At 37.6% G+C, this 72,089-nt stretch overlaps 3 protein-coding genes across 3 annotated transcripts; all 3 read right to left on the reverse strand.

Annotated features, from left to right (window-relative positions):
- Positions 1-13,963: 13,963 nt before the first annotated feature.
- On the reverse strand, positions 13,964-14,897 carry LOC114275567 (MIZU-KUSSEI-like protein (Protein of unknown function, DUF617)). The gene has a single exon (XM_028217617.2). The coding sequence runs from the start codon at positions 14,855-14,857 to the stop codon at positions 14,120-14,122; it is 738 nt and encodes a 245-aa protein (XP_028073418.2). The 5' UTR covers positions 14,858-14,897; the 3' UTR covers positions 13,964-14,119.
- A 3,133-nt stretch (positions 14,898-18,030) lies between these two features.
- On the reverse strand, positions 18,031-19,426 carry LOC145821347 (putative receptor protein kinase ZmPK1). The gene is made up of 2 exons (XM_082917854.1): positions 18,966-19,426; positions 18,031-18,631 (listed from the first exon to the last, which is right to left on the reverse strand). The coding sequence occupies exons 1-2, from the start codon at positions 19,424-19,426 to the stop codon at positions 18,031-18,033; spliced, it is 1,062 nt and encodes a 353-aa protein (XP_082773980.1).
- A 192-nt stretch (positions 19,427-19,618) lies between these two features.
- Positions 19,619-20,464, reverse strand: LOC145821348 (putative receptor protein kinase ZmPK1). Its single transcript, XM_082917855.1, has one exon. It carries the CDS (start codon positions 20,462-20,464, stop codon positions 19,619-19,621), a length of 846 nt encoding a protein of 281 aa, XP_082773981.1.
- Between the last annotated feature and the right edge of the window lie 51,625 nt (positions 20,465-72,089).

The raw sequence follows: 72,089 nt of genomic DNA on the forward strand, positions 1-72,089 counted from the left end.
ATGAATGTCATAATCACCATCACAAATTAATCGTAAATTTCTCAAACTTTTAAATAAAATTCTATTTAAATCCCATGACACTAGAATTAAATCAGTCAAAAAATAACGCATATCACACAATACGCTGTAAGAATTTCATGACAAAAAACTCATTTCAAATTAATTAAAAATGTTAAAAATTAATACGCCCATGAATCAACAGTAATTACTATGCGAGGCATGGCAAAAACTAGACATAATAATTATCATGTCTATAAAATAATTTGTCTAATAACGATTAAAAATCTATCTCATTTGGAATACTCACTGCACATTAAACATGTATTGCAGCACACCAATTATCATAGATTAATGATTGAGGCCTCAAATTTTTTGGCTCAAATTTGGCTCGAATTTTCTTTTTTTACTGGGTTGATGCTTTGCTTGTTATTATTATTATTATTATTATTTTATTTTTTTCTGCAATGTATTAGCCCAGAAAAAAAAAAATTGTATTCGAGGCAATTTCGAGCCTCATTTTCGAGGCCTCAATCACAGCCGATTTTGTTTATGATAAAACTAATTAGTACTTCACTAATGTTATGCTAGTAATACTGTGTACTCTAAAAAATATTTATAAAAGTATCTAAAATTTAAAATACATAGATTAAAGGGTCATTTTTTAAGTACATAGTTTTTTTTTGAAATTTTTGTTGGCAAAATGGTTTGGAAACCATTTATAGGTGAATGAGAAATTGATTACAAAGTGCATCATTTGAGTATGGTTTTAAAACGAAATTTATTTAATTTTAAATTAAATTTATTTGTTATTTATTTGGGTCAAAATTGAACCAAATTCGGTTCAAAATTCGAATTCTTTTGAAAAAACAATTATGTTTTTTTAGTTGCACATTTTCATAGAAAAGAGGTGACTCTTTGAAAAGTCACTATGACCATTTGAAGAGCCACCAATTCACCTATATAAACAGCTCCTTCCCATTGCATTCATTTTGAATGTAATTCATCTTGTGTTTCTTTTCTTCTACACTCGGTCTTTTCTATCAAAGAATTCTGAACAGTAAGGTTCGCCAGACTTGTCGCGGTAGTGCTGCTTCTGCAAGGTTTGATCGTTGTATCCTAGGAGACGAACGTTCAATAAAAACTTGTGAGCACTGTAGTAAGGAACAAATTTGTCTTAAGGAAATTGTGTCCAACATGAGCCTTGATCAAATTGTTTTTCTTTTCCATATTTTTACAATCTGTTTGTAAGTTTTCTACTTCTGTGTAAGTATTTTTGGTTCTCATTATGTAATTTGGTTTGGTTTAACCCGAACAATTTACGTCATATCCAACTTATAATTTTTTATATAATTTGGTAATATATGTGGTGTAATTATTGCATGTTACAACTATACACATAAAATTTATTCCAACAATTTTAAGATAAATTCGTATTACTTTCTGATTTTTTATTAAACAGGAGTTTCTAGGTTAATCTTAAATTTTCATTTTTTGATTAAATCGCTCTGGTTGATTTTCTAAGAACAGAAATTTCATGGGTTTAACATAAATTTTTGAATCGGTGTGACTTTTCAATATTGTTATATTGTTATTGCAATATTGTGTTTAGTTTCATTTGTTTGTTCTGGTTTAAATATATGATATCATTGGCTAATTTTCAATACAAATTTTTATTTTGTATTTTGATTTGCTTAATTAGAATTTTTTATTCTATTTTCTGGGTAATCTGTTATATACATTATTCAATCTTTTTAGAAAAGTAATACATTTTTGGTTTCTGAGTTTTATGTATAAATTTCAGAATCTAGTTTTACAGTTTTTTGAGTTTTCTAATAAGAAAAAAAAAACTATTTTTCATCGGCTTTATTTATGCTCCTTCATTCACAAACTGATCAATGAGAGACCCTTTGACAGTGTGTTGGAACTAAATTTCCATGAGTTGTGTTCAAGCATGAAAGTGTATTGTTGATTGTAGAGTGCACTAATGCTATGACATCAGAAATGAACAGTTTCATGTATCAATAAATATACATATAAGATGATAATTCTTTTCCTTTCTTTTTTCCAACTTTTATTTTAATTTGGAAGCTGATACATACATTAGCTGTTGGAATAATTTGCCTTGAATTCTTCAGTTGATGATCTTTGGGTTTTCACAACTTGGCGATGATCTTGTCTATGTAGAATAGAAATTTGATGTTTCAAATCGCGTTATTTAGTCACTTTCCTAAAGACAATATTTGCATCCACCAAATAGTGTGCAGGGGTTACAACAAATTCGTCACCAAAATATAATGAAACCTGATCTAAAAATCAAGTCTACTGGCGTCTGCACTAACGACAGTAGATCAGAATACTCTTGATATAATCAAGAAAACTAACACACTAATAATCAAGTCTGCAGAATTTGATTACCAGTAAGAAAAGCAAAAACTTGCTTAAGAAACTTTTGATCGAAAACTCTAAATCAAGAGGGGTGGGAGAGAGAGAGAGAGTATTGCAGGAATGCTTTCTGGATTTTTAGATAGATTAAAATAGCTAATTTTGCAGCCTATTTATAGGCATTGAATGGTCATGTCCCTTGATCGTATCTGATCAGATTTGACCATTGGATCGATGATCTACGGTACAGATCATTCTCACACCGAATAGATGCTTTGACTGGTCATACCTGATCACGATCGGGTGCCATCTCATTCATACGATTTCACGCATCTCTAATCAATGGCTATGATCAAATCGCTCCAGATCAGACACGCAATCGTTCGATCGATTGACAACGGACGCCACATCATTGCTACACGGAGCTGACTGTATTCTATATGACCTATGTCACGTTGGATCCACGTCATCGCTCCAACCTGTCCGATGCAAATAGGAAAGTGTCCTCCTGGCGCCGATGCATCCGTGCGCCATCAAATGCCACACTGCCCACGCCACACGCGCATGTGCAAATGGTGCAAAGCACCATCCTTGCTGTGTGAGTGCATGCATACTAGTATCCATTCTACAATTCCATATTTAAAGAAATGTTCTATGTAGTACTTTATTAAGTGTTTCATGTTTTGCTCTTTTTCCAATGTGAGAAAAGTCCCCAAGCTTATTTCAAATTTTCCAAAGAAAAATAAGGAAAGTTTTAAAAACACCCAAAAACTAAATTATAAATTTAAAAAACCATTTTAAAAATTCTCCAACATTAGCTACTCATAATTAAGAAGCAAAAAGTTGTGGTGCTGTTCCAAAAGCTCTTGATATCTTTATTTTGTTAATAGGTGTTGTTATTGATCGCATAATGCTAAGAGATTGTTTGGAATGACCTAAATAAGTGTACTTTTTATCATTTCACGAAAAGATGTGCAGAAAAATAGAGAGGTGATGTGATGAAAAAAAGATAAAAAAATAAAAAGATGAATTATTTTCAACTTTCTAAACTCGGCCTAATTCTAATTAGGGTCGGTATTAACTCTAGTTACAACTGTACAACATCATACTTTCACATATTTTTATATACTTTTTATATGTACATTGAAATTAATGACACTGATTGGACGGTCAACTGTATTTTGTTTCGGCTGCGATTGAGGCCTCGAAAATGAGGCTCGAAATTGCCTCGAATGTAATTTTTTTTTCTGGGCTAATACATTGCAGAAAAAAATAAAAAAAAATAATAATAATAATAACAAGCAAAGCATCAACCCAGCAAAAAAAAAAAAAAAGAAGAAAATTCGAGCCAAATTTGAGCCAAAAAATTTCAGGCCTCAATCATTAATCTATTAAAAATTATGTATTTCATATAAAACATGGAAATTTATGTTTTACAAACCTAAGAAACGTTTTTATTTTTATTTTATTTTATTTTTTACAAAACTGTTTAACCAAAACAGAAAAACTGTATAAACATCCGAAACATATGACTTGTGTGCAACTCTTGGATCTCCACTCTGCATAATGTCACTGCAGCTACACAAACATAGATTGAATAATTCACAAATAACTCAAGTTACATGCATGAAGTAAGTAACCCATACATATATGTGTTTACATAGAACTCATAATTGCCTTGATTATTTAAAATCAAGTTTACTTTCTGTAGGAGACGGTTCAAGAAAAGAGTTAGAAAATTCGAAGATCTTCGAAGATCCTTGAAGAACAACTTCGAATTCTCTAGAACATGATGAGAGGCTTAGATTCTTCAATAATCTCAACTTAGGAACACAACAACAAAGGAGATGATGGAGATAAGAGATTGGGTGAAGAAGAAGGCAAAATGGCTAGAGAATAGAATAATGGCAAGGCTCTCCTAGGGATCTCCCACTTTCACTCTCAAGGTTGATAATGGAGAGGGGAAATTAGTTCTTTCCCAAGAGTTCAAAAATCTCCAAAATCCATCCCTTGTAAAGCTATGGGTGGGTGCTATTTATAGGCACCTCATGATGTAGGATGGAGCCCATGTGCAAGGCACATGGGGGATATTCTCTCTAACCACCTTGTCTGAGGAGGTGACCTCTCCGAGGAGGTGACTTCTCCGAGGATGAGAAAACCCCGAAGAAGAGATCAATCCCTCGGCGAACCCTTCTTCTTAGCCACACCTAACCAATGATCCCCAATCATCCCAAAGGGTCAGGGGTAGTCCCAGAGGACGTCCTGCCGCAAAAAGATATTGCCGAGTCTCATGGACCCCCCGGGGTCGTGCCACCTCGACCCGGGTATAGGATAGTTTAACCGAAGAGTGAATTTATCTTCACTCACCGTCCTCGGGATCGGGTCCTTTATTCGAACTCCATTACGCCCATGGTTCTGGTGCGTAGATCCCGGAAAGCTCCGAGCCCGCAAGTGTTCTGGGACTCATTAACGGAGCGACTTCTAGATTGCGTTTGAATCCGTTCGAAGCCAAGTATTTCGGACCTCTAGGTTCGTGGATCCGAACCCTTTCGAGGCTTAGAGCCATTTAGCCCGTTTGATGGTGATAAATTCGGGCCCATCAATCTTGGACTATTGGGCCTAATTAATTTAATGGGCTCAAATTAGCCCCTCTTACACTTTCCAACAGTAAACCAACTTTTGTTAATATGATATATATATATTAGTTAATCTTTTTGTCACAATTGTAGAACCCAGTAAAAGGGTGAGGTAATCTTGTTAGAGCAATGCTACGGACACAGAATTCGTGCACAGAAATATATCAAGAAAATTCATTGAATGGTCAAGATTCATTCTAAATATGAGTCTCACAATACATGAGTTGAATATGGATCATGCATTACTTTTCTAGTATTTTTCTGCGTATGAATTTTGTGCACGTATCTTTACTTATCTTGTTCCCATAGCAAAATAGCATTTGTTCCATTGGTATGTCTGTATATTGACCATACATTTCAGCAGAAGTTGGATAAAAGGACTTGGGTGTGAATGTGATGCAGTTCCTTTTGGAGTATTCACTGCCAAAGCATCTCTCCTCCCCCAAGTGGAGGTAATACCAGACAATATCTAGAGCTCACTTGCTTTTCCTTCTAGTGGTTCATGGTTCATTCATCATTTCATTTTCCACTTTTCTTGCTCTTCTGTTGTCCAAATTCTGATTTTTTTTTTTCCTTTTGATGATCGCATATCAGCGCATGTCATCCTAACGATGCCAAAATTGCTCAAGGGAGAATATTATTGTTGCATCTATAAGACATTGTTCGGTAATCTGTCATAAGTTTTTTTCATTTTTTTTTTTGAAGCAACTACAGAATTAATATTAATGTAAACAAAATTTAGCTCTAGTTGATTTCACCATTTTGTTTCTTGAATGTATTGGATAATAAGAGCATGCAAACATAGATCACAATTAAAAGTCGATGTTTCACTGATCCAATAGACAAAAGAACTGAAACAAAGAATTCCCACACTCTTCTTCCCTCAACCAAACAAGTAATTCATAATGAGGGCAAGGGCATTAGTGCATGTGCCTCTCAATTAGCAAGGGAATAGAATATGTTTTACTCATGTGAAAAAGATGATAGAGACTATCAAAGACCAGATGCAAAATGTTGATATTACTTCTTTTTCAATTTATCATCTGTTTTAAGAGCAGGAGCTAGAGAATCCCACAAGTAGAGACTGAGTTCATAAAGCTTAATATTCTCCAATTTTATAAATTACAAAATATAAATTATACTAAGATATAATAAGGATTGAGGAGAATGAGACTGAGCATGATTTTTTTTTTTTTTTTTTGCGATCAGAAAAGGAACATTTTTATTAACTCTAAAATATAAATTATATTAAGATATAATAAGGATTGAGGAGAGAAATTTCACCATACACTTAATTTCTTGATTAATTATTCATGAGTTTGTAATATTATTGCTATGTCACTCTCTACTAATATTTTTTATTACAGTAATAAATTAACAATATTATCTACTCAGAATTTTATCTAGAAAAATTGATGTGTAGTTCAAACTCATTCTAGGAGTATGATTCACCAAACAAAAAATTGAATCTAGACCACTCATGATCTTTTTTTGGTACAATTCATGGTAAAATTTCTAAGCACTTAATTTTATCCATATTACATAGGAAAAAGATAAGCACATTTACAAAAAATTAAAAAAATGGAAAATAAAACCAAAATCACTGAGCTCTCACATTTTATTCGCATTTGTAGATGTTAACATTTTCGCATCTACAAATACAAACAAAATATTTCACGTCGGCGATTTCAGGGAGTGAATTTCTCAGTGATCGTGATAACATATATTGCGAGCTCTGCCAGTGGTCTCTGGTCCCTGTTGAAAAGGTAGTCAAGACATGAAAATCATTGTCTGCAGAAAGAAGGTTCTCATCACCTTGTCATTGGTTGAGAAAGAACAAAACCGACTATGATTCCAGGTGAGAGCACCTTATCATTGCTTTATACTATCAGAACCTTTTATTTATTTATTTTTTGATAAAACTATCAGAACCTCTATACACCATGCCAACCTCTGCTTGAGGAATTTTATGAAATGTTATACAAACAGAAAATTTGTACAAAAAATTAATAATATAGAATGACATGAAAAGTGTTGATTTTATCATGTTAAAGTGAGAGTCTTGTTAAAATGGCTTAAATTTTTTTTTTTATTTTTAAATGTCACTGTCATGTCATTATGGTTGTGAATTCCGTACAAAAATTCTATAAGAATAAGCTTTTTGGATAATTTTCACATGAGCTTCATGAACTGCTTATAAATACCTTCCCATCATGCATATGATCATCATCAACCTCTTCATTCCTCAAATATCACTTCTCTTTATTCACAGATAGATGATGATTATACCATGTCAAGACCGGGTAATCTGCATCCTGAGGTTTGGATATACATATTTATTGTATGATCTAGTCCTCGGGTTGCAGATTACCTCTTCTTGATCACTGGAAACTGTTCGGAGCTCAATGCTCATGGCAACACTTTGTCTTTCTCTTAACTGTTGGTTTCACTTGTGTTGTTTGCATTTTACAGATCATGCCTTTCATTCTATGAGAATTTGCAAATCAGCTGTTTCCAAAGCATCAAATTGGACACATGCCTTGAATTATTCTTGAGGAGGGAAGGCACAGCTGTGTTTGCAACTGTTGATGACAATACTCTTTTATCACTAGCGAGCTCAACGACTAAAGTAGGTGAGACAACCAGCAAACTTTGGCTCCTTCATCTAATAGTATATATTTGTTACAATTCAATTAATAATAGGTTTATAATGTGAAAATATGTTTCTTGGACATCCTCCTGTGGTTTTCGAAGGTGAGTTATACTAAGGGTTTGTTTCATTTGGTATTAGAGTCAATCACCACATCGAGTATGAGATTAGATAGGTTGCGACTTTATAGTTAGTGAAGAGAAGACCTATAAGCCAGATTAAAACACCTTAATAATTGTGTAAATGCTTGCAGTTCAAACCACGAAGGATGACTTATTGGCTGAATTAAGACACTTAGAACTCAACTTACTAAGTTGTGAGTTCGAATTTGAGAGCAACCACTATGTGGAAATTATGCCAAAAGTTAGATTTGTACCTAATCTACCTTTCTCAAATCCCCATCAAATGGGGACTAAATTAGGTGTAGTTAGTTAGTTAGTAATATTATTGTATGAGCAGAGTACCACCATGTTAAATGGTGATAACTGCGCGAGTCTCTATATGGAAAAAGACTACCCTTCGGCTCTTTCATCTAAGTAGTATTTGTTGTAGATTACCATAACGAATGATAGATTAGGAGATTAGGTTGACAGGACAAACTTGAAAACCTGAAAAGAATTGCTGAAGAACATGAAACTTGCACATAAATGTGCAATGAAAGATATGAAGTCTTTGCCGATCACAATTCATGGCTGGTCCATAAGTTCATCAAATTTCAGTTTAAGCCAAAAACAAGTTAAAGTTTTCTTTAGCAATACTATTATAATGATCACATTTTTTTATCATATTTTATTTATCAGGTGATGTGTTATTTCTGAATCAATAATAGATACGAGTGGTATAATCTATTATAAATAGGATCATGCTAGCATTATTGTTTCTTTAAAAACACTTGTCATCAAAAACTTCATCAACCCTATCATTCTTACTACATGAGCATTGAGAGGCATTATTGCATGTCAAAGAACATAGTTTTATTATCTTATGCTATGGTTTAAGAATTTAGAAAGTTTTCTTTATGAGGACCATCAATAGTTACACTTCTATATGCTATGTTTGGATCTTATACTTGTGGAAGGAAAAATAATTACAAACAAATAGGAAAATAAAATAAAATGAAAGGTACTATGTACATTAATAGGTTTTTGTCAAATAAATTTCTTTGAGGGGCTAGTAGTATAAAAATGAATGTGTCTAGGTAATTATATATATATTTTTTATATTTTATTTTTCACTTAACAAATCAATCATTCAAACATAGCATTGGTGAGTTTTTGCTAATTAGCCGCATATTGTCCAAATAATTTATCAAATAAAGCAAAGTAAAATTATTTATTTGTAACACTCTTTCCTATTTAGCTTTAATCATTATCTAGCAGGCTATAAAATATGGTAGACTTCTTCGATTTGTGTGCTTAATAGGTTCTTTATGTAGAATGTTATTTGAAGTTGATTTGTTAAGTAGACGGTCAAATTTGACATATTTTGTAACTTGTTATAATAGTTTTTTAGTCCATTCTAATTAAAATTCATTTAAGATTGGAATGAAAGATAATAAGTCAAATTTAATAACATTTTACAACTCATAAATTTTTTAAATTTAGATTAAAATACCACAACTTGACTAGGTTCAGCTTGTCTCGCCTTATTTACAAGATTAATTAATAAATCAACTAACCCAAACTTTCCTTCAACCATTTCTTCCGTAAATTTGTCTATTGTCAATCTCTAAATAAGCTATTTTTTACTAAAAAGGTCAAATTTCACTGTGGCCTTGTGGTTATGTTAACAAAAGCTCCACAATTTGAAAAGGTCGACAAAACTTTTACCATAATTGTGAAAGGTAGAATTCTTCTCCATAAGGAAAGCAAGATGACATGTCCCTTTCTTTACTTTGTCAAGAGAAACCAAAACGTTAGTGATCACCCTGACTAGAGTTGGTTGGAAGGACCTTCCACGGTCAAATCAGAATACTGTTTAGCCATAAATGTTTTTATTTAAAAGAGAGTTCTTAGATTATCTCTGGTCTGTCATCTTTGCTTTACCTACTTTGTCTTTTGTAATTTTTCTGATTTGAATCTCATCCGTTAGATCAATGTTTGATCTGACGGTTTGCCCGTACCCAGCTTTAGTAGGGCAAGTGGTCAAGTTGCTTTTGCTTTTGATTGTTGGATCATTCTCTTATGGGCAGCTTAGATTATGTTAGATGCTAGTGGCCAGCTTGCCAAGCGTTATGTTCATCAGATTAGGTTGACCGGACAAACCTACCATCTAGTAGGCCTGACCTATACTCCTATATTTGTTGTCTGATGTTTCCACCGTTAGATGAAGATGAATCCGATGCTCCTCTTACATTCTGCAAAACTGCTTCTAGAAGTAAATCTTTACTCTTCATTGCTCCTCACACTCTTAGCCATGCGCCAGTTTACCGCTAGCTATCCCTAATGGGCTCTTTAGAAAATTTATCTGGGCCTTCCCTTTCTTTTGGGCTGCTCTGCTTAATTGGTTCGGGTTTTGGCCAATATTTTATCCCTCCACAATAACAAAAAAGTAATGTTTTTAATAATTACTAAAAACATTAGCTCTTTTTAGTTCTAAAAAAAATTAAAAAATATACTAAAAAAAATAATTGCTAAACCCCACCTGTATATATCCCTTGGGTACAATTTTCATAGATTTTGATGCGGATGAGCATCCTTGAAGCCAAATCTAGAATGACACTGAAAGGTTTCTAAAATAATGACTTTAATAACATATTCTTATTTCTTTTTTCCCACAATTGAAGGTGGATTTATACTGATACAGACATGGAATCTTTTTTATGAGATGTAACATTATTCTCATTGATTTTAAATTGTTTGGTTCTAATTATTGTTGTCCCATATGTGAACCAAATGAACCTTACTCCATTAATTAGGGAAAGCATGATATTTTTTCTTATGCTTTTTCCCAAAAAAGAAAGCATAAAGATTGCTTTATTACAAATCTGTAAGAAATTGCTAACCAAACTCTTTTCACTGTTCTTGATCTCATTAATAGTGTCCATGGCCAATAAACAGCATGATTCCTTAATGTTGCTTCAAATTACTTTTGAATATTAATCTCTTATGCTACCATCTGTCTTTTTAATAGTCCACTACAAGAAAATACAACTTTGGCGACTAAATTTTAGTCGCCAAAGGTCCGATTTTAGTCGCCAAATGTCAAAATTGTACTTTTCCCGACAAAAAAGTTTAGTCGCCCGTGTTGTCGCCAATAAACGGTCGCGAATGCCTTTGGCGACTAAAACACTGTTAGTTGCCAATATATATGTCTTCAGCGACTAAATATTTCGTCGCCAATAGTCAATTTCTGTATTGGAAATTATACCTTTGCCGACTAAACTTTTAGTCGCCAATAGTTCATTTTTATTTTATTATTAATACCTTTGGCGACCATTCACTTTAGTCGCTGAAAGTATTTTCAGGAAAAAAAAAAATTTCGCCTCCGTTGCTCCCAACAGGTTTCGAACTTGCAACGTCCCTTTGCACACGCCAAACCCTTTGCACACGCCAAACCCTTTGCACAACACTCCCTCCACTATGCCAGTACATCATCACATGATCATATATGCAATATATATTACTTATATACTATATTAACCACAATTAATACAAAATAATATTTATAAATATAATTTTTTTAATTCAATATAATTTTTGTCAAAAAATAAATTATTTAATAAAAAAAAATTAGGCGACTTTTGGCGACTAAAACCATTTTTTAGTCGCTAATTGTATTATTTTGGGCTACTAATTATTTATTTGTCGCTAAAAAAACAAGTTCTCAATTAAAAATCAGCACTTTTGGCGACTAAACAGAAATTTCGTCGCCAAAACCACTACTTTCGGCGACTAAAATGGATTTTCGTCGGCAAAACCTCCACTTTCAGCGACTAAATTGCTTTTAGTCGGCAAAACTGCTATAATCAGCGACTAAACCTGTTTTTAGTCGCCAAAACCCTACCTTTTAGCTACTAAATTATTTTAGTCGCTAAAAACCGTGACTTTTGGCTACTAAACAAACTTTAGTCGCTGAAAACCGTATATTAGGCGACAAAACTTTCTTTTAGTCGCTAAAAACACGCTGTTCGGCGACTAAACCCTTTTAGTCGCTAAAAACCTGCTTTTCGGCGACTAATTCCATTTTAGTCGCCATTTCATGCACTTTCAGCGACGAATTTTTTTTTTTTAGTCACCGTTTGTGTTTTTTGTTGTAGTGGTCATAATTTATTAAGCAGGGCTTGCCTTAGTTTTTTGGAGCCTTAAGCGAAGCCTATGGGGCCCTTATATATTCGCAAAAACAAAAAAAAAAATCATATGTAACTATCAAAATTACATACTAAAATTTACTTGCATAAATAGAACAATTCATATTACAATAAAGAAAAAAAACAATAAAACAATTTAAAATTGTATGCCAAATAAAAATTGAGCAAATTGTAGCAAAGAATCACGTGAATATTATTTTCCTCGCCTTTTTGTTTCAAAAATACTTATTTTACTTGCATAATCTAGAATTGAGCTTTTTTTTCTTTTTTTTTTATAATTTTATTTTCTTTGAGGCCTAACACATAAACAATACATATATATATATATTGGATAAAGTATAAGGGCCACATTTTTTAGGAGCACTAAATTGGAGAAAAAGTTTGGGGGCCCTAAGCGACAACTTTGCTCGTCTATGACTAGCTATACTTTTAAGACAATTCCTAAAATCTAAAATATTAAAAAGAAAGAAAGAAGAAAAAAGAAAAAAAAAAAAGATGGTGGAAAGATTATAAATGTAAGTCTACAACAATGTTATGTCCCGCATTGTGGTTTAGAGAAAAATCTCCTTGAACAAGAAAAAGAATAACAAAATTGGTTTGAAGTTGTTTCCACTATTTTAATCTGATATGAGGTTGAAAATAGTATTCACTATTATACCGTCAAAAGTAACTCATTCCAATGTGTTATTTTCCTTTCCAGGGAAATGACGTCATACTACTTTTTACATAAAAATCAGCTCCCTACTATATGTGTTACTATTACATGTAAATAATTGACTAAGCATTTCCCATAAATATATAACTAAATTGATTAGGCATTATTTCATTGTACACGTCAATTTCCGCTTTCATTTTCATTGGCGAAGTGAAAAGTACTTCACTAATCAAAATAACCATGAAAAATGACTTTTATTTATAAAAGTCATCATATCATTTTGTGGTATTTTTTGCAAGGATATAATTTTTCTATTATACAAAGTATACAACTCTTTAAAGCTTTATTACGATTTATGTATATCTAAAATAGTCCTTTTAAAACTAACTGTTTCAAATTTAATATTTATTATTATTGATTTAATTGTTTCACGCACATGTATTTCATATCCACACATCTAACATAATATTAAACCATAAGGCAGCTCATCAGCAAGGATGTTATGAGTAATGAGTTCCATTCCTCTTATGAGAAGCCTTTTCATCTAATTTCTAATTGTCTAGCAACCAAACCAGAGATCCAAAAAGATTGTTCTATCTATATATGCAGCAATGCAACTTCATGGAAAGTTCTTTAACCTAAGAAGTAACACACCAACATGATTAGAGTGGCCTCTTTGCATAGCTACTACTTTTTGCAATGTGAGCCTTTCCAGGATGGCACAAAGCATGGTCTAATAAGTAGTTGGGACAGACATAAGCATTGAAATTAATTTAGGCAGGAAATGTGCGCCTTAACCAAATTAAAGCTAGGAATGCAATTATTGTAAAGAAGATGAACTACTGCCATTAGGATTGCTTTGAATATTCAGTACTTGATTGTCAAGATTATATTCTTGATTAAGAAATGTATTATGACAAAATAAGAAATCAATAACAATAGAAAGAAGTAAACACTCAAACATATAAAGATTTGTGCAATTCAATTTAAAATTCACACCCACACAAGCAAAAAAATACTTGACAAATTTGACTAAGAAAGTTAATGAAAACTCAAAGGTATAATTTTATTTATACTGTGAAAATTATAGCTTCTATGTTGTCCAAACAATTAAAAATAAAAATATAAAAAAATCTTCAATGAAACAACAAGAAAACAAATGATATACTACTTGAAAATGTAAATTCTAATGTCAAAAAAAAAATAATTTTGAATGAAATTAACACTCATCTTCCTCTACAATTTCATCTCTCTCATCCACCATTGAAGCAAATTCCATATAAGTTAAATGTGAATTGTTTTCCAGGATTGCCCTTCAAACAAGCCCAAAATTCCAACAAAGATTTGTAATTTATGGCTTGAAAAAAGTTTTCAAGACTTGAATTTCAAAGAAAAATCTTTGAAACAGAAAACCCATCATTTTCTAGATCCAACATAAACAAGCTTTCCTTACCCAAAATGCCCCTCTGATCAATCCAAAATTTCCATCACCTACTAGACCTCATCAAGAACACACTGAGTTCTTGACCCGGAAAATTATCCGGGTTGATCAGATGAAAAGACTCGGAGTGTGCCCCACCCACCACACATTCATAGTTAGCCCTCATGTACATGAGCTCACCATCACCTTCACCCGACCCGAACCCGGAAGGAATTACACCCGCTCCGACCGTTATGGACTGCATGGTCTTGAGCATGAGCCGGTTCGTTTCATTGGCTTTTCTCCGAACCGCGAACCCGAGTTTCCGACCGTTGCAGAACATGGTCCAGACCGGGACAGAGTGGAGCGGGCAGGAGCTGAGTTCGGATCCGGGTCGGTCTTGGCATTCGAGGGCAATCCGGACGAGTCCGCAGCGCATTTCTTTGACGAGGAGGTGGGTGGGGATGGGGAGTTCGAGGAGGAGAACGGGTCGGGTCGAGAGGCGGTCGTGTTGGACGCAGAACCAGACGTGGCCGCGGCGGTGGCCGAAGATAGTGCCGATGACCATGGTCTTGGAGGGTCGCGGCGGAGCCACCGAGTGGGTGGTGATGGAGCTTTCGTCGGAGGTTGTGGAGTCTTGGTCTTGCTCGTTTTTGTGGGTTTTTTTTGGTGGGTCTTCTTGAATGTCGTCTCGAAGCGAGGAGCTTAGGCGTTTCTTGGTGGTGGTGGTGGTGGTGGTGGTTGTGGTGGTGGTGGGGGTGAAACAGGGGAGGAGGAATCGACGGAGGGTGTCGATCTTGGTCATGGTTTCTTGATGCGAGAGAGAGAGAGGGATTGAGATTGGGAAGGACGAATTGGAACTGGGTTGGGTATGAGTAGTACGTCTCGGTGTTGTATGTTTTATATAGGTGAAATGGGGGCGGGAATGAATAAAGCCGTTACATTGAAGTGTCTAGCTATGATCTAACAGGGCACATTTGATTGCCAAATTTTAAAAGGGATTTAGACTTTTTTTGCTGTTTAATGGATGACACATTAATGGAATTATTGATAAGATTGTGAGGAGAAGTTATATAATTGGAATTAGAATGAATCAATAGTAATATTATAAATTCAAACTTAATTATTTAGAATTATTATTTTACTTTTGGAATTTATTCTATTTATGAATTTTATACTGTATAAATTCAATCAAAATAAAACAATTCCATTTGGGATAAATTCCAGAAAGTTAAGGATGAGTATTTAAAATTATTCTTAATAAAATCAAGAATTTGATATATCATAAAATTTTGAAAATAAATTAGTAGATAAGATAAATGATTGGAATAACTGAGTGAAGGATAGTCTTGGTGAAACTTATTATAAGTTAAAAATTGATAATTAAAAAGTAAAAATTAAAAACGCTCTTTAACTTTTACATCAACTTTTCTCAATTTATTTAAATTATTTTTGTTTAATAAGTTGCAAGCAAAAGTTATACCATATAGACTGATGCAAACTTTCAAATTAAAATAAATTATAAATAAGTCATTTAAACAATAACAAAGACTGCTTCAATTTATTTAGAATGATATAATAATTATTTTTTACTGTTAAACAATGTGTGAAATAAGTGTAAGAATCTTAATCCTTTACTACTACAATCCCTATGCATGACAAAAATGGGTAGTCCAAGTAGTAAGGGCTCCCTAAATTAGATTGTACACTTATGTTGTATACCATATCATCTTTGAAAGAGAAAAAATAAATAAATAAAAATCTATATGTATTACTTATTAAACTCATTTAAATTTTTTTATATACGTTGAACAAATGTCACACTAAAATATATATAGAGTTTAGATGTTCCTCAACTATAACTCCCGCCCTCATTTTGAAATAATATTAAAATTCAAATGAAACACATATGTTTTCCTACCTCTTATTCCTGTCTAGTACCTTAATCAAATGTGTTTATATTTTACTTACATTTTTTTCTTTCTTTCTTTAAAATTCTTTTTCAAGTCTTCCAACCTAACACAGCGTTAAGGTTTTGCTACCCTTCAACAATTAATGATGATAATATCTTATATATTATTATTAATTGATAAATAAATTACAATAAAATTATCCGTATCTTTTCTTACTTCTACTAAATATAATCTACAATATGGCAATATGTGAGAGTTATAATAACACCTTTTCATAGTTGTGTAATTCTTGCATTCATAGGAATAGACCCCTTATAGTCTAGGTACCATTGTCATTTATAAAGTCCTCTACTTTATCTTGATTAGGAAATTGGAAATTAGGTATGAAATTGCCCTCTCTAGGGTAGAGTTTTTACTAATATGCATTGAATGTTAAAATTACATTTAGAAATGAGGTAATTCTATTTACATATCACTGATTTACTCAGTACCCACTATCTTTTAATTTTTTTTATTACAATTTTATCCCTGCGTTAAATTACTTTTTTGGACAAAATAAACCCCAACTTTTTCAAGCATAGCGGCACCATCATCAGCTACCGCATTTATTGCCTACCTCTGACTCCATCGACGCCATCTCTCCAACCCCCGACTTTGCTGACCGCAACCTTCACAGCTCCCAATTTCATTGACCGCCGCCTCACCAATCCTCGTCATGGCTCATCTTCTTCTTTTTTTCTTCACATCTTTCCGTCTCTCTCTTCTTCGCGTCTCTCTCTCTCTCTCTTCTCCTTCTCCTCAGCTACCCCTGCAACTTGGTGGTGAGTTAAAGAGAGATATCTAGGGTTTGAATGGACGAAAAAGAAGAAGAAGAAGAGAGGGATGCGAGAGGGTGGAGGACGATGTACAACAGAGTTGGAGAGAAGGGTTGGTGGGTGGTGGTTGCAACAGCGAGGGCTAGGGAGGGTCAATAAGGTTGGCATAAGGGGAGAGAGGCCATAGAGGGGTGGACGACCAGATAGTAAGGGGTGGCTATTGGCTATTGGCTATTGGCTATTGGCGGCCAGTGGTGAAAGTACTTAGGGTTAGGGTTTTGTTAGAGAAGATAGGAGTAATTTGGTATTATTTGAAAAATGATGGTGTGTATTGAGAGAAAATAGAAGAATCTAAATTGAGTATGGTGTGAACTAAGAAAATGATGTGTATTAAAAAAATTCCGGTGTGTAAATAGAATTACCCATAGATATGATTGTTATTGTGATTTAGCAAAAGCCAACCTATTTTGTAAAGGGGTAAAAAACAAACTAGCTCATTGGAAACTTTGGAAACAACATTTTCCATTTTCAAAATCAAATGTAAAACATTTTTATTTTTATATTTATTTTCAAACATATGAAACTCAACCTCCTTGGTTGAATTGTGTACAAAATTTAAAATAATAAAAAACTTAAAACATAGACTCAAAATCAAATATATTTACATATCAACTATTCGATTGGACTATTGATGTAACAATAATAGCAAAAGTGACTAGATATCTTTTTGGCAGATGAGAAAATCCTAAATTCATTCACGTGGAGAAAATATGAAATAAATAATTCTTATTGAAAATTGATTTTTTTTTTTTTTATAGAGACTCAGCCCTATTTATAATTGAATAATCCTATTCCAAAAATCCAAATAGAAAACAAAATAGTGAAGAAAAAAAATTAAAATTTACCCAAAAATAAAAAATCTTGAGTTAGAATTCTATAACATTCTAAAGTATGCCCCCAAAAAAAGGGCATCAAAATCATACTATCACAACAACAACAACAGAAAAACAAAAACAAAAACAAAAGCAGCATGGGCACAAATTTGAAAGTCTAGAGGATAAAATTTGGCCAAGTTAACTTCATCAGTTGCCGTGTCCGTGTGTCCTGTATCAAGTATAGTCTTTTGATTCATCGTCTTGACACTCTACTAGAATTTGAAGTACCGAAGCCATTGTTGGTCGCTTGTTTCTATCTTCCTCAATGCTGGAAACACCGATTTCAACCAGTGTTGTTGCTTGGTTCCTGCTAAACTACCCTCCCAATCTTGGATCCACTATCTCCTCTAGCCAGGACTCTTCTCCACATTGATTTTTCCTTTTCACTATCCACACAAACCTTGTGAGCTCTGCTTCTGCCTCCTCACCATCCACCACCACCACCACCCAATTTGAAAGTCTAATTCCCCTAACCATCTCTAAAATCGCCACTCCATAGCTGTACACATCCACTTTTACAGTGATGGGTTGGTTCATAGCCCACTCAGGAGCCAAATACCCTTTTGTTCCTTGAATACAAGAAAATTTCGAGTCACAACCGCCTCTCTGAGACAGCTTTGCCAGCCCAAAATCCGTAACTTTTGGTTCAAAGTTACCGTCCAGAAGTATATTTTCAGGCTTTACATCGCAATGGATAACCCATTCTAGGCACTCATGGTGAAGGTAGGCCAAAGCCTTGGCTGTCCCTATTGCAACTTTAAACTGTGGAATATCATCACCCCATGTGAGGGGTGATCCTCCATGTGCTGCAAGAGTTGGCAAAGCCAACTCACATGAGCTAGCCATGTTAGGAAGCCATGTGAAGAAGAAGTTGGCACAAGCTGGCCATGTGCTGGCCAGCCTCTTCATCTCCATTCTGATTGAGTATAAATGGAGGCTAAGGGGAGGGCTTGAGACAGAGAGCAGAGCAAGCCACAGAGAGTGAGATATGTGAGGCGGAGAGACCGTCTCCCTCGGTGTGAGCGAGGGAGACGGGTGAGTGGGTGAGTGAGGAGAGTGTGAGCTCCTCCTCTATTGTAATCTTTCTGTAATATCTCCATTGTTATAGTGATAACCGGCTACTCTCCCGTGGACGTAGGCATTGAGGCCGAACCACGTTAAATATTGTGTCTCCTTGAGTGTGGGTGTGTTTTTCTGCATGGAATAATTTCTATAAGGTCTTGGGCGGGATCCCAGATCCCAACATAAACCTCTCTTTCCAACCAAGAAAGTTGTTAGAGAACAAGTGCTTGTCAAGTGAATTGTTTACTACAAGCCCTTTTTCTGAACAGAATCCCCACATTCTCACTAGATTCATGTGGTTAATTTTCCCTATTGTGCTCACTTCTGCCCAAAACTCTTCTTCCCCTTGAATTGCATCTCCCAATCTCTTCACCGCCACCAACCTTTCATCAGCCAAAAAACCTTTATAAACAGCCCCCGAGCCACCTCTTCCCAGCTCTTCCTTGAATTTCTTTGTTGCTTTCTTGAGTTCGGCATAGCTAAATCTTCTGAATTGACTCGATATCATGCGATACCCATCTTCAAGTGTGTCTGGCAAATCATGTCTCCTGAAAAAAACCCAACCCGCTACAAGAATGAGGATTTCGATCGCACCAATGGCTGAAGCAAAAGTGTACAAATAAGCCCATTTGGCCCTCTTTCCAACCATGTCATACGTGGAAGTAAAACCCACTACAACTTCAGCATCAGTGGATCTACATACGAGTTTGGAGCTATTATATATTGTTTGTTCTGATTCTCCCGATGCTTCCACATTCACGGGCAGTTTTAAGTAAATCTTGCCGGGGAAACTTGGAGACTGGTAGCCGTTGAAAAGGGCACTTTTTGTGTAACATACCCCCTACCCGGTCAGCCTATAGCTAAACGCTTCGCCATGGCAATCGTCCAAGCAGAGGTTCCTGCAATCTTGAATTGAAACTGATGGGCTATAATTAAGATCAAACCCATAATAATCTGTATACAGAAGCTCCACAAATTTCATTTGCTGAGAATTTGAACAAGACAAATTGAACTTAGGCTTGCAACCTTGATTCCAATCACTTGGACCACTGACTTCATAACCAGGAGGGCATGAACACTTTGGCTCTGGGGCATAAACACAAACACCATTCCTACCGCATAAACCATGCACATTACAAGGTTCTGTAAGAGCCACCCATGAAACTACCCACATTCCTGTCAAATTATTCAAGCTATAAAGCCTCAAATTGCCATCATAATCCATAGTAAGCCTCCTTTTGACCCCAAAACCCATATCAGAGGCACTAAATTGCAACCTATCACTTGACAAAAACACACCCATATCATCCAAAACAGCAATTCTACTACTGTCATAGTTTGTTCTTCCATTTTGGTAGACATTCAAATCAGGATTAGGCCAATACAAGCTCGATATCTCGGGCCCATCATAGATCAATCTCCACACGTTATCATTATCAAAATACAAACTGAAATACCCAGAAGCAAAACTTCCATTTCTCAACCCAGATATCAATTTCATGCTCTTGGTAAATGTTTGAAAAGGCAAAAGAGTATCAGTAGGAAAATCAAAGCTTTGCCAGAGAATGTTACCACTTGAGTTCTTCAAAACAAGGTTGTCTATCTCAAGAAACTCTGCTCTATCAACATCAGTAGAGCTGGTATTGGTCTGCCAAGCCATCGAGCCATCGACATCGGTCAGAACCATGGCTCCATTGTTGAGGATCGGGGGCACACCAGGGAACTCAAACAAGCAATAACACACAAGATTTAACGTGGTTCGGCAAGTCGCCTACGTCCACGGGCAGCGGATTCACTATATTGAACAAAATGGTAAGAATTACAACTCTCTCTGTAATTCTCTCTCTCTCTTTGCTCTCTAAGCTCACACCTCTCAGCTGTACTCCTCAACTCTCCTTAGCTTCTCTATATATAGAGATTACAAAGGCAAGAGGCACCCTTTGAAATGAGCTGGCTGCCAGCCCATTTCGGTGGCTTTCCAGATTGCTTCATGGCCTCATGGCCTCATGGCCAACTCACATGGCTTCCCCACCATGTAGCTGGCTGCTACTTTCCTTCACATGGCCAGAATCTCTGTAGCCAACTCAACAAATCTCCACCTTGGCGAGGATTCTCTTATCCAACATAGTGATCGATCAACACTGCCATGCACCCGAAGGTGCTCAGTTCCGAGAGATGTTGACCAAGTCCAAACAATGTTGGAACTTGATCCCAGAAACTACCTTTGTGAGCATATCGGCCGGATTATCTGCAGTACCAATCTTTTGAAGCGGAATATCCCCTTTATTCACAATTTCTCGGATGAAATGGAAACGGACATCAATGTGCTTGGTGCGGGCATGATGAACCTGGTTCTTTGCCAAACAAATGGCACTCTGACTGTCACAAAACACCTCAACGTGCTTCTGAACAATTCCCAAGTCTTCAATCAACCCATGTAGCCAAATAGCTTCTTTAAAGGCTTCCGTCACTGCCATGTACTCTGCCTCTGTAGTAGACAAAGTCACCGTTGACTGAAGCGTTGACCTCCAACTTACCGGCCCTTTAGCAAGCGTAAATAAATACCCTGTTGTTGACCGGCGTTTGTCTAAGTCACCAGCATAATCTGAGTCCACATATCCTTTCAAATTCTTCCCGAGTCGGTTATCTCTCTTGAACTTCAATCCCAGATTGACCGTGCCATGTATGTACCTTAGGATCCATTTCACTGCCTGCCAGTGATCTTTTCCTGGATCATGCATATACCTGCTTACCATACTCACAGCATGCGAGATGTCAGGCCGTGTACAAACCATAGCATACATTAATGCACCAACTGCATTTGCATATGGAACCTGTGCCATATGTTTCCGTTCTTCTTCTGTGCGTGGAGACAACGAAGCACTAAGCTTGAAATGAGGGGCCAATGGTGTACTTACAGCTTTGGTTTTCCCATTGATGCCAAATCTGTCTAACACCTTTTTCAGATACTGGGTTTGTGTCAGACAAACCGTGCCCTTCTTCCTGTCTCTCTTGATCTCCATGCCAAGAACTTTCTTTGCTTCTCCCAAATCCTTCATTTCAAACTCCCTTGCTAACTGTGCCTTGAGTTTGTCAATCTCCACCTTGCTCGTAGATGCAATCAGCATATCATCTACATATAAGAGCAAATAGATGAAGGAACCGTCGGGAAGCTTACGGAAATATACACAATGATCAAATTGACTTCTTGTGTATTCTGTCTCCATCATGAACCGATCAAATCGCTTGTACCACTGTCTCGGGGATTGCTTCAATCCGTACAACGATTTGTTCAGCTTACAGGCCCAATTCTCTTTTCCAGCAATTTTGAAACCATCTGGCTGGGACATGTATATCTCCTCTTCAAGATCTCCATGTAAGAAGGCAGTTTTGATGTCGAGTTGGGCGAGCTCGAGATCAAACTGTGCAACCGAAGCTAACAAGATGCGAATAGACGTGTGCTTCACAACAGGTGAGAATACCTCATTGTAGTCTATTCCTTCCTTCTGAGCATAGCCTTTAGCTACCAATCTAGCTTTGAATCTGATGTTGTCTCTGCCTAGAATGCCTTCCTTCTTGGTGTAAACCCACTTACACCCAATTGCTTTCTTGCCTTTTGGAAGTTGCACCAACTCCCAAGTGTAACAACCCTCATACTGTTTACCGATTAATGACTGCTTGATTACCGATAATCACCGATTACTGCTAAACGGAACTGATAATGACTGATAACTGACTGAAATTGGAAACCGAATTGATGTTCCATGACCCTCATAATTAATGTGATTTTATGGTATATTTATCTGAAAACTGATTAGGTATGATTAAATTAGATTAAATTAAGCTAATTAAAGAGTTTGCCATATTTACCATTTTGCCACATGAGTGGCCCACTCAATACACTACTTGAGTCATCTTTGATTCTCATTACACTCACATAACACATTTTCATCAGTCCTTGTGTTGCCTCTAACCTACCTAGAAGAGAGTTAGAGAGAGAGAGAATTGTTCTGGTTGTTTTAGCTTGAGAATCTTGAAGAATTGAAGGAGTTTTTGTACATTTGAGCTTCCCTATCCTAAATACAAGACTAAAGGTAGCTCCATTGTCTTCTTGTTCATGTTTTGAGTTGATTCTTGCATGGTTCATGTTAATTTGTAGAGCTAAGTCCTGATTTGGTTCATTAATGGTGGATTGAAGCTCAATCTTTGCATGCATGTTAGTATTGTTGGATTTTGAGTTGAGTTCATGGCAAAATGTTACATGCATGTTCATGTCTTGAGTGTAGTCCATGATTTCAACATGTTTTGAAAAGAATTGGCTCTTTAGAGCATCAAATCGAAGCTTTGAAATGGTTTGAATTCATGCATGTTTGCATGTTCATCGTGTGCTTGGAAAAAATGGTTTAAATTGAGTTTGAATTAAACGCCCTTGGGCTTTGATTTCTTAAAATTGAGCTTTGAAACATGATATTCTATGTGTTTATAAATGTTTTCCAGAAAATGGGCCCAAGAGGATTGGTTTTGATGCTTTTGAGCTTGGTTTTGAACCTGGAGCTCGAATCTGAGATTTCCAGATTTCAGTAGTCCGCTCGAGCGGGGGAAGTGCCGCTCGAGCGGGAAAATCGAGCTTCCAGCATCTTGCACTGTTTTACAGTCTGCTCGAGCGGAGGATTGGGCGCTCGAGCGGAGTCATGTCCCAAGCTCGAGCGGGCGTCGAGCGGGGATTTCACCCATCCAGTACTTTTACAGTACGCTCGAGCGGGAAAGTTTACGCTCGAGCGTGTACCTTTGTTTGCCTGTACGCTCGAGCGGGGAAACCTGCGCTCGAGCGGGACTCTGTTTCTCTGAAAATCCTGAAAATGTTTTCTAAGTGTATTTTTGCATCCTCATCCCATCCTAGGCATTCTTAGGCCTAGTTCAAGACATTTAGATGAGGATATCGTTGTAGAACACACCGAGGCAAATTAGGGATTTAGTTATGATATTTCCCAACTGTGTAGCTTAGTGTGTGTTCAATCTGTTAACTGTGTAGGGTTGGCAACTGGGGAGACACGCTCTAGCATACTGTAGCCCAGAACTCTGTGAGTAACAATTGTGTAAAGATATGTTCAACTGATATCTTTTAAATACTGAACTGAACTGTTTACTGAACTGGTATTACTGAATGAATGTATGTCCTTTATTTCTGAACTGTACTGTGGCATCCTTAGTACCTACGGTTTACTGTTACTGTTGCTGTTACAGAGATCTCTGTCGGTTCCCTCGTGGAACCACTACTGTTTACTGACTGATGGCCATCATTACTGTTCGGTCTTTCAAGACCTACTGTTACTGTTATACTAATGGATGTACCACATATGACTATTTACTGTACTGAACAACTGGAATACTGATTGAATTGAACTGTTTTCATTACTGTAAGGACATTCATTCTAAACCCCTTTACGCTTTATGTTATTCACTGGGCTTTAGCTCACTGCTCATATATATATGTAGGTGTACAGGCACCAGAACGGAGCTAGGAGCGTCAGGGTAACTCCAGTTTTGTCAAGCCAGCCTTTGTGCCTCACTGCGAGGTTCCGAGTTGCCATGCTATGGCTTGGGGGTGTTTTGTTTGTTTTCCCCCGCTTGTCTTCATACTGTCTAACTGTACTGTATAGACTGACTGTTTACCGTACTGCTATCAAGGGATTAGGTCCCTGTACTGTGTGACTGTAAATTTTGTATAGACCGTACTGTTTTGTACAGACGGAATGTTTTCTGTACTGTTATGTAGGGTTGAGTCCCTAGTTTAAATGGATGTCAATATTGTACATACTGTTCTGTACTGCTTGTGTATAAATGTATAAAAAGCCTTTTTGCATACAGACTGTCACAGCTCAATGGACACTATTTACTTACTGTATTGGCTTCCGCCAGGCCCTGTACTCTGTTTTACTGTACTACTGTTAGGTAATCTTGGATTACTGGCCGGTTACGGTGCTAAACCCATAGGGCCGGGTTTGGGTCGTGACACCAAGTCTGGTTCTTGTGAAGTGACCCGATCTCTTCATCCATAGCCTCCTTCCATTTGACACTTTCTGCATTATGCGCGGCTTCTTTGAAAGTGCAAGGAATATTGTCTTTAATGATTGGAAGTGCATAGGCTACCATATCGGTCATCCAACTGGGTTGCTTAGTAACCCTTTTTCCTTTCCTGATTGCAATGGGTTCTGATTGTTGCGGAGCCTCTGGATCTTCATTTTCATCTGAACTCTCTTCAGAGCTATCTTCTGAGACTTCTTCAGGATGGTTGATTGGCTGACTAGTCTTTGCTGGAGTCTCAAACTCCACCTGCACTGACTTCTTCAATGCTTCCTCATTCTGTTGAGGATCTGGTTGCTTCAGCATTGCAGACTCATCAAAGGTAACGTCTCTTTTGATGAGAACTTTCTTTGATTCAGGGCACCACAGTCTGTATCCCTTGACACCGTCACCGAAGCCCAAGAAGATGGCTTTCTTGGCTCTTGGATCAAACTTAGATTCTGTAACATGAAAATATGCTGGACATTCAAAGATACGTAACTGATCATAATCAATAACTGGGACTCCTGACCATACCTCCATGGGAGTCTTCCCATCTAATGCTGCAGTAGGTAGTCTGTTGACAAGATGACGAGCATAGTTCAATGCCTCGCCCCAAAATGCCTTGCTCAATCCAGACTGTGACAGCATACACCGGACTTTCTCCACCAAAGTGCGGTTCATGTGTTCTGCAACTCTATTCTGCTGCGGTGTTTCAGGAATTGTGAAATGTCTCACTATCCCTGTATTCTGGCAAACCTCAAAGAAGGGATCTGATGTATATTCTCCACCATTGTCAGATCTGAGCTTCTTGATCCGTCTGCCTGTCTGGGTCTCAATCATCTTCTTCCACGTAAGAAAGATGTCTAAGACTTCATCTTTGTGTTTCATTGTATAAATCCAAACTCTTCTAGAGAAATCATCAATGAACGACACAAAGTAGTGTTTACCTCCCAATGAAGCAATCTTGGAAGGACCCCATACGTCGGTGTGGACGTAGTCTAGAATCCCTTTGGTACGGTGAATTGCAGTACCAAACTTGATTCTTGTTTGCTTGCCCAATACACAATGCTCGCAGAACTCAAGCTTCCCCGTCTTGGCGCCTTTCAACAGGCCTTGCTTTACCAACCCTTGTAAAGCCTTCTCACCGACATGCCCTAGGCGCATGTGCCAAAGTTTGGAAGTGTCTGATGCATCATCTTCTGAGCTGGAACTGGTGGAGACAGCCACTCTCCCTGTGACTGTAGAGCCATCTAGGAAATATAAATTTCCCTATCGAGTACCCTTCATTGCAACCAATGCTCCTCGAACAACTTTAAGGACTCCACCTTCCACGGTTACTCTGTAACCTTTGGAGTCTAAAACTCCCACTGAGATGAGATTCTTGGTTAGATCTGGTACATACCGTACATCTTCAAGAATTCTGATTGTTCCATCATGGATCTTCAGTTTAATTGTTCCAATCCCCTTTGTCTGGCAAGCTTGGTCGTTGCCCATTAGCACAACTCCTCCATCGAACTCTCGTAAGCTCGAGAACCACTGCTTGTTATGACACATATGGAATGAACATCCGAAATCTATTATCCATTCATCCGACTGGCCATATGATGAAACTGTGAAGGCTCCTCCTTCATCATTATCTCCATCTCGTGCAATATTCACCTTCTCTTCTGTCTTGTCTTTATTTGGACAATCTTTTGCCCAATGTCCCTTCTCGCGACAAGCTGCACACTCGTCTTTTGCAAGACGTCTTTTGTCTGAAGGTTTCCCCCTGGATTTTGAGCGAGACTTTCCTCGCCCTGTATTTCTTCTGTTATTTGTTCTGCCTCTGACTGTTAATGCCTCGGATGTTGAGTCCCTGTTTGCAGACTTATCTTTCCTTCTGAACTCATTGTTCACCAAGGCGTTTGCAACATCAATATACTTGATCTTCTCTTTACCGTACAGTAAAGTAGTAGTGAGATGATCATACGAGTCAGGCAAGGAATTTAACAATAACGGTGCTTTGTCTTCATCACCAACGTCATCATCCAAATTCTTCAAATCCGTAATAATTTTGTTGAAATTATTTAGGTGTTCGTTCATCGAAATACCTTTAATGTAGTCGAAACGAAACAACATCTTCCTCAAGTAGAGCCGGTTCTCAATGCTCTTTGTCATGAACTTATCTTCCAGCGACTTCCAAAGCTTCTTCGCAATATCATATTCTGTAAAGGCATACTTCTCCTCTTTTGCAAGGCAAAGTCGGATGGAACTGCAGGCCAGGAGATTCACCCTCTCCCATTCTATCTCGTCCAGGTCATCTGGTTTGTCTCCCAGAGTGAAGTGCAGGTTCATTTGGACAAGCATATCCTTAACTTCGCATCTCCACATGCCGAAGTTGCTGCTTCCATCGAACTTCTCTACCTCGAACATGGCATGAGACACCGAGGTCCAATGCCTAGAAGTGCTTGTACTGGCTGAATTATTTACGGACTCGGTTGGTCTAGATTCTGCCATTTTTTAGAAACTTCAGTTAAAAAAACTGACCGTACAGATGTGTCCGGAATACTCCAAATAGTTGGGAAGCACTATTGGATCGTCAAAAACGGACTCCGAATGGCTCCGATCTGCCAAAAACACTTTGGACGGGTCAGATCTGCAGAATCTGGTGCGCTGAGATGCACCGGATAATTTCTCCAGTCAACGGCTGGTCAACGGCTCGGTCAACGGCGCAGGCGGCGCGGTCAACGGCGGCTTGACGGCTGGTCAACGCAGCTTGGTCAGCGGCTCAGGCTGACTGGACTGACACGTGGCTGATACGTGGCTGACACGTGGTTGACACGTGGCCTGTCAGTCGGACACGGGGCGATGACGTGGCGGGATGACGTGGTGCTGACGCGGTGCTGGCGTGGCGCTGACGTGGTGCCACGTGGCTCGTCTTCTACCTGGAGACGTGTGTGTGGCGCGTGGATGCGATTGGGATCACGTGTCGGTGACTGCACGGCGTGTGTGGGCGCGTGACGCGACTGTGTCTGACGCGCTTTGTTCAGAGAGCGCGTGAGGGCGCGTGTAGAGGCTTCTGGGCTCTGTTTTTGCTGTTTTGGACTCCTCTCGGGGAGTTCTTCCTCCTGGTATGGTCAAAAGTGGATTTTGAGCACTTCGAAATCTAGGCACTTTCGGGAAAAATTCGATTTTTCGCAACCCGAGCTCTGATACCAATTGTTGAGGATCGGGGGCACACTAGGGAACTCAAACAAGCAATAACACACAAGATTCAACATGGTTCGGCAAGTCGTCTACGTCCACGGGCAGCGGATTCACTATATTGAACAAAATGGTAAGAATTACAACTCTCTCTGTAATTCTCTCTCTCTCTTTGCTCTCTAAGCTCACACCTCTCAGTTGTACTCCTCAACTCTCCTTAGCTTCTCTATATATAGAGATTACAAAGGCAAGAGGCACCCTTTGAAATGAGCTGGTTGCCAGCCCATTTCGGTGGCTTTCCAGATTGCTTCATGGCCTCATGGCCTCATGGCCTCATGGCCAACTCACATGGCTTCCCCACCATGTAGCTGGCTGCTACTTTCCTTCACATGGCCAGAATCTCTGTAGCCAACTCAACATCCATCTCCCCGGAGAGAGAGGCTGGAGCCGAGGCCGTTGACGGGTTTGTCTCGGTTAGCCATCCAAACAACTGTTTTGGATGATTGTGTGAACCAAATTCCAAAACCAAAGGCATTGGTACCAACGCTATAGAACCCACAAGTGAATAAATTGTCTGGTGAGGTAATGACATCTGAATCACTCTCAACAGACAGAGAAGACCCTCTTTTCAAATGGTTCAAAGGCTTTGAATTTGTGTGTGGAATCAAGAAAGAGAATGTGAGAAACAAGAAAATGATTGAACCAGTTGGGTTTTTCATGGTTGAAGAACTTGGTTTTGGTTGAGCAATATGTACATATGGATTAAACGCAGCTAAATTTCTCAACCATGTTAAGAGCTTTTTTGTCTGCAGATTTTTGTTGGTTCTTATAGAAACTTGCTTGTGGATTTGATGTAGAAGTTTTAACAGATTGATATACCTCCATTATGTCATTGTCAACACGCTTAATAGTTCTTTTCTTTCAGGTTTCGCAAGAGTTCATTAATTAATTGACCGATAATTTTGGTAAGGACATAAAAAAAATATAAAAATAAAAATAAAAATTGTGAGAATAGAAAACTTCCTTACTTGTTTAGATGGTTAATTAAGTGAGAAATAGTAACAAATGATGAGAGATAGTGAAAAAAGTATTCTCACCAAATTTATATTTTGTTTCTCACTAAAAGTGATGAGATTTAGTGAGGAATCATTTTTTTTTCTCTTTTATTAACCCAAATATAATGATGAAAAATCATAAATATTTCTTTTGTTTTCTAGCCTAAGTGAGAAATTACAATTATTTTTTTTTCTCACCTCACCTCATGATTTAAACTTAGTGTAAATTCCGTCATATCCTATCTTAAAATACTCATAATTATTGTATCATATTTTAAGATTATTGTACTTAAAGATTTTTACATTATTCAATGAAAATTTTCATACAGAAGAGTATACAGAGATTTGTAGATGGTACAGATTATTCAGCTGCTTGTAAGTTATTATTTTTTGTTTGAGAATCTATGTTAAAAGTGTTTTAAAAATTAGAGTATTTTTAGCCTCAACTTAAAAGCAATTATATAATTAAATCACATAAAAATATTTATACTAATTATTAGGAAAAATTACACTCTTGAAGTTGGAAAAATATATATTAAATTTTACAAGTTTGACATAATTATATTAAGTTCCTTAAGTTTTAATTCATATAATATTTAATTCCATTTTCATTAGAAATTTGTTAGTAATATGAATGAAAAAATAATATTGTCATTTATTTTACATTAAAATATATATTTTACTGGTTTATATTTGTGTTTTCATATCATCTGTATTATTTTTATCTCTTTAAATTTTTTTTGGATAATGGTCTCTTTAACTTTACTAAAAAGAATACCAGTATAATTATATTTTATTTTTTAAAATCTTAAAAAAGGGTAATTTGCCCGAACTAAATTTAAAATTTATTAATTAATGTAATTTTTTTTTAAACATACTAATTGTATGTAATTTATCTAAGGGACTTTTGGCATGACTTAAAAAAGTATACTTTTTATTATTTTGAATTACACTATCTCTTTAATTTTTTTTACATATACTTTTTAGAAAAAATAAAAATAAAATACTTATTTAAATTACTCTCAACTCCCTCGAAACCTTCACAATGTGCCGGCCTGGGCCAAAAAAATTGAAGGCCCAATTCCAAGCCATGTAGATTCCTAAGGCTTCAACCTTACTGATCGATCTAGTTGTCATTTAGTGAAAAAAAAAATTTGGGCAAATTACATATACCCTTCGAGGTTTGACTAAATTACAGATACCTCCTTGAAGTTTCAGAAATTACATCTCGCCCCCTGAGGTTTGTATTTTCATAACAATTTGCCCCCTGAGTTTTATATTTCATAACAAATTACCCCCTAATTTCTTATGCAAATATAGCATTCAGGGGGAATTCGTAATTTCTCAAACCTCAGGGGTATCTGTAATTTAACTAAACCTCGAGGGGGTATATGTAATTTGCCCAAAAAATTTAGGTGGTTTTTTTTATTTGGATTTTTAAATTTGAGTTTAAAAAATTTATTTGAATTTTTTTTTGTGAAATAATTATGATTTAAATATGATCTTTTATTTTATTAATTTTTTAATATATTTTATCTTTTAACAATTAATTTGGTCCGAACCCAACTCACGTAACCAAACGAAACCTTAAAAATATGGACTTACCAATTGGCATATAAAATTTTAAGAGTAGTGTTACAAATTCACAATTTGAATGTTTAATTTGATCTATAATCACGTGACAAAAAAAATAGGCCTTACACACCTAAGTAGTAACAAATTAATAGTTGACATTTATCTTGTCATATCGTCATGGATTGGGAGATTTTGTGTGGGTCTAAAACATTTTTTAAAATTATAATTGTCCTTTAAATCAACAACTTGTTATTAATTCTATCTATTAAAAAAATTGTTATTAATTATTGGGGAAAAAAACAATTATAATACAAAATTTTAAAATACATCTGAATAATAAAAATTGTATATTGAATTATAAAAAATAAAAATAAAACTTTATTTACTGAAAATTCAAACTATATAACACACACATCCATTTATGTTATTAAATTGTGTGCATCCGTCTTTAATTTTGTGACAATATGATTATCTGATTGGTTGTTACACACATCAAAATTAAACACAAAACTACACTAAATTCTTTTAGAATAATGGCAAGTCCAAATATCGATCCACAGAGACAATTGTGAAATTAAACTAATTTAATTGTTAAATTCTTAAATTAATTTTGATGAAAAGATTGATTGTTCATAACCTAATTTAATAACAAATAAATTAAACTAAGTAATTAAATTATCAATTATAAATAAAATTGGATTTACTGATTTTGGAAAAAACCTAGGGCAAAGAGTCTATCATTAGTCACGTTAATAGGTTTCCAATTGAAATTAATTATGTTATGGTTCGAACGGAATAGTGTTTTGCAACTACAAGTTCAAAGCATTTAACAAGAAAATCATCACATTCAATGTACGAGCACAAACCATCTCAAGTAATACGAATCGTTCACTCTAAACTAGGGTAGTGACACGACTCGTCACTCGTAGTATGGTTCGTCTCATACCTTGAATGTGAAAGAATAGAAAACTCCTGTATGGAAAACATTCGACAGTCACAGAAAGCCGAATACTTGAAGAAATAATTGAAGAAACATATCTGCAAAATATCAAGTTAATCGGATATTGTTAACTATTTCATCGAATTACATTTGAATCTAAAAAATAAATGACAAATGTCATTAGAGTTATAAAATTGAATAAAAATGTGAGTGTATGAAAAAATTAATGATATTCAATTAATTTGATATTACGAAAGTATATTATTTATATTTTAAAAAATGAATTACCCAAATTATTAAAATGATCTCCAAAGTTAGTTCATGCAACCACACACCAGTGACTTCGGGCACAAAAGTCATCCATTTGACACTTTTTCTCTGACTCCATATACCTTACACATTTATAATAGTTTTTTCAAGCTCTAAAAGTCAAGTTAAAATTCTCCACACAAATCACCATACAGACCCTATTCCATTTGATTAGTTATTTGGTGCAATTTATAGAATCTATTTACAGACTATTTTTAAATTTTAAGTATAATTTATAGAATCTATTTACAGTTTATTTTTAAATTTTAAGTATTTGTGTTTAGGTGTTTGATATAATTTCTGTTAATTAATAAGATATTAAAAAAATTAAAAATTTTAAGAAAATATGTACCAAACAAACCTATATCTCTTACATGATTTTTTAGGATAAACGAGAAAGTTTGGTGGATTGGGAAGACTCGTTGAGCATATTGGAGTGTTGTGGAAAGTTGGTAAAAAGTTATTTTTTTTTAGAAAAATGTTTGGGAGCCCTAATTCTGTGGCTCAAATGTGGCTCAAATGGCCAAAACGACGTCGTTTTGGCCATTTTGATGTTGTTTTGTACTCAAAACGACGTCGTTTTGGCCATTTGAGCCACATTTGAGCCACAGAATTTGGGCCCTCTACCATTGCTCTTTTTTTTATTTTTTGATTTTTATAGTGACTTTTTAGACAAAAAACTAACTTCTTTTAGATAAAAAAAACTAATTAATTTTTTTAACTAAAAAAATTAAAAAATCAAAAAATTAATTTTTTTTACCTTGTTACCAAATTGAGTAATAGATAGAAGTCAACAATGGGTGTCTTGCTTTGTGATAATCCTAAATGAGAAGTTTGGTGGATTGGGAAGACTTGCTTAATGTTGAGCATATAATTACAAGATAGAAGTCAACAAAGGGTCTCTTGCTTTGATGATCATCCATAATGGGACCATGCTTGTGATCATGTCACTATCAAAAAAAAAAAAAAAAAAATGAAAGTTTGTTTTAATCATAGGCCAACGACATAACCCAATGAAAATTTGAAGCCGCCACACATAAAAACCTCAAAGAAAAATCAAAGGTCCTTTCATATTGTTGGTGGGTTGGGTTGTGATCTTTTGCTTCCATTGGAAATTTTCAAAACAAATGAGATAATGTTTTGATCAAGATATTTTTATTCGAAAATGAGTTGGATCCCAGTGGGGGTGTTGGGGGTTTCCTCCCATTTGTTAAAAATTATTTTTTTTTTCTTCTTTTCCTTCGTTGCCAGCTCTCCACATGGAGGTCGGGGTGTTGGGGGTGCCTCCGTACTGGGAGTCGGAATCACGGCTCATTTTTATTTTCATATCAAACTTCTTTAAAGTTTTTCTTACATCAGAGATATGAGTTGTGAAAAATTTAATGGAAAGTCAGGTCAATATTCATTTGAATATGAAATTGTAAATAAGAATACTATTGTATGCACATGGGGGTATATGCGTATGAGTTATGTAAGGTTTGTTTGGTTTAGTTTTAGAATTATGATTTGAATGTGAAATTATGTTTGAGTGTGGAGTTTCTGAATCATTTTTTCAAAAGAGAAAATTTATTTGATTCTGAATTTTGAAAATAATTTTGAGATGTTTTAGTATTTTTTTTGATTTTTTGATTTTTTGATTGATTGATGTGAGAGAATGTGAGAAAAGAAAAGAAAGATGAGAAAGAAAAAATAAATAAATAATTAATTAATAATAACAAAAAAAAAACAAAAGAGAAATTTTAAAAGTAATTTAAAAATATATTTGATTAATATCTTTCATATAATTTATGATTTAAAAAAAATTAAGTTTTAAAAATAAACCAAACCTACCTAGTGTTTTGATGATCCAATTTACACTCAACGTGGATGCTTAGGTGGTAGTGATGTGATGTGCTCTAATGCTCACATGGCGTCGATGATGTGATGATAAGGCATGATCTAAGAGTAAAGTCAGCATCACGGGATATAGCCGTCGACAAGACGACTATCCAATCAATGAAATCGTAGCTATTGGTCAAGTAAATGCATGATTGGATGGATAAAATCACACTCAATCACAATAATTAAAATTAAAAAATAAAATAAAATCTAAGCAGTACCCCAACCAGCTCATATGAGAATTTGAGAGTTCATAGATTTTTTAGATCTTTTAGGAGTAGGCTACATATATATCTTATAAAATAGATAAAGAAATAAAAATTTAAATTTGAATTTAAATGCCAGGTTCAACAACTCAACTTTGTATTAAGATGTATTTTTTTCGTGATATATCCACTGCAACAAAACCTCAAAAGAAAGCACACTGTAATGTGAGGAGAAAATTAAAAAAAAAAAATGAACATTTTTACCCATCTGTAAATTACAGAAATGAGAATGATTAACATATACTTACATCATCATATACACCCCACAGTCAATCAAAAGAATAGGTGTACAAACAAATTATTATACACAGTGAAGCAGGGCTCTAACATCAGGATTGTGGTATTACAAGTTGAAACCATGAATTAAGGTGGGCATTGTTGATCCTCAGACTTAAGAAGAGCCATCCTTTGAGACCTTGAATGACTTTGCCTATTATTAAAGAAATTGTGTGTGTTAATTTCTAACTACACTGCCAACTTAGTATTCAACTGGAGAGTACTGATGGAATAGATGGTGCCTGAATGACCTGCAACAGAAATAAGAGATTCTGGCAGTGGTTCGTCTACCTGGGAGCACTCCGATGATCAAGTCAGTAAAATATCTCTCAAAGATAACCAAAAGTGCTTAACTCACTTGACAAAGCATAAAAGAGATACCTTAGACCCATGGGGGTGCCTCCCTTTTATAGCCAACACAATCCTAGTCCCAATAGAAGCCTAGCTTCAATGGACTTGGGATTACTGCTAATCTTGGACTCCTAGTAGGATTGGGATAAACTCTCTAAGAGTCTTATCTTTATCCAAACTGAAGTCCTCTCCCATTCTAGGACTCTTGTCCCTTATCCGCTTATCCCAGATTTCGGTATTCTCGTAGATAACCTCAGCCTAGCCGAGATAACCTCGACATTATGACAAGGACACGTGGCACCTCAGCTGGCACTTCGGTGACACCTCGGCCATGTGTTGTCACTAAAAAATTATGTCCCTACAACTGCCCCCTAGGTTCTATTATCTCGGCATCCTAAGGTGATGGAACTTATATCGTTTATTCAATTTAGCACGTCGGCTAAGCTCACTCCATTCGTTCATTACCGAGATCATAGTACGTCGACTCAATATGACCAAAAACTTACAGTCTGCTTTCACTAATGCCTTAAAATCATTAACTAAGTTTGTTCAAGTTTCTCAACTGAGATCATCCTCCAAGCCGAGGTTCTACTCCGTCAAATCAAGAATTCTAAGAGCATCAACACGCGTATGAGCTGTCACGCATGAAAACTCAACCGTTCTTGCCATGCATCTTTCTCTCTTTGGGTCGTACCTGACACGCGCCACTAAGTCGCATTGCTCTCACGTGCGCCGTCTAACACACTCGTCGTTTTAGGCACATTAATTGCCTTTTTGCTGCCGTTTTGTGTTTCAACAAAACTTCATTCCTCTCTCTTCGTCGTTTCACCTTTGTATCCTCACTCCCGTGCAAGCTCTCTCTCTCTCTTCGATCTCCCAAATCTGCCATTGATTCAAGCGTTCGAACTTTGCAACTTGCTTCGTTCACCTCCTCCGGCGAGATTTTTACCGCTCCGTCGCTTTTGCAACCGTCATCTGACTTCGACGATCCTCACACCGGCCTCACTCTCTCTAGTAAGCCACTATTCCTCCTGGTTTTTAGTCTTTGATTTACATCGAACTCTGTCATATTTGCAAAGTTGCTCATGTTTTTGATCGTTTAATCTGTACCTCGATTTCCATCATGTGTTTGAGCATGTTTGCTTTGTGATTCTGTTTTTTGCCTAATCCTTTCTTGAATATTCACATACCTGCACAAGCTTTACCACTGTGTTCTTGATGATTCATCACTGTTCTTGACTCTGAATCACATTCCTGTCTCTTTTTTCTATGTTTTTTTTTTTTCCAGATTCTTGCATTCAATCCTTGTTTACCTAGACCTAGGTTTGGGATTTGTCTATAGAACTTACGAACCTTAGGAAGAACTGACACAAATTCCTCTTAGATCCATACAAATTCTTACCATAGTATATATTTAGGTTTTAGCCGAGGTATTTCAGACCCCTATAAAACACTTCCTTACGAAATCCAATACTCTCCCCCTAAGCTGATATCATGGATATGTGGAAGCATAGGGTAGACACCCCAACTATGTTGGAATATTTCAGGCAAAAGTTTTCCATCCCAGCCGACGTCCATCTGAGGTTGGCTGGGGAGGATGACTCCATCATGCCTACAATTGATTCTATGCCTTTCCCTGTTATAGCTTTCATAGAGTGTGGACTTAGGCTCCCACTCAACATCCTTTTCCGAGAAATCCTTCATTACTATATGTTGAACCCAATGCAGCCTGCCATCAACTCTTACTGAGTTATCAACGGTATAATAACTATTATTGATTGATATAATGTTATTGTGTATATTACAAATGGTGAGTGGCTCATTATATAGGAGAGGGTGAGTGTAGTAGGTGAGGAGTAGGTGAAGAGTAGGTGGTGGTAGGTGATGGTAAATTGGTGGTAGGTGATGGTAAATTTTAACAGCCCCCCGCAAACTCAAGGGGGATAGGAACTAACCAACTTGAGTTTGGAGAGAGTAACAAAACAAGAAAATACATAAAAATAAAAGAGGATAGGAGACACTGTATGGGGGTGTCATAACGTTGTAGAGGACACTGTATGGGGGTGTCATAACGTTGTAGAGGACACTGTATGGTGGTGTCATACCGATGTAGAAGACAGTTTATGGGGTCATGTCGGACCGTTGTAGAAGACAGTTTATGGGGTCATGTCGGACCGTTGTAGCAGACAATGTTGTGACAGTTGTTGTGACAGTTTACAGAGTCTTGTCGGACCTATGAAGGAGCTAACCGGAATCAATGCCGGGACAGTTTACAGAGTCTTGTCGGACCCTTGAAGGAGCTAACCGGAATCAATGTCGGGACAGTTTACAGAGTCTTGTCGGACCCTTGTAGAAACTAACCGGAATCAATGTCGGGACAGTTTACAGAGTCTTGTCGGACCCCTAAAAAGTCGCACCCTCAAAAGGTGTGTCCAATCTATCAAAAGGCGTGCCATCAAAAGGCGTGCCCAATCCATAAAAAGGCGTGCCATCAAAAGGCGAGCCCAAGTCATAAAAAGGTGTGCTGGACATGATGGCGAGGCACGTGAGTGCCTTGGCTGGCGCGCCCGTTTATCGTCTGGCGTCAAGTGGCGCGCGATACGCGTGGCTGCCTCGGCTATTTAACCAAGACGGAGGCTGAGGCTGAGGCAGAAGCTGAGACAGAAAAACTGAGAGAAACCTCTGAAAAATTCTTCCTTTGCTGAGAGAGAAACTCTGTAATACGCTGTAACACTCTGTTGCCCAGAAAATGGCTTCGTCTTCCCGTGGGCTGCTCACTCTCTTTCCCGACCTCAATGAGTCAACAAGAGAGAGAACTGGTGCGGTGGCCAGTGAACCTCAACCAAACACCTCTGTGTTTGCTCCATTGAACTTTCCGATGCGGTCGGTGGAGCAAAAAATGGCGGTGCAGTCGGATGTGGAGGCCAATCAGTATACCTTGAAGTCATGTGTGGAAACCATGACTGCGGTTACAAATTTGTCGAACCGGCTGCAGAGTAGGACAAATGAGGTGCAGCAGTTAAACGCCCAACTGGCTCTGCTCCAACACATGTGTAAGGATGCGCGAGCAGAGATAAGTGTGCTAAAGGCGGAAAACAAGGAGCTGATGCGGAAGGCCAGTTTTATGTTCCGATTTGGAGGGCCGCCATATGCTGCAGTGGAGGAGCAGGGAGTAGTGATCATGCCCAGTGGAGTGGGAAACACGGAGGCAACACCGGCAAGGGCCGCCCAAGACGGAGGCAAGAAGAAAAGACCGGCGGCAGAATAGAGAAGAAAAATCCCACCTGTGAATGTGGGTGTTTGTTTGTATTTTATTTTATTTTATTTTTATTTTTTTTTTGTTTTGTGTTTTTTTTTTGTTTTTGTGTTTTTGTATGTGGAAACATGGTGATCGGGGTGAGACCCGACATGAATAAAATGAGTTGGTGTGCAAATTTGTAAATTGTTTGCAATGGTGTTTGGTTTTTTTTTTTTTTTTTTTTTTTTTTAAAAAATAAGAATAATAATAATAATAATAATAAAAAGAAATTTGATTAAAAAGAAAGAAAGAAGTGGGGATGGGTTCAAAAGTGGACACTATCAGTGGGAAACATGAGTGTATGGATTATTTGATATAATAATAATAAAATAAAAAGGTAGACCACTGAGAGAGGATGAGTGGAGTATGGTAAGGCTGGGTGTAAAGTGAGAGAGACTGGGAAAAAGAGATTCCACCGTCTGCCTGTTGTGGCTTGATTGTTGATGCATATGACCAACACCATAAGAAAGGCTGTCTTTGTAAAGTCCAAGATTATCATGAGAAACCTGATGTAAACACCCTGAAAAACTACCAGAAGTGAAGAGATCCAAAGCCTGCATTTTCATGTCCATTGAGCTTGAAATCGCCGAAGACGGTTGATTCAAGTTGGAAAACCGTCCATATTTTGTGGGGGAATTAATGATCTCAGTGTCGCATTGCCTTTACAGGAGGAATCTGTCTCTGGGTCTTGCAAATGGAAACTGTAGACAAGTCCCATGTTGATTTGGAAGACGCCGGTGGTGCTGGTGGCGCACCTGTTGTTGCTGAGATCGAGCTTGAAGAGAAGCTTCAAGTTCTTGATCGTGTGAGGGCCTGTGCCGCAGAATCGATTCGAGTTGATGTGAAACAATGCGAGATCTGTGAGGAGTCCGAGCTCCTCCGGGAGGTACCCGGCGATGTCGCCTTGGTTGGGATCGATACCGGCAACGATGTTGATCGAGGAGTTGTCCGGCGTCGTGGAAGAGGGTCTGGCGGAGAGAGAGCTTCCTGAGGTTGGAAAGGTGGGCAATCCGGAGGTCCAAGGTTTTTCAGCCATGAAGATTCGGAGGGTTGCATCAATCCATTCTTTTTGACAGAGGATAGGAACTTGTGTAAATTGAACTGTCCGAGCAAAGTTGCAAACCAATATTCAGCAGCAGGAGGAGGAAGGACATGCAGAGTGATCAAGGTATGTGTAGAAAATTCAAGCGGAATAGGTTGAGGTTCGGCGGGCGGTCAAGGCGAGGTTGCCGCCCGCCGGTGAAGTGAAAAATATTAATTTCTTAACCTTGCTCTGATACCATGTAAAAATTTATGTATTATTGATTGATATAATGTTATTGTGTATATTACAAATGGTGAGTGGCTCATTATATAGGAGAGGGTGAGTGTAGTAGGTGAGGAGTAGGTGAGGAGTAGGTGGTGGTAGGTGATGGTAAATTGGTGGTAGGTGATGGTAAATTTTAACAATAACCTTAGCCAAACAAGAGAATGCTAGGGTAACTTTAGCCGATATCCAATACTGCTACACCATGTGTGGCCTTCAGTTAGAGAAAGGCTACATTTACTACCTCAAACCGAGGTCCATAAAGTACAAAATTGTTGCCGACCTCCCAGACTCCAACAAGGGAACTGGGGATGATTACTTCATTGTCTCGGGGAACTGGGAGTTCGCTCCAGATGAGGACCTCCACCTCTACCCTCTTAGTCGAACAGTTTTTGTAGAGGGTAATGGTAAGAGCCATGTGCTTATACTTACTTGTTTTCAAAGTCTTCAATACTTTGTTCTTTTATTCGTTCTAACGTTTGTTTTCCTTACAGCTCTTCCCCAGCCGGCAAAGGATTTCCGTAAGTTTTTTTTCCCGAGCAAAGGCTTGAAAAAGATGTTAGACCTGCCAGTTCACAAGCGGAGAGCCCCCTTACTGCTCAACTTCATCCCGACTTACAAGTCGGTTCTTCCTGACATTCCGAAGAAGAAGAAAAGCAAGTCTCCTCTATCCGCCACTACACCTCTGACAACTTGATTATCTCGGCCAGATCAGGGATCAACCTTTGATCCAGCTAAGCTACCATCAACTTCGGCTCCATATCTAATCCCTCCATCTCAACGCCGACGAAGACACATGTAGACGCGCCCGAGGGCCTCACTACAGTTCGGACTCAATTTGTGTCACGGTCCTTAATCTGAACCAAAGAGTCCAAATCCGGCAAATCGTTTTGAGAAACAGATTTTTGAAAAGAAGTGTCAAACATGGACTGCTTTGCCAGATACAGAGTCGCCACCTAAATATTTTTTATGGAGAAATTTAGGAAACCCTAACTCGGGGTCAAAGGCCACGTGTCCGTCATCACCAAAGTTGCCTCGGCTCGGGAGCTTGGGTACGATTGGGGAAGGTCAGCTATGAGCACCCCCTTTCGCCCGATTCGAAGATTGGCCTCTACTAACCGTGATATCCGTTTTTGAAAACGTTATGTGTTCTTATTCCCTTTATTAGCCTAGAATTACTATGTTATGCACGCAGCAAACAAGTATAGACCAAATCGCCTAAATTGGAACAAAACATTGCATGTTTGTTTTGAAGATGGTTTGCTACTCGCAAGTAGGCTAAGATGTAGGTTTTGCCACCTTCAAGTGGGCTTTTAGAAAATATGGTTTTGCCACTATCTAGTGGGCTTAAAACTCACAGTTTTAATGCATTATTCCAATTTAGGTATTTCAACCTCCATCCACAGGCATTCAAGCAGTTATATCACATAAGCAGCTAGCCTCATGGTAATCATGCTGTTATGGCAACACTCACACGCATGCGGTATGCTAAAGCATAAATGCTTACCGAGTACTCCAAGCCAAAACGAGAACATATTAGCAATCATGCATGATCCAAGTCCATGTTTAAATGCCTAATGCAACGCATACGGAATGTCACTAGAGTAGGCTCGGCTAGTCGATAAATGACATGTGAATATGCCCAAGTAGCATGCATTCAAGTTAGATTTGAAATACTTATGCAGTTAGTATGATGCACCGAGCTTGGTGCATGCAATACTGATGAATGATACACGCATGCATAGCGTAAGGTATGCTAAAGTAAACATGTCCTAATACTAACCATCAAAAGCAGGTAAGTAAAAAGGAGAAAGAAGTGGGCGTTGGAAGACATGCACACACGCACCCACACTTATTACAGATTTGCCCTCGCTCGGAGGGACTGAAAGAATAATACAAGTTAATTAACCTACAAGCTAATTAAATATTACAGGCCGATTAATTAATTAACAAATTAACTAATCTAAAGAAATCAGCAAACGGCCTCGGGAAGAAGGCCCAATGCAATGTGCGCTCGGCTCCGCTCGAAAAGCCACTGCCATGCACAAGTTGCCTCTGCTTTGCCCTGCTATACTCCTCTGAAGACTGCCAAAATCCCAAGGTGTGCTCTCTGGATGCTGTGAAGAACCACCGGCTAAGGGGATTTGTCACCGGCCATGATAAATGATCACCGGCCACTGTTTGAGATATCGGCCATCCATTATTTGCCGGTCGGAACTCAACACTGCCGGCCGGCCAAATCCTCCTGTTAAGTCTGTTTTTGACAGCAGCAGAGGGCAAAACATGGCATGGCAATGCATTTCAAGCAATGCATGCACCAATCACACCCCTTATCATATTTATGACTCAAAGGGATATGACTCTCGATTCTCGGACCATTAATCGCGCATTTCCATGCATGATGACCCAAGGAACTAAGTATGCATTTTGATATGGGATGCAATGCACATAAACATATAAGGGAGCTTTCAACCTCTATCATAGCTTGATCAAGAGGTGAGGCATGCATGCTAATGTAATGCAACCTAGGCGTGTGAACTAGGCATGCAACATGATCATGCAAGCAAGTAATGACGCTAGGCACACAACCTATGGAATCAATCATGCAAGGTATGGAATGACAAGCATACAAGATGTAATATGGGCATGCAAGTAGGCAAGGCATATGACAACGTGTTAGGCCACCTAAACATGCAATAACACACAAGCATGCGACAACACACAAGGTGAGCATGCATCAACATGCAAGGGAGGGACTTACACTAATTTAGGCAGCCCTCAAACAAGCCTAAAACAGTGGCCAATGCTATGGAAATGAGAGCCAACACACACACACACACACATGCATGCGAATGGGCTAACACTTGAGCATCAAATAAGCAACCTTTAAGCACACTTGAAAGAAGACAATCATGGACATATGGCATGTATCATAAGCTCTGGAATTGTATGAAAGAGAGATGCCAAACCAAGTAGTCAAAACAAGCAAAGCATGCAATAATGGTCAAAGTACTTAAGGCAAGCCAAGGATGCTTAAACCAAGGTTAAGTCAACCAAGCCTCACAAGGCTAAGGGGACTTAAAACAGGTCTAATGCAAACCTAAACAAAGCTAAAGATGCACCTAGATAGCATCTAAGCGGTTAAAATATGCAAGCATACAAAGAGGCACATTCATGGAGCATAAGGCAGCAACCTTTTAACGCCTTGAAGGGGCATCAAATGCAAACACGTAGGCATGTTATAGGGACTGAAATAACATGGTAAGTGGTTCCGGACCACTGAAACAATGCAAGTAATGCATACTCATGGTTTCATGCAATTAAGGCTCACAAGCCAAGACTACAAAGGGGCTATACTAAGCATGCCATGGTCGACCAAAGCAACCAAAAACAAAACATCAACATGTTGAAACAAGCATAAAAGCTTCACAAAGCTAAGCCTAAAACATGCTTGAACAAGGGTCAAAGCCTAGATGCATGTTAAGGCTAAATGATGGCATTACAAGACATGTATGCAAAGCATGCAAGGTGTGTCCAAACCAATATGAAACAGAGGTAATACATGGCAAAATACTACCAAATAACAGTTAAGGCATGGTTAACATGAACCTAAACTAGGTGCTCACACATGAGGCAAAAATAGCCATTTTCAAGGACAACAAGGAGAGGGGGCCCTCTCCTTCATAGGACCTCAAGGCACCATCCTCACCTCTGAAATCTCTCAAGATTTCAGTGGTGAGGAGGCCCAAACACAATGGTCCCGGAGCTCAACCGAAATGGCACAAAACAAAGGCTAAACAAGCCATAAGATGGGTCAAACAACCCCAAAGCTTAAAACACCCTTAACAAACTATTTAGAGCACTCAAAAACAAGACTTTTCTATGTTATATGTTAAGCTCAAAAATGGATGCAAGATAGGCTAAAAAAGCTTTGCAAAAAGGGGTAAAAAAAAGGGGACAAAAGTCTTACCCTTGTAGCACAACAGCAAATCTGCAACTTTGGACCCAGAAAAGGGTTCAAATCACCCCAAAAATCACCTTCAAGGACCTCAGCTCAAAAAAGGGAGTAGAGACCTAGGTGTTTATATGCAAAAGTGCAAAGAAAATGCACTTTTGAGCACAAACAAGCCCTAAACCTTAGAGAGAGAGGCAGAAAAATGTAGAGAGAGAGAGAGAGATTTTTTGCTCCTTTTTTTGTTGTATATCCCTTCCTCTTCCTCTTCTCTATTTTCTCCTTTGAGAGAGCTTGATTGATATAGATATATCAATCTGCAGCCCCCTCAGAAGTCCCACGTCCAGGCATGGGCTGGGGTATGGCCTGGAATGACAGCTGCCAGCTGTCTACAGAAATATCTGTTAAAAACCACAATTGGCCGGCCGGCCATCAAAGTGGTCGACCGACAGTCAAATTGGCCGGCCGGCCATCACATTTGGCCGATGGCAACAAGACACAGCCGGTGGCCTCAAGCCATGGCCGGTGGAGTGTAGGGATGTCCCAAAAGCCATTCCCTGCCCTCCAAAGCAAAAACACAAATGTTTGGTGCAAAACCAGACACAAAACGATCGAGTCGAGAGATTCTGAGGCAAGGCGCGTAGCCGAGGCCTCCTGGAACTCAAGACGAACACAAACATGGATGATCACCGAGTGTTCAAGCGGTGACGTCCAAGTCTTAAGGATGGTAAAAAATGGGTGTCTATAACACCGAACTGTAATCGCCACTGAGATGGCCACAAAAAAGCAGTCGCAGAGGATCTTTTGGCTGACATCCCTACCACCGTTGATGCTCAACCAGCACCATCTCAGCCTCAACCAAAGTCGAAACAAAAAAGACTGAAGAAGGCTCAGCCAAAGGCAACGGTGACTTAGATTGATATTGAGGACATCTTGCCAATTTCAAAATTAGCTGAGAGTGAAAAGACCACTTCCGCCGTCGAGAAGAGGCCCGCCAAGGCTGAACCATCCCAATCCACTCGGTCAAAATGGCCAGGTCTGAGTTGGCCACAACCTCGAGGCCAATGAAGCCAGATGCCCCCTAGGCCCCTCCGATCACCATCGATGACAGGCCGGTCAGAGCTGGCGACAGTGCGAATGATCTTGAAATCAGCGTCGCCCTTTCTACGACTTTGCTCCTTCCAAACGATCTTAACCGAAACGCCGAGATGAGCGAGTACGAAAACTTCGCTCTGATGCTCCAGCATTCTATTCAAGTAAGTCTCTTACACTTGGTATTTTTCTTTCTCTATTCTTTCATACTTTTAGAACTTCTACTAACTTTTGTTCTGCCCATTTTCTTTCAAGCGATCCAGTACGCCTACTCCTTCTCAATGCAAGCTTTTGAAATGAGGAAGGAGTTGGCTGACAAGATTAGGGAGGTCTCTGGTTTGCAAAAGACCATAAAAAAGACTGAGGCCAAGATGAAAACTTTATCCAACCAGGCCGCGGCGGCCATTAAAGCTAAGGATCAAGCCAAGGAAAAGGTTGATGCTGTCGAGGCTATTGCCAAGGTCTTTATAGCTGAAAAGATCAAGGCCGAAAAAAAGATGGTCGAGGCCCAAAAAGAGCTTTAAGCTGCCTTGGCCACCAAAGAGGCCAAGATCAAGGCTGCTGATGAAAAGGCGTACGCTGAGGGGGCGGTCGACGTCAAGGAAGACTACAAAAAGCAAGTGGGGTAGGCATGAAACAAGGGTTTCACCCTTGGTTGGATGGTTGTCCTAAAAAAGATAGGTGTCCCCAAGGACTCCCCCCTCAAAAATACCGGTGACCTCCCCTTGCCATTCCCCCCTACTCCAAGCCAATCTGAAGATGTTTCTGAGTCTGAGGAGGAAAGTTTGGTCAAGAGGACGAAGGAAGCTACTGGGGCCAAATCCCCTACTCTGAATGAGCAAGTCTTGGACTTGACTCAGGATGAGGAATGTGAGGTCTCCAAAGACGCTCCTCTTGAGAAGGTAACCTCGGATGCGCCTATTGCTGACAAGAGCCTCGACCAAACTCTTCAAGAAATCGATGCCGAGCTTGCGGCTGAGAGGGCTGTCGAGATGTCTTCTCAGCTATCTTCTAAACTCCAAACCCAACCAGCCAGAGACGCCAAAGAGTCTCAGCTTTGATGTTTTTCTCCTTTTTTCTATTCCTTGTATTTTGATTATGTAAAGCTTTTAGCTGGCTGATGTGCCTTCTTTCAAATGTAAATATAAGTTCCTTTCTTTTGGATGCTTGTATGTTCTTCTTCATACACCTTTACTGTGCAATCTTCTCGGGGGTGATATACCTCGGTCAAACAAGCCAACGCTTTTATCTCGGCAAGTACGCAAGTTTTTTTTTTGTTATAACCTTGGCTTCACTTGTAAATTTTTCTAAAAAATTTTAACAAGTGTTTAACTATGACCTCGGTTTAATTTCAACTTATAAATTTTTCTCAAATTTCAACAAGTGTTAAACATGACCTCGATTTAACTTTAACTTGTAAATTTTTCTTAAATTTCAACAAGTGTTAAATATGATCTCGATTTAACTTCAACTTATAAATTTTTCTTAAATTTCAACAAGTGTTAAACATGATCTCGATTTAACTTCAACTTGTAAATTTTTCTTAAATTTCAACAAATGTTAAACATGATCTTGGTTTAACTTCAACTTGTAAATTTTTCTCAAATTTTAACAAGTGTTAAACATGACCTCGGTTTAACTTCAACTTGTAAATTTTTCTCAAATTTTAACAAGTGTTAAACCAATCTTCCAAGAATCATTTTCCAGCCCTCCGCTCGCTAATGTGAACCTAAGTTCCACTTGGGTTCTCATTTAAGCCTGGGGCTTTAACCTTGTTGGAGAGGTTATGTTCAAACAAAGACTGGCCGAGGTAACCAACCTCGGCCTCTTTGTTAATCTGACTGATATGTACTTTAGTCCAGGTTATCCCAACTTAGTTAAACTCTATTATATGCAAATAAAAGTTCTACTCTGCCATATAATAAGTCTAAGTTATTCGTCATGTTTCGCTTAGAAACATTGCTAACTTAGTTCAACTCTATTATATGCAAGTAAAAGGTCTTCTCTACCGTATAATAAGTCTAAGTTATTCGTCATGTTTCGCTTGGAAACATCGCTAACTTAGTTCAACTCTATTATATGCAAGTAAAAGTTTTACTCTGTCATATAATAAGTCTAAGTTATTCGTCATGTTGTAGACGTCCCCGAACGTCCCGGGAGAAATCCCCCGTTTTGTTCATTTGGGCTCACTACAGTTCGGACTCAAATGTCACGGTTCTTTATCTGATCTTGCAAAGTGCAATGCAAGACTGATAAATCACCAAAGGTCCAAATCTGGCAAATCGTTTTGGAAAACTGATTTTTTAGAAAGAAGTGCCAAACATGGACTGCTTTTCCAGATACAGAGTCGCCACCTAAATATTTTATTTTGGGAGAATTTAGGAAACCCTGACTCGTGCCTAAGGCCACTTGTCCGTCATCACCAAAGGCTCGAAAACTTGGGTACGATTGGGGAATGTCAGCTATGAGCACCCCCGCTCGCCCGATCAAAGATCGGCCACTACTAAACATGATATCTGGTTTTCGAAAACACATGTGCTCTTATTCCGGTTTATTAGCCTAGAATTACTATGTGATGCGCACAGCATACAAGTATAGACTAGGTCGCCTGAGTTGGAACAAAGCATTGCATATTCATTTTGAAAAACGGTTTGCTACTCGCAAGTACGTTAAAATGCGGATTTTTGCCACCCTCAAGTGGGCTTAGAAAAATAGGGTGATTTGCCACTCTCAAGTGGGCTTAAAACTCGTATTCAATGCATTACTCCAGTTCAGATAACTCAACCTTCACCCATAGGCATTCAGACAGTTATATCACATAAGCAAATAGCCTCATGGTAAGTATGCTATCATGGCAGTCACTCACACACATGCAAGGATGCTAAAGCATAAAAGCTTACCTAGTACTCTGAGCCAAAACAAAAGCTAGTTAGTAATCAATGTATGATCCTAGCTCATGTTAAGATGGCTAATGCAACGTATGCAAAATGCAACTAGAAATAGGCTCGGCTATTCTAAGATGGCATATGAAATGCAACAGATAGCATGTATTCAACTTTGGAATGGAAAATACAATGCAGTTAGTATGATGCGCCGAGCCCGGTGCATGCAATACAAATGAATGATGCAAACATGCAAGCATAAGGATGTTAATTGAAATATGCCCTAGTACTAACCATCAAAAGCAGGTAAGTAAAAAGGAGAAATATGCCCTAGTACTAACCATCAACTTTGGACCAACACTTAAGCATCAAAGAGACAACTTTTAAGAACACTTAAAAGAAGATAAACATGGACATATGGCATACATATCAAGCTCTGAAAATCATGTTAAGGATGGTGCCAAACCAACTAAACAAAGCAATCAAAGCATGCAAGCAAGGTCCATGACTCAAAGCTAACCTAGGGGCTTAAACCATGGCCATGCCAACCAAGCCTCAAAGGGCCAAAGGGACTCAAAACAGCCCCAAGGTAGACCAAAACAAGGCCAAAGATACACCTAGATGGCATCTAAATGGCCTAAGTCTAAAGGCATGCACAAAGATCCAAACATGGAGCATAAAACACAAACCTTTTGAAACATCAAGGAGCCATAAATGCAAGTATTCAAGCATGTTATATGGACTGAAATGACATGATAAGTGGTGCCAAACCACTGAAATGATGCAAGGAGAGCATGCTAGAGGGGCCAACACTCAAGGCCTACAAGGGAGATTGCATGGTAGCTATACAAAGCAAGTCATGGACGACCCAAATAACCAAAATAAGACCTCAAGAACATCAAAACATGCATAAAAGTTTCACAAAGCTAAGCCAAAATCATGCTAAAAACAAGGCTCAAAGCACAAAGCATGTTAAGGCAATTTCATGGCATTACAAGACAAGTATGCAAAGCATGCATGGTGTGTCTAAACCAACTTAAAACAGTGCTATATCATAGCAAAATAAGCACAAATACCACCTAAGACATGGCCAACATGAACTTAAGAAAGTTGCTCACACATGAGGCTAAAATGACCATTATTGAAGACAACAAGGAAAGGGGATGTCCCTCTCCTTCTTAGGACCTTAAAGCACTATCCCCACCACTGAAATCCCTCTAGATTTCAGTGGTGGAAAGGCCAAGACAAGGTGGTCCCGAAGCTCACAAAAAAGGCACAAAAATGAGGCCAAACAAGGCCTAAGATGGGGTAAACAACCCCAAACACAAAAGTGATCTTAAAGAAACTTCAAAAAAAGCTCAAAATAAGACTTTTTTCAGTTTATGACAAAGCTCAAAAATGCTTCTAAGTATGGCTAAAAGATGAAGAAAAATAAAGACCAAAAGAGGGTAAAGTGTGTTACCCTTGTAGTTTCAGCAAAACCAGCAGCTTTGAGACCCAAAAACCAGACCTTCAACCTTTGAAAATGACCTCCAAGGACCTTAGATGAGTGGTGGAGGTGTGTGGCTATGAGGTGTGGTGCAAAGGGGTCAAGAACCAACACTTTTAGAGCTCAAAATATGGAGATAGAGAGAGATATAACTCTTGTGCCTTACCAAAATTTTTGGAACCCTTACAATGGAAAAGGAGCTCTTCTTTTATAGAGGAACAAAGGTCCAAGCTTCTTAAGGAAGCTAGAGCAAAGGGGTCAAGCTTCCTCAAGAAGCTAGGCAAAGGGTTCAAGCTTCTCTAAGAAGCTAAGCAAAGGGTTCAAGCTTCTCTAAGAAGCCAAAACAAAAGGATCAAGCTTCTTGGAGAAGCTAAAAAGGTTCAAGCTTCTTGGAGAAGCTAAAACAAAGGTTTAAAAGCTTCAAGCTTCCTCAAGAAGCTAAAACTAAGGGTTCAAAAGGTTCAAGCTTCCTCAAGAAGCTAAAACTAAAGGCTCAAAAGGTTCAAACTTTTTCAAAAAGCTAAAACCAAGAGTTCAAAAGGTTCAAACTTCCTCAAGAAGCCAAAACAAGGGTTCAAAAGGTTTAAACCTCCTCAAGAAAAGGTCTCGGCCAGAAAAAGTGGCCGATTGATCAAAACAATGGCCGGCTGACCAAAAACATTGCCGACTGACCAACACTTTTGGCCGGTAGCAAGAAAACAGGGCCGATGGCCTCAGGCCATGGCCGGTGAGGTGTGGGGATGGCCAACAAGCTATTTCCCACCCTCAGAAGCAAAGCAACAAGTGTTTGGTGCAAAATCAAACACAAAACAAACAAGTCGAGAGGTCTTGAGGTAAGGCGCATAGCCGAAACCTCCGAGAACTCAAGACGAACACAAACATGGATGATCACCGAGTGTTCAAACGGTGACGTCCAAGTTTAGAGGACGGTAAAAAATGGGATATCTACACATGTTTCGCTTAAAAACATCGTCAAGTATCTGATCAATCACATTACACAAGTTTAAAGATCAAGCTAAAACTTTATTACTTTTGCTAATAACAAGAAAATAAGAAAACTTAGAAAATAAGAAAATCTAGTGACAAAAAAACTTTAGATTGCAAGTATTCTAGAGTCTTGGCAATTCTTTGCCTTCACAGTCCTCAAGCCGATATACCCCATAGCCTAAGACCGAGATGATTCTATAGGGTCCTTCCCAATTCAGGCCAAGCTTGCCCTCTCTAAGATCCTTCTTGTTGGCGACGACCTTTCTCAAGACGAGGCCACCAACTTGGAACTCTCGTGGGTTCACCTTCTTATTATAAGCCCTGGTAAGCTGCTGCTGGTATGCCCCCAGCTGAATTGTTGCTTTCTCCCTTCTCTTTTCTAGCAGATCCAAATCTCGGGCTATAAATACATCATTAGTTCCATTCTCTACTCTCTGGGTTCTGATCCCTGGGATGCCGACCTCCAGAGGAATGCTTCTTCTGTGCCATAAGCCATAGCAAATGGGGATTCCCCAGTTGATCTTCTCAGCGTAGTCTGATATGCCCAGAGTACACTTGGCAGTTCATCTACCCACTTTTCCTTTGCTGCTTGCAGCCTCTTCTTAATCCCATCCAAGATGACTTTGTTGGATGCTTCTATTTGTCCATTGCTTTGAGGAAAACTTGAGGTGGAAAAATAATTCTTGATTTTGAACTTTACACAGAAGCTCTTGATTAGCTTACTGTCAAATTGTGTGTCATTGTCAGCTATTATTGCTCTTGGGATTCTAAACCTGATGATGATGTTCTTCCATATGAAGTTCTTCACATTAATGTCCCAAATCTTGGCGAGGGGTTCAGCCTCTACCCACTTGGTGAAGTAATTTGTTGCTACTAGCAAGTACTTCCTTCGTCTAGTTGCTTGGGGCAATTTTCCAACAAGATCCATGCCCCAATGGGCAAATGACCAAGGGTTGGACACTGGGTTCAAGTCTGCTGCTGGTTGGAGTATCAAGGGTGCAAACCTTTGGCACTTCTCATACTTCTTGACATAGGTTTCAGCATCTTTCTGCATGTAAGGCCACCAATACCCCTGTGTAATGGCCGTATGAGCAAGTGACCAGCCCCCGGCGTGGCTTCCACATACTCCTTCATGTATTTCGTACAGAAAGTGTTCAACCTGTGCAGGATGCACACACCTCAAAAGGGGTCCAGTAAAGGATCTTCTGTAGAGATGGCCTTTTGCTATCAAACTGAATCTTGCCGACTTCAGTCTGATTTTGTGTGCTTCTTTACGGTCGTCTGGCGATTTTTCTTCTTTAAGGAATGCCACTATTGTATCCATCCAACTTGGTCCTATCTTCACACACATTGCTTCATGCTTTGTGCTCAGTGGTTCTATGCTTGGACCTAACAAGTAGTCAACTATTATTGTTCTTGCCTTACTAGGTTTCATTGCACTAGCCAGGTTGGCCAGAGCATCGGCATGGCTGTTATTATCTCAGCTTACCTGCTGTAGTCGGCAATTTTGAAATAAGGCTACTAGTCTGCCTACTTCCTTTGCGTAGGCCGACATCCGTTCATCTCGGGTTGCAAATTCCCCTGTTGCCTGATTAACTATAAGCTAGGAGTCACAAAAGACTATTACCTCGTCGGCTTCCATGACTGCTGCCAGCTTTAGTCCTGTGATCAGTGCTTCATACTCTACTTCATTGTTTGAGGCCTTAAACCCCAAACGATTGGATTGTTCCTGTATCTGCCATCTGGCGATACTAGTACTACTCTTGCCCTTACTCCTTGTCGGTTTGAACTCCTATCCACAAACAACCAGAATGAGTCGCCGATGTAAATACTACAGGGCCTGAGTTTCTCTTTGTTCCTTTGCTCTGTTGTCCCTACTGGGTTTTTCTTGCTCACCTGGACATCGCACACCTTGGCTCAACGGAGCCCGATGTGTGCTGGAACCTAGTGTGAACTCGGCCACGAAGTCGACCAAAACTTGGCCTTTGATTGCTGTTCTAGGTCTGAATTCCAAGTCATATTGGCCCAAGGCCATTGCCCATCTGACTATTCTGGCTGTCAGATCTCCTTGCTGCAACAGGGACTTCAAGGGGTGTTCAGTTAATAGTACAATTTTGTGGGCTTGAAAGTAATGATTCAGTTTCTTGGAAGCCCTTACTAAAGCCAGTGTTAACTTCTCTAAGGGTAGATATTTGGTCTCTGCATCTGCAAGGGTTTTGCTTACGTGGTAAACAGCCATTTGTTCTCCCTTTTCTTTTCAGATTACCACTGCACTTACTGCATGTTCTAAAACTGCCAAGTATAAGAACAGCTCCTCTCTAAGTATTGGATTTGAGAGAACTGGAGCTGTGGTCAAATACTTCCTCAAGTCGGTCAAGGTGGTTTCGCATTCGTCGATCCATAAGAAGTCTGTGACTTTCTTTACTAAGTTGAAGAAAGGCTTGCATTTATCAGAACTTCTACTTATGAATCTGTTCAAGGCTGCAACCCTTCCAGTCAACATCTACACTTGTTTTGCCGATATTAGGTTCTTCAATTCTAAGATAGCCTTGATCTAATATGGGCTTGCCTCAATGCCCCTTCTGGTTACCAAATATCCTAAGAACTTACTAGACCCAACTCCAAATGCACACTTCGATGCATTGAGTCAGAGCCGATATATTTTAAAGATATCAAAAACTGCCTTTAGGTCGGCCAGATGGCCTTCAGGTTCCTTGGTCTTCACGACCATGTCGTCGATGTAAACTTCTATTGTTCTGCCAATTAGATGCCTGAACATCTTGGTTACTAATCTCTGGTAAGTTGTTCCTACATTTTTCAATTCAAAAGGCATCACTCTGTAGCAGTATAGCCCTTTTAGGGTGATGAATGCAGTCTTTTTATCATCTGATGGGTATATAGCTATCTGATGGTACCCCCATGTAAGCATCCAGGAAGCTCATCCTTCCATGCCTTGAAGTGGCATCCACCAGTTGGTCAATCTTAGATAATGGGAAGCTGTCTTTTGGACAAGCCTTGTTCAGGCTAGTGAAGTCCAAATAGACCCTCCACTTCCCATTCTTTTTCTTCACAACAACCGTATTTGATAGTCATGTCGAGTAACTTACCTCTCGAATGGCTCTGGCCTCCAAAAGTCTGTCCACTTCTTCTTCTACTGCCTCAGCGTGCGTCAACGTCAGCCTTCTGGCTCGTTGGATTATAAGTTTGGCTGACCTGTCTACATTCAGTCTGTGGCAAGTGACCTCGAGGTCAATGCCAGGCATCTCGTAAGGCGTCCAGGCAAGCACCTCAATGTTTGTTCTCAAGAACGCCTCCAGCTTTTTTTCTTCTTCCTCGACCAAGCCCAAGCCGAGAATGAAGAAGCGTTCTTCGTCCTCTTGTTGGACAAGGACTTTCTTCAGGGCTTTCTCACTCTTCTCGACTGGCTCTTTGCCGACATCCTCCAGGACTTCCATGTCTTCATCGTCAACCCCTGTTGGTTTTGCTTCCCAAATGTTGCAGGTAGATTTCATTGCTGTCATGGAGTAATTCTTTGCCTGTAGTTGATCCCCTCTAACCTCCTCTATCACATGCTCTGTTGGGAATCGCGGCAGCTGGTGCAATGTTGAAGGAACAGCCCCCATTGCATACAGCCATGGTCTTCCCAGAATTGCATTGTAAGGGGAGGGAGTGTCAATTATGGTGAACTCTGTCTTCACCCTCTTGGTGCCAGCCTGCACCTCTAAGCTTGGTGCTTCTAGGGGCCATGTCGGCGTTCCATTGAACCCAACCATTGGGCTGTTAGACTGTTCCAAGTCATCTTGGTAAAGGCCATGCTCCTTGTAACACCTGACATACATGATGTCACAAGAGCTTCCCTAGTCGACTAAGATGCACTTCATTTGGCACTCTTCAATCTTGAGGGATATTACCAAGACATCGTTGTGTGGATGCTGCACCATCTCCAGGTCTTCCTCAGTAAAGGACACCACTGGTCCTTGGCTCTCGCCTGCCCTAGGTCTCTTTTTCCCGACCTGATATACATGTTGCAGGTGTTTTACCTTTTGGATTTTCGCCCTTATCTCATTCTCATTTACCTTTGAGTGGATCACATTGATCACTCGAGGTTCGCTTGCCTGTGGTTGTGGTACTATTGGTGCCTGGGGCAGTCTTGTCTGTCCTTCCCTTGTTCTGGCTTCATCTACCACGTCCCTTAAATGGCCCTATCTTACCAGGTCTTCCAGAAGTGTCTTCAGGACTCTGCACCCCTGAGTCAGATGTCCAGCTTCATTATGATAAGCATAGTGCTTGTCAAGGCTTCTTCTCATAAACTCGCCTGGTATCCTTGCTGGTGCTCTGTAGTAGGGCTGATTGCGGATTTTCTCCAAGACTTTGTAAACCGGAATTTGAAATACGGTTATGACTGCTTGAGCAGCCCTTAATCCGATTTCTGGTTTGTTGTAGCCACCATCAGCTCGACCTCGCTTTGGCAGGCCATTTTTCTTCTCTGGTTTCAGCGCCTTTGTTCCCAGCGTATCCTCCTCGGCCCTGGCGTACTTCTCTATTCTGGCCATTAATTCCCCTATACTTTTTGGCAGTGTTTTTGCCAATGATTTTCGGAGCAGACAATTATCTTTTAGGCCATTCTTAAATGATACGACTGCCACCTCTTAGTTGCATTCTGGTATCCGGTTGAATACCTCATAGTACCTTTTGGCATAGGCCCTCAAGCTTTCGTCTTCACCAATTTTTAGAGCCATCAGGGATTCTACCCTCAACGACTATAGTTTGTTCATCACAAACCTGACTACAAACATCTCGGCCAGGCCCTCTCAGGTTTTCACAGTTCTTTTCGATAACTTGTGAAACCAGTCCAATGTATTTTTCCCGAAGGACGAAGGGAACACTTTGCAGAGCAACTGCTCATTCGCAGTGTATAATGCCATCGAGTTCAGGTACAAGCCGACGTGAAAGTTAGGGTCCGACTTACCATCGTATATCTGGAATCTTGGCATGTGGAACCTCTTCGAGGCTTCTAATTTTTCCAATTCTACCGAGAACGATGTTCTCGGCTTGACCGGAGAAGTTACCTCAGCTTCTTGCCGCTTCCTCTGGAGGTAATCCCTCAGATCCTCCTTGGTCTGTCCAGGAGTTTGGCTATCTCTAGATTTCAACCTTTTTGGTGCACTACTTCCAGTGTCATTGTGGGTCCTTTTGGACTTCCCTCCATTGGTCGTGTCAAAATAGAGTTCCTTTCCCTGAACATCGCGATGTTCTTTGGTGCAGTCTTTTTGGGTTCAACATGTCTTCTGGGATTCTCTTCTCATTCTTTTTTCACGCCCGACCTCTCATGAAGGCCAGTGAGAATGTCTTTTAGTCCTGTCGTGCCGAGGCACTGCAGGAATAGTTTTCTGTCCCCCTTTCTGGGCATTTTTCTTGGTCACTAGAATCGGCGTATCTTGTAACGAAAACGGTGGCTGCATGACGTTGTTCTGTATCTTGAAATTGACGACCGTTTACAGGTCCGCCAATTTGTCCGCCATTCCTTTCATCTCGCCGTCTCTCTGTAGGTATCTATCTTTCTATACCTGGAAGTCGTTTTTGTTATAGTACCCGCCTAGGTTCGATTTCTTTGGCACGTCGCCCTTCTGGCCGACGTCATTTTCTCCATGATTCTTATCACGAGTCCTTTCGTTGCAGTTGTCTTCTTCGACGTCAAGGTTTACATGTTTCCCACTTCCAGTAGGAATGTTGTTCCCAACCTTTTTTTTCTGTCCGTTATTGGTCATCTATTCTCCTTTCTTTTCTAGAGACGACGCCAAATTGTGTGTGTTAATTTCTGACCACACTGCCAAATTAGTATTCAACTAGATAGCACTAACGAAATAGATGGCACCTGAATGATCTGCAATAGAAAGAAGAGATTCCAGCGGTGGTTCGTCCACTCGGGGGCACTCCGATGATCAAGTTAGTAAAATATCTCTCAAAGATAATCAAAAGTTCTTAACTCACTTGACAAAGCATAAAAGACATACTTTAGACCCATGGGGGTGCCTCCCTTTTATAGCTAACATAGTCCTAGTCCCAATAGAAGCCTAGCTTCAATGAACTTAAGATTACTGCTAATCTTAGACTCCCAGTAGGATTGGGATAAACTCTCTAAGAGTCTTATCTTTATCCAAACTGAAGTCCTCTTCCATTCTAGGACTCTTGTCCCTTATCTGCTTATCCCGGATTCTGGTATTCTCGCAGATAACTTCGGCCTAGCCGAGATAACCTCGGTGTTATGACCAGGACACGTGGCACCCCAGCTGGCACTTCGGTGACACCTTGGCCACGTGTTGTCACTCAAAAATTATGTCCCCACAGACATCAATGTAATTTTGGAGTCTATAGTGGTCTGATTCAGTAAGACAGAAGGGAGGATTGAGAATGAGTGAAGGTGCTTCAACAAGAAGGAAGACTAACAACCGCATTGTTTCTGGATAATAAACGGCTGCATTTTCCATATCACCCATGTACTAATCAACTTTCCAAGCATACACAACACATATTAAACTACGTATTTTATATGCGTTCTGTCGATAGAAACAACAAAAGATTGAAGGCAAAAGCACTAAAAAGAAACAAACAAACAAACAAACAAAAGGAGTTTTCCATTGTAAGTCCAAGATATAAAATTACTTACAGCGCCACGTCTCCCCAAAGCAAGAGCAGATTGATAGATTGTCTCTATGGCATCTGGCATCTCTATATTTTCTATTATCATCACAAAAATAACTAGTATAAGTATCTACAAAAAAATTACAAAAAGGATACAAAATATGTTGTTATAAATGATCAAACAAAGAGCTCCTTTTAAGACTTCAACTTAACCAGAAGCAAAAGAAAGTAGCTCCCACATAAATAAAATTACTTTTATCTTCTAGTGTTATTCTGTGCTTTAATTTTGCATGACTGAAGTTTATAAGAAATATTAGTTTACAATACACGGAAAAAAAAAAACAAGCTTGTCAAAGCTCTTAAATGAGTTAAAAAAGATGACTACAACAAAAATATATATATATATATACAGTATGATTCAAAAGGATACAAGTACACATGCACTGATTTCTATATCACCATCATAGTATCGATAAGGACAAATGAACAAAAAAGCAAGGATGCCTTTCAACCAGTTAGTAACATCAAGACTTAAAAGCCATACCAGGCGCAATAACCTTGGCAAGTTCCTCAGCATTCCCAACTTCAAGAAGAAATTCCCTCTCAATCTGAGAGCAAATATCCTGAGGTCCTTGAGTGTTGGCAATATCAGGACTCCCATGCTCCTGGATAGTGCTCTCCCTCAATCTGGCCATCTCTCGTGATGGGCTTCCTTCAATAGCTGACGCAGCTTGGGTATGGCAAATGTGAAGAGCTTGCTTCGATATTGCAAGAATTACAAGCTGAATTGAAAATGCTTCTAGTTGCCTACCCGGCTCAATCTTCTACATAGAACAGAAAACAAAGTAGTTGTGTGAATGTTGAAGGTACCAGCAACACATAAGACGATAAAATATTTAAGTGAGACTCTGGCATCGAAAGTAGAGAGAAGAGTTGACTTTTGTGTAGTGGCTTTTTGGCTAAAATGTTGACATTCCAAAATAAGCCTCAGTCTTTCAAGTTTGTATTATTATACTGTTGATTGATGATAGTGACTTGATATGTAGTATTCAATAGATGCCCGTCATATATAAAAGGAAACAAACAAGAACTAGTCCTAGATAAGAAAAGTTCTTAGGCATAGAATGAATAATTGGGCATCGTAGGAGCAATAGATTATAATCCTAAATAAGAGAAGTGTTTCAATTGGATTGTACTTGTTCTGCTGCCAGCAATACATCTTTTAATTGCGTGAATAATGTTAGGGAAAATATGTGATTCCCCACAAGTAAATCAATCAATGGAAATAAAAACTAATGCGGAAAAATTAAATAAAAAACAGCACAAGAATTTTTACGTGGTTCCCTCAATGTGAAGTACGTCCACGGGATCAAAATCCGATTCCACTATCAACCAAATAGTTTCCAAACGATTACAAACGAGACACGAATGGTCTCACAAAACCACCCTTAGGTGAATTTCAAATAATCACAAATAAACAAGAGGAAAGACCTTATCAAATAGATGAACAAAAATCTTCAGAATCAAGGTTGAAGAAGACCCAAAATAATAATCCAAATTAGCTTCCAAGCACCAGCCGAAAGCATACAAATAATGCTTCAAAAGCAATCAAATCTTGAACCAAGTGAAACTTCCAAGCATCAGGATCTTTTTTGCTGCTGCCATAGTGTACATCACACGGAAGAACATAAACAATATTTTTATATTGTTAATTCAAGGGTATGTTTTATCAAAACCCTAGCTGTAATCAAATTGGATTGGATCTCCACAAATAAGATATAATATATTAAAATATATTATATCTAAACCAAACCAAATTAAATTTCTTTTAACAAACCAATTGGATTCCAAACTCCACTAAGTACGTATACCCAACAATTCTCCCCTTACTGACTTAGGTGGAGATATCGACCATACCCGCCAAAGTTCGACACTTTAAATGTTTGTCCTTCGACAAAGTCTTTGTCAACATATCTGAAATATTATCATCTGTGTGAACCTTTTCGAGTTGTAAAATTTTGAATCTAACACATCACGAATCCAATGGTATCTCACATCAATGTGTTTCGATCTCAAATGAAAAGTAGAATTTTTACTCAAGTGAATAGCACTTTGACTATCACAATAAACCACATACTTTTCTTGCTTTAAACCCAACTCTTGCAAAAATTTCTTCAACCATAACTCTTCTTTACAAGCTTCTGTAATGGCAATAAATTCAGCTTCGGTAGTTGAGAGAGAAACACATTTTTGTAATTTAGATTGCCATGCCACAGCACCCCCTGCAAAAGTCATCAAATACCCCAAAGTAGATTTTCTAGAATCAATATCACCGGCCATGTTAGAATCTGTGAACCCATCAAGCATCGGCTTACCATCCCCAAAACACAAACACACCTTCGAAGTTCCTTGAAGATACCTTAGAATCCATTTTACCACTGCCCAATGTTCTTTACCCAGATTAGAGAGAAAACGACTCACCACACTAACGGCGTGAGCAATATCCGGCCTTGTACAAACCATAGCGTACATCAAAGAACCAACTGTTGAAGCGTAAGGAACTTTCAACATCTCTTCCTTGTCTTTCTCACTTGTAGGACATTGATTCGAACTAAGTTTGAAGTGACCCGCAAGTGGACAACCAACCAACTTTGCTTTAGCCATGTTGAATCTCTCAAGAACCTTCTTAATGTAGCTTTCTTGAGACAACCAAATCAGTCCCTCTCTGCGATCACGAACAATTTTCATACCAAGTATTTGATTTGCCGGTCCCAAATCTTTCATAGCAAGAGACTTGCTCAACTCCAATTTCAACATGTTTATCATGGTAGAATCTTGACCCACAATTAACATGTCATCAACATAAAGCAAAAGAATAATAAATTTGCCATTCCGAAAATTTTTCACAAACACACAATGGTCCGAAGTGGTTTTAGAAAAACCATTATTCATCATGAAAGAGTCAAATTTTTTGTACCATTGCCGCGGGGTTTGCTTGAGACCATACAAATTTTTCTTCAATTTGCAAACAAATTTCTCTTTCCCTTTTTCCACAAAACCTTCCGGTTGCTTCATGTGAATTTCTTCTTTAAGATCACCATGAAGAAATGCGGTCTTCACATTAAGTTGCTCAATTTCAAGGTTCATACTTGCAGCCATGCCAAGTACAACCCGAATCGAAGACATCTTTACAACCGGTGAGAAAATCTCGTTAAAGTCAATGCCTTTCTTTTGTGCAAAGCCTTTCACAACAAGACATGCTTTGTACCTCAGATTCTTGCTATCATTCTTCAATTTGAAGACCCACTTATTTTTCAAAATTTTCCTCCCTTTAGGCAACTTCGCTAAATCATAAGTGTGATTTTCAAGTAAGGAATTCATCTCCTCTTCCATGGCCTTTTTCCGATCACTTTTCTTTGCATGCTCAATTGCTTCTTGGTAACTCTTTGGCTCCCCTTGATCAGAAATCGACACAAACTCATTGGGAGGATACTTTCTTGAAGGTTGTCAGTCCCTTGTAGATTTCCTCAACTCAAGTTGTGATGGCGGTTCTGGAGTTGGATGCTCTTTCTCAATTTCTGGCTCAACTTTATTAGGATTAGCATCATCCTCCATATCTTCAATAGGTGGCTGCACATCTCCCCCATTTTTATCATCAGCTGAAGATGAAGGAGATGGATCCATGTCAATGAGATCACTAGTTTTTGGCTCCGGTTAATTACCTTTGCCAAAGTCTTCAATTGTTTGGTCTTCAAGAAAGACAACATCACGGCTTCGAATAACGTTCTTGTCGACTGAATCCCACAATCTATAACCAAATTCATCACGCCCATAGCCAAGAAAAATACATTGTCTTGACTTGCTATCAAGCTTGGACCTCTCATCTTTTGGAATGTGAGCAATGGCTCGGCAACCAAACACTCTCAAGTGCTCATAAGATACATCTTTACTGGTCCAAACTCTTTCAGGAACATCACCATTCAAAGGATAGTAAGGAGACAAATTGACTACATCAACCGCTGTCTTCATTGCCTCACCCCAAAAGGATCTTGGCAATTTAGCTTGTGAAAGCAAACACCTTGTTCTTTCCACAATGGTGTGGTTCATCCTTTCGGCAAAGCCATTTTATTGAGGAGTCTTCTTAACTATCTTTTGATGCCGAATGCCTTGGCTATGACAATACTCATCAAATGGCCCAATGTATTCACCACCATTATCTGATCGGATGCACTTCAATTTCTGCCCTGTTTCTCTTTCAACCATGGCCTGAAAATGCTTAAATACTTCTAGAACTTGATCTTTAGTTTTTAGTAGATAAGCCCAAACTTTCTTTGAATAATCATCAATGAAAGTAACAAAATAAAATGCACCACTATGTGTTCTAACTTTTAAAGGACCACAAACATTCGATTGAATCAACTCCAACACATTTTCTTTTCTAGAAGCAACATTTTTATGAAAAGAAACTCTATGTTGTTTACCTGCCAAACAATGAATACAAGTTTTATGATGTGTACCTTTCAAACCGGGTAGAAGCTCTTTCTTGAACAAAACTTGTAGCCCTTTTTCACTCATATGGCCAAGCCGTTTGTGCCACAATTCAGTAGAAGTATCATCTTCAAGTGCATTGATAATACCTTTACAAATTTTTCCTTGCATCGAATAAAGTGTATGAGTCTTCTTACACTTAGCCACCACTAAAAGAACCCTTTGTGAGCTTCTATATTCCATCACCAAATTTGTTGTTGAATCCTTCATCATCTAACTTTCCTATAGAGACCAAATTGAGGCGAATGTCGGGAACATGCCTCACATCTTTAAGTAACAACTTGCAGCCCAAATTTGTTTCCAAGCAAACATCGCCCATGCCAATAATCTTGGACAAACCTCCATTACCCATTCGAACAAAACCATAATCTCCTTCGGTGTAGGTAGTGAAGAAATCAACTCGAGAAGTCACATGAAAAGAAGCACCGGAATCAATCACCTAATTACTCTCTTGGCCCACAAAATTGATACAATCATCTTCACAAACAACCATGAGATCATTGATAGTAACTGCCGTTGTGTCTTCTTGCTTCTTATCCACACTTTTGTCACACATTTTCTCCTTATTCTTGAGCTTTCGGCATTCCCGCTTCATGTGCCATTTCTCATGGCAATAATAGCACTCAATGTCTTTCTTTGAAAAAGAACCATCTCTTGATTTGTCACGGCTTTGATCACGACCATGAGGAGTCTTACTCCTCCCCCTTGTTTTGCTTCGGCCTCTCACAACAAATGCTTCTGAATGAGAGGAACCCGCTGATTTTCTTCTAGTTTTTTCATTCAACAAGCTACTAGTGACTTGGCCCATTGTGACAACTCCATCAGGTGCCGAATTACTAACGGTCACAACCAAGGTCTCCCAACTTTCGGGTAAAGAACTAAGTAGCATCAAAGCCTGTAACTTATCATCAAAAACAATTTTCATAGAGGCAAGTTGGTTAACAATACTCTTTATTTCATTCAAATATTTCAGAATAGGGCTGTCATCTTTATATTTTAAATTAACCAACTTACAAAACAGAAAGGCTTTATTTGTGATTGATTTTCTATCAAAAAGACTATCTAATTTTTTCCATAAATCATGTGCCGAAATTTCAGTAGCAACATGATGAAACACACTGTCATCAATCAATTGATAGATAACACCAACAGCTTTTCGATTAAGCCTATTCCATTCATCATTTTTCATATCATCAGGTTTGTCACTATCTCCCTCAATGGGTCCATACAAATCTTTACAAAATAATATGTCCTCCATTTTAGTTTTCCAAGTTACCCAATTACTTCCACTGAAGCTAGACATGCGACCTATATTCCCCTCCATTGATTTACACAAATAAATAAACTCAAATAAACCGTAAGCTTTGATACCAGTTGTTATGGAAAATATGTGATTCCTCATAAGTAAATCAATCAATGGGAATAAAAATTAATGTGGAAAAATTAAATAAAAAACAACACAAGAATTTTTACGTGGTTCTCTCAATGTGAGGTACGTCCACGGGATCGAAATCCGTTTCCACTATCAACCAAATAGTTTCCAAACGATTACAAACGAGACACGAATGGCCTTACAAAGCCACCCTTAGGTGAATTCCAAATAAACAAGAGAAAAGATCTCACCAAATAAATTAACAAAAATTTTCAGAATCAAAGTTGAAAAAGACCCAAAATAATAATCCAAATTAACTTCCAAGCACCAGCCGAAAGCATACAAATAATGCTTCAAAAGCAATCAAACCTTGAACTAAGTGAAACTTCCAAGAATCAGGATCTTTTTTGCTGCTGCCGTAGTGTACATCACACGGAAGAACATAAACAATATTTTTATATTGTTAACTCTAGGGTTTGTTTTATAAAAATCCTAACTGTAACCAAATTAGATTGGATCTTCACAAATTAAATATAATATATTAAAATATATTATACCTAAACTAAATCAAATTAAAATTCTTTTAACAAATTAATTGGATTTCAAACTCCACTGAAAAGGTATACCTAACAAATAACTGTGAGTGAGTTTGAGAATTGGGGTGGGGGAATAGAGATTTATGTATGATTGTTCTGGTCACTCACATACACTACAATGAAAGCCGTTTGATTGCACAAGTGGGAATTGATCGGAATTACCTTTTTATTTACTAATTCCGTGATGGCAGAGGCAGCCCACTGCAATGACTTAATCCTGGTCATGCAATGCAATGATGGCTGCTCTAAGGCATCTCCTATATCCATGGATCCATGTGAAGTTCCCCAAGGAGTAGAACTATGACTGTCCAAGCTTCCAACACGACCCAATCTACTGCCAACCGCACCAATGATTGGCATCGGGGCACTGGGCGTGGTGTTAAAATTTGCAGATTCTTCTTGTGGATTCTCTAACTTGCGTGGCAAATGGCTTGGCTTGGAAGCACTTACCAAAGACGATGACACGTCCATAGGGGGTCCAGAGACAATAACATAATCCTGATAAACCAAGTCTAATGAATCCACAACAGTAGAATCCATAGAAGGGATATGATTTAGCAAGACAGAGGATCTAGACAAAAGAATATGGAAATAACTTGTGGAACATTATGGAATGAAGTTTACCTCTTGGGTGTGTGTTCATTGGTCTTTGGTCTGTGGACTTGAAAGATTCTTTTAGATTTCCGTCTGAAGATCTACGACTACCAATCCTAAAACCAGTATGTGTAACAATACTATTCTTGGAAGTACGATCCATGTTGTTTGAAGATAAATGATTGGAATAAGTGAGTGAAGTCTTGGTAAAATCTATATATATATATAAAAGGAAAATGGTCTTTTTAAGGAGTAGTTATTTAATATTCTCGGAGTATGGACACATAATACTCTATAAAATTTTGATTCGTAGAGACAGATAAGGGCTCACGATTTATGTTGGGATGGGGAACGACAAGGGCTAAATAATTGGTGGTTGGCTTGAAGTGTGACCACGTGGTGTTTCAGGATTATTGAATAATTTCTCCTTTTTAAGAATAATGATTGTTGAAACTCCAAACTCCTAAACTAATTTTGTTAATTTTTTAATTTTTAAAGAAATAAAAAAATCTAGGAGTACTTACATGTAAGTTCTAATAAGTTGACTTATTGTCTAATAAGTCTTATAAAAAAAATTTGTCATAAAAAAGTCTCTAATTGTAAGTTTTAGCGACAATTTATAAAAATTATGACAAAAAAGTCACTAATTATCAATTTTTAGTGATATATATAAAAAAATTGTCACAAAAAAAATATTTTTAGCGACAATTTTACTAAGACATATTTTCAATAGGATTTGATGGGAATTAAGTCCAACTATTGGTAGTTTACCCAAAAATCTATTGGTTAGTTCTTTAAGTCAAAAATCTAAAAACAAAAAAGTTCTAATTATCTACAATTTTGAATTTTAAAAATTGAAAACAATATAATAAGTTAATCAAAAATAATGTTAATCAAAACAATTCAAATAAAAATAAATAAAGACACTAATTATCTATGATTTTGAATTTCAAAATTCAAAATAATATGGTAAGCTACCTTCATCCCACTCTTACCTTTTCCGAAAATAATATAATTTTAAAATTTTAAAAATCCAATCAAATTAAAAATTCAATACAATTCTCTCTTTAAAATGCTTAATATTTGATCTTTTTTAAGCCTGGCCAACTCCTCTCCAAAAGTAATGATGCAATGGTTATTCTCCCTCTTTGCCAATAGTTCAAACTTATTTCAAGTTTGTTTGTTTGTGATTTTTTTTTTTTTTTTTTGTAAATTTATATTTTCATATGAGTATTTTTTTTTTCTTCTTTGTATGACTTTTTTTTTCCAATGTATTTTTTTCCAACTAAATTGATAATAAATATATACATGTTAACTATCTTTGTTTTCAGAGTTGATTTGAAGTTTTTTTTTTTTTTTTGTTGGTGAATGTTTATGTATTTTTTATATTGTTGTTATTATTTCTTTTGATATATATGAATTGATAATATAGTTTTGAGTTTTTATTTTTTTATTTTTTTTTATTTTTATAGAATAAGGCTTCTTATATTGTTCTTTATAATTTGGCCATTTTTTCAATTTCTTAAACAAAATTTTCATTTGTCAAAAAATAAAAACATTTAATTGACTTGCCCATCAAGAAATAAAATTTTAAATAATGAATACTGTTCCATAATTTATGAATTTAAATAAAAGAAATTTAACACCATATATGGAATAAGAAAACCTAAAATCACGCATTTTTTTTATTTTTCATTTTTAACTCTTTAAAACTCTAATGGTACATTTTTATTTCCACAACATTATTTTTTTATATGTACAAAGATAAAAAAAAACTAGACCAGAGTTGTATAATGATTAGTGGAGGTGGTGACTATGGCAACAACAAGGATGATAATGAGTTCAGCCAGAGCATTGTTTGGATGGATTTTGAAAATGTATATATTAAAAGAATAGTAGATAGTTTGGGTGATGAATTGATTTAGAAAACTAATGTGTGGTTGAGATTAAGTGTGAATTTTATTATATAAAAATTGAATATGGATCATATATTATTTTTTATATATAATTTTGGATACTTTTGTATAACTATAAAAAATTATTGTAATTACATGTTACTTATCACTTGATATATTATTGTTGTATTATCGTAATGAATTTTATTATTAATGTCTATTATCAATACAGTGGTGAGACGTCATATGAGAAATAAAAATATGTTTTGTTATTATTGTTATTGATAATATATTTCTTTATTTAACTTTTTACAATGTTCAAAAAATTAATTTATGTTTATTGTTAATTTTTGTAGATGAGAAGTCAAAAATAAATTTTAACCAAATTCAAGTTATAATTTATTTGAGATTGAAAAGGAAATTTCAAAAGAAATTATAATTATATATAATTTTAAAATATTTTAAAAAAATACAAGGAAAAATTGGAACTATAAATGAAAATTATCAAACAACCTAATTCTATGAAAACATTTCAATGAAAAATTGATCAAATTTGAATTTATAATTATTAAATATTTTTAATAAGCCATTAATTTTTTATTCAGATTCTAGCCTGATCTGATCTTAAAATTTTTCAGATATAAATATATCTTAATATTGATACAATCAATATTAGACATATTCAATAGTCCCCGTATTTTGTCTCTTGTGTCAATTTGGTCTCTGTAATTTCAATTAGTTTGATTTTTATCCCTAATTTTAGATTTTATATTAATTTGGTCCAATTGATAATACCGGTTAAGATTTTTGAAAGAAAATAGCTATTGAGTTGGTTGAGATTAACTTTTTGAGTTGAACAAGTTCATAATTCTGTCTATAAAAGTATAACAGATGCTACTCATGTATATATTTTCAATAAAAAAAATACTAGCAATTATAACAATTGGACCAAATTGAGACAAAGTTATAAATTTAGAGTCAAAATTGAGCAAATTAAAATTGCAAGGACAAAAATAATACAAGAATTAAAATATAGGGATTACCAATGTAATTTATCCTTTTAAGAATAAGTACATAATTTCTTAATTAATTTTGAAATTGTTAATGAATATACCAAACAAATATGTACATATTCCCTATTTTTGTTATAATTTTTAAATATATATATATATATATATATTTACTAATTAAAAATTAAATAAATAGGTAAGTCTACTAACTCATGGATTGAACATGAACTAGACGATTCTCTAAGGACTAAGTTTAAATCAATAATTATTGGCAAAAAAATTATATTGAACTAAAATTTTTTGGTTACTTTTTAGTATTTAATCCAATATTAGAACCCCCAAATTAGCTCATATCAGTCACGAACTAATAAACTATGATATAATTTAAATTTATTATGACTAAAATATGACCTACAATTTAGGGTAGCTTTATCTTAAATAATTTTTTTATACATAAATATATATAACTATTCATTTAATTGTTTTAAACATAAATATGTAATTTTTTTAAAAAAACTATAGTTCAAATTTTTTAATAAGTACGCATAAAATAAGTCCATATTTCGTATTTTTGTTATAAAAAAATATTTACAAATATTTATTTACTAATTTAATAAATAGATAATTCAAATGATTCATATAAGGAACAGAACAAGACAATTTTTAATGAAATCTAATGTTAAGCCCAAATTTAATATTACAAGTGAATTCTAATTCATTTTTACATAAATCTTATAACATAAGACAAATTATAATTTTTAGACTTTACAAAATATGAAAAAATTACTATATTAACAAATATAATTTACCAATATCATATGATAAATTAAATTTACGAAACTCATAAGCCGAAATATATTTATATTTATATTTTAAATTATGACATATATTTGTTATTAAGAACTTAGAGCACACAATTAATGACATCAAAATAAAAAATAAAAAAAAATCTCTTATATGTAACTGTGATAAAAATGTATAAAATTTAATTAATTCTAAATCATTTTTGCTAAATATTGTAGATAATTTTTTTAGATTATTATTTAATTTTAAAATTTAATTTTTGATTATTTATTTATACCTGTGCATAGCACAAGTAATTATGTTAGTTTATTATAAGTTAAAAATTAATGATTAAAAAATAAAAATTAAAAGCACTCTTTAACTTTTAGATCAACTTTTTTTAATTTATTTAACCTATTTTTTTCTAATAAATTATAAATAAAAATTACACTAAATAATTTAACACAAACTCTCAAATTAAAATCAAATTATAAGTTAGTCATTTAAGCGGTAACAAAGACGCTTCTAATAATATATAATTATTTTTACTGTTAAACAATGTGTAGTGCTTTGGGGGCTGCTCTCAAATTTCGGCCCTCGAAGCCCTTTTTTCGACTAAGTTTATGGCGTTTCTCACGCTAACTCCCAACGTACACGTGCTAATTACGTCCCGTTTGTCCCCACAGGTCTTATTTGACATGAGGAAGCTACCTGTGCCATCCCCGTAGTGCTTTGGGGGCTGCTCTCAAATTTCGGCCCTCGAAGCCCTTTTTTCGACTAAGTTTGTGGCGTTTTTCACGCTAACTCCCAACGTACACGTGCTAATTATGTCCCGTTTGTCTCCACAGGTCCTATTTGACACAATGAAGCTACCCGTGCTATCCCCGTAGTGCTTTGGGGGCTGCTCTCAAATTTCGGCCCTCGAAGCCCTTTTTTCGACTAAGTTTATGGTGTTTTTCACGCTAACTCCCAACGTACACGTGCTAATTACGTCCCGTCTATCCGTACAGGTCCTATTTGACACGAGGAAGCTACCTGTGCCATCCCCGTAGTGCTTTGGGGGCTGCTCTCAAATTTCGGCCCTCGAAGCCCTTTTTTCGGCTCAATTTATGGCGTTTTTCACGCTAACTCCCAACGTACACGTGCTAATTACATCCCGTCTGTTCCCACAGGTCCTATTTGACATGAGAAAGCTACCTGTGCCATCCCCGTAGTGGTTTGGGGGCTGCTCTCAAATTTCGGCCCTCGAAGCCCTTTTTTCGGCTAAGTTTATGGCGTTTTTCATGCTAACTCCCAACGTACATGTGCTAATTACGTCCCGTCTGTCCCCATAGGTTCTATTTGACATGAGGAAGCTACTCGTGCCATCCCCGCAGTGCTTCGGGGGCTGCTCTCAAATTTTGGCCCTCGAAACCCTTTTTTCGGCTAAGTTGATGGCGTTTTTCACGCCAACTCCCAACCTACACATGCTAATTACGTTCCGTCTGTCCCCACAGGTCCTATTTGACACAAGGAATCTACCCGTGCCATCCTCGTAGTGCTTTGGGGGCTGCTCTCAAATTTTAGCCCTCGAAGCCCTTTTTTCAACTAAGTTCATGGTGTTTTTCACGCTAACTCCCAACGTACACGTGCTAATTACGTCCCGTCTATCCCCACAGGTCCTATTTGACACGAGAAAGCTACCCGTGCCATCCCCGTAGTGCTTTGGGGGCAGCTCTCAAATTTCGGCCCTCGAAGCCCTTTTTTCGGCTAAGTATATGGCGTTTTTAACGCTAACTCCCAACGTACACGTGCTAATTACATCTCGTCTGTCCCCACAGGTCCTATTTGACACGAGGAAGCTACTTGTGCCATCCCCGCAATGCGTCGGGGGCTGCTCTCAATTTTCGGCCCTCGAAGCCCTTTTTTTCAGCTAAGTTTATGGCGTTTTTCACGCCAACTCCCAACGTACACGTGCTAATTACGTCTCGTCTATCTCCACAAGTCCTATTTGACATGAGGAAATTTCCCGTGCCATCCCCGTAGTGCTTCGGGGCCAGCTCTCAATTTTCGGCCCTCGAAGCCCTTTTTTCAGCTAAGTTCATGACGTTTTCAGCTGAATTACATCATTTGGTTAATGCGTCAGTTGAATTAGACTATGTTTGCCTTTTTCTCAATGAATTAAGGTATGAACTCTTTATCAACTCAATTTGCAAGTGTAGCCAACAAGGTGAGGATTGGGCGTTGTGAGTCATATATAGGAACAAGGGGGTTTGAAGATAAGGAGAATGAAAGAGAAAAATGCACTATGCTTGTTGATTAACACATGCTTCTTGATTAAATGGTGGTCGAGGTTTGGTGTGCATAAAGATGCACTATGGAGAAGAATACCCCTATTTGCTTTACCAGCCGTAGACCGTTTCTACAAAAATATTAAAAAAAAAAAAAAAAAAAAAAAAAAAGAACATGCCTTATTAAGTTTTAGTGAAAAAGTTCTACATCTATTAGTGAAGAAGTTTTACATATTAACACATAAATTAATTTCAATAATAGGTTTTCTAATTAATTTGTTACCAAGTGAGATTCGTCTTTCCAAGCAACATCAATCAAATATTTCCAGTCCTCCAAGCTCACTCCACTAGGTGGATGACTATAGGGGTCATCAACACCCTTTTCCTCAAGTTCGAGGAACTCTTGCTTTAGATTGTACCTCCAATCCTTGTATAGCAAATATGTCTTCCTATCGAGGATCTATTGAGCTTGTTCATCGTTATCAAAATTATTGCCGATAACAAACCTGTCCTACAATCATAGATACAGAATTAGTAGAACAATTAATTTAACCAATTACAAATTACATAATAAAGACATTATGGCAAGATGAATCTCATACTAGCACCGCTTGGATGACCGCATCTTTGGTACTTTGATCAATTTTTATCCATGACTTCACGCTCTGAAGAGGGCACAACCGTCTAATTTGAAGGCCCAACTCATTCGTCGCTGGGGTTGTATTCCCTCTTGTGATTGCGTTCAACACCCGATTGACGTAGACGTGTAATTTCTCCCCTTTTTTCCTAGCAATTTTTTTCTACACGCCTTTGCCTAATGTAGGTCCTCGAACACGAGTTGACCTCGTTTGCCCTAGTACAAAAGGGGAACATAGTCAAAATTATATTTGATGTGTACCTAATATTTTATTTGTTGTGTAAGTGTCCTTGTTATGTGTATATTAATGTTTAGTTTTTTTTTCCTTTGTTTTCATTTGCCTTTATGGGGTTTTCATTGCCTTACTTGATGACTTATGCACCCCCAAAAAAAAAAATCAAATTTTTTTTAAACAACTAAATAGTATGCTCTTACCCACTCCACCTGGCTGCGTCTCCTCCACCACAGTTTGTGTATCATCTGGTGGTTGCGTCTCATCAGAGAACGTCATCGGGGTGCCAATCTCTTGTGGACATGCTTTAGATGTTGATAGAACGTTGCCACTTGTTGCTCTCTTCCGTCGGCCTGTCATGACTCCCGGAACCATTGTACCTACATTACGTAACAAACGTACATGAGTAATAAATATCGCATAAATTAGTAGTGTAATTGCTGCAATAATGACACAACACTGTCTACTCAATAATAAAATGCTCGTTAAGCAATGGTAAACTAAGAGAACATGATGGTGATACACATTACTAAATTTTGGAATTATTATTAACAACAACGTAATCATCAAATATCACTAGCGCTGTTCAGTCGACAAAACACCACCCTAACTCCGCCAACTAAAAAATGCTCAAGAGCACCATAAGACGTGGTTACTCAACCAGAAAGGCACCATTTGATTTGCAAATCATGACTCACTGCTGGCATTACAAAAATTATCAGCATAGCAATTTCTCCTTTGTTTAAGATGTATTTTATACCTTCAAATCATTGATATGGTCTCAAAAGTAGTGTTTACCCTTAAACATGTGATACCCATATGACGTGGTTTTTTTAAAATATGAAATACTATATATATGATTTATTATTAATAGTTTCCTATTTACATAAAGTTCTAATATAATATAGCCAATAATGAACAATCCCATATCAATTAATCTAGCAATTTCCTTCCTACGCAAACCCATTTATTAAATTAAAATTAAAATTTTTTTATTCTAAAATTTTTAAAAATAGATTTGTAATTATTTTTATTAGGTTTCCATAGCTATACATGTCATTTTTTTTTTTTTTTGTATATTTGCTTATTGTTTAAAAATAATTTTATTAACTAATCAATTACATAAGTTAATAAATATTTATTTTTTACTATCTTATAATTTCATATTAGTGGAAATCTCAAGGAACAAAATAATATCAACTCAATCGGAGAGAAAGGATATTATGTCAAGTTACCCGAGGAAGCTGTCCGGGTAAAACTTGTTATGGACACTGACCATACGACGTGATACATATGGTTGAGAACTCCATTTGTTTGCCAAACCAACTTCACTCAGCTAATCAAGTGCCTCTTTCACAGCATCACTGTCTTTCTGTAGCAAATCATAGAGTTACTTCAGTAAAACTCCTGTGCATTGTGGTCAGAGACCAATTACAATTTTCCCACAGCTTGTTCTACGAATCGCATAGCTTCACAGCATCACTGCCTGAAGCTTCCAATAAACAGTAACAGTTTGCTGTTCAGCCATAATGTTTCAGAACTTTTGACTACTATTTTCTGATAAGAAAAAATTTATTGACCCAAAACTGAGCCACCTAGAGGGAAAGAACATTATACACTCAACAGTGTTTACCCTATAGGATATACATCAAATGGCATGCACAAATCACCTAGGAACTCTGCATAATAGAGTCAACGGAGAAGTAAAATTGTATTACTATGTCATGTTTTGGTTTTTTTGTTTGTAATTGCCTATGAAAAAAGGATCATAGAAAAGTAACAGCAGTGCCAGATTTGCTGCACAGCCCCTAGTAACAGCTGAATAAAA

Source organism: Camellia sinensis, chromosome 3, assembly GCF_055761805.1.
Source record: "Camellia sinensis isolate YWXY chromosome 3, ASM5576180v1, whole genome shotgun sequence".
Classification (NCBI taxonomy): Eukaryota; Viridiplantae; Streptophyta; class Magnoliopsida; order Ericales; family Theaceae; genus Camellia; species Camellia sinensis.

What these genes read in the sequence shown, in the direction of transcription:
- LOC145821347 (XM_082917854.1), bottom strand. Translation starts at nt 19,426, where the DNA reads ATGGTTGGAAAGAGGGCCAAATGGGCTTATTTGTACACTTTTGCTTCA. An exon ending in TTTCTTGGTTGGAAAGAGAG is followed by an intron (nt 18,632 to 18,965) that starts GTTTATGTTGGG and finishes ATACTCAATCAG; the next exon opens with AATGGAGATGAAGAGGCTGG.
- LOC145821348 (XM_082917855.1), bottom strand. Translation starts at nt 20,464, where the DNA reads ATGGTTCTGACCGATGTCGATGGCTCGATGGCTTGGCAGACCAATACC.
- LOC114275567 (XM_028217617.2), bottom strand. Translation starts at nt 14,857, where the DNA reads ATGACCAAGATCGACACCCTCCGTCGATTCCTCCTCCCCTGTTTCACC.